Source organism: Anolis sagrei, chromosome 3, assembly GCF_037176765.1.
Source record: "Anolis sagrei isolate rAnoSag1 chromosome 3, rAnoSag1.mat, whole genome shotgun sequence".
Lineage (NCBI taxonomy): Eukaryota > Metazoa > Chordata > Lepidosauria > Squamata > Dactyloidae > Anolis > Anolis sagrei.
Genome location: NC_090023.1, coordinates 47,635,812 through 47,707,900, shown reverse-complemented (window position 1 = coordinate 47,707,900; position 72,089 = coordinate 47,635,812). Strand labels below are relative to the sequence as shown.

The 72,089-nt window shown below is 40.1% G+C and overlaps 3 protein-coding genes across 3 annotated transcripts; 2 read left to right on the top strand and 1 right to left on the bottom strand.

Annotated features, from left to right (window-relative positions):
- Positions 1-41,807: 41,807 nt before the first annotated feature.
- Positions 41,808-42,719, top strand: LOC137096619 (uncharacterized). Its single transcript, XM_067466303.1, has 2 exons — positions 41,808-42,447; positions 42,571-42,719. The coding sequence occupies exons 1-2, from the start codon at positions 41,836-41,838 to the stop codon at positions 42,655-42,657; spliced, it is 699 nt and encodes a 232-aa protein (XP_067322404.1). The 5' UTR covers positions 41,808-41,835; the 3' UTR covers positions 42,658-42,719.
- Positions 42,720-45,083: 2,364 nt separating this feature from the next.
- Positions 45,084-46,394, top strand: LOC137096555 (uncharacterized protein F54H12.2-like). The gene has a single exon (XM_067466226.1). The coding sequence runs from the start codon at positions 45,084-45,086 to the stop codon at positions 46,392-46,394; it is 1,311 nt and encodes a 436-aa protein (XP_067322327.1).
- Positions 46,395-48,808: 2,414 nt separating this feature from the next.
- LOC137096554 (uncharacterized) lies at positions 48,809-57,965 on the bottom strand. The gene is made up of 11 exons (XM_067466224.1): positions 57,684-57,965; positions 57,491-57,559; positions 57,279-57,388; positions 53,758-53,912; positions 53,557-53,652; positions 53,276-53,329; positions 52,597-53,184; positions 51,265-51,369; positions 50,751-50,940; positions 49,804-49,901; positions 48,809-48,975 (listed from the first exon to the last, which is right to left on the bottom strand). Exons 1-11 carry the CDS (start codon positions 57,888-57,890, stop codon positions 48,809-48,811), a joined length of 1,839 nt encoding a protein of 612 aa, XP_067322325.1. The 5' UTR covers positions 57,891-57,965.
- Between the last annotated feature and the right edge of the window lie 14,124 nt (positions 57,966-72,089).

The window sequence follows — 72,089 nt, the reverse complement described above, 5'->3', positions numbered from 1 at the left end:
GCATGAAGAAAAGCATTTCAGACAGAAGAAAAACTTGATAAATGTTGTTAAATCTTTGCATTATTTTGAGACAAGATTCCAAAGTGTCTTAGACAACATATCAAAACTGCAATCTTGGATTAAGAAAGGTGCCAGCAGGAACACACATTTATTGAACATAATGAAAATATAGTATATTAAATATACTGCATTAGATTAGCTAACTGCTACCATTTTACATTAGTCCAACAATCCTTTCCTATATCCTATTGGAATAAGTTGCCATTGTTTTGGAACACATGATGCAGTCACTTAGCTAAGTAAGTTTGGTTTGGATGAGAAACTACTTGCTAAGAACTCAGTGTAAATTATTCAAAGTGCCATCATGGGTGAGAAGCAGCATATGAACAAATTTTGAAAGAAAACATGCATTTTATGGTATATAGGACTTCCCTATGAACCTGCACGAGTTTTAAGATCTGCTGGGAGAAGCCCTTGCTCCCACCTCCATCACAGGCATGATTGGTGGGGACAAGGGAGAGGGCCTTCTCAGCGGTGGCCCCCTGGCTCTGGAACTCTCTTTCCAGGGAGATTAGCACCTACCCTGTCCACTTTCCGTAAAGACCTAAAAACATAGTTGTTTCAATGTGCCTTTGATTAATTGGTTCACTAAATTACTTGGCTTTTCTAGCCATAATTTCTAGCCCTTTTAGCCATAACCTCATTCTCAACTCTTGCACTTTATTATTATCCATGCCTTAGAGCTGTTCTGTATTAATCTGACTTGGCCCTTTCAGCCTTAACTTATCATCTACCTCTCGTACTTTATCATCTGCCCTTGTCCAGGCAATTATATTGCACAAGCCTTCCCTCGCCTCTTAACTTGGAAATGTCCATTATGCTTGACTACTGCTTGTTGGATAATATATTATGTTTTAAATTATATTTTATGGTGTTGCATGTGTATTTTATTGTGTATATTTTAACTGTTTGACTGGGCTTAGTCCCCATGTAAGCCACACTGAGTCCCTTTGGGTAGATGGTGGTGGGATAGAAAAATAAAGTTGCTGCTCTTGTTGTTGTTGTTGTTGTTGTTGTTGTTGTTGTTATCTTAACACGTAGTTATTTGAAATCCAAAACCTTTAATTTCTTTGAGTTATCATAAAGGTGGCATTCTTGCATAATCAAAGGCTGACTGAAATATCAGGTAGGCTAAGTGCAAAAGAATGTTAATAAAGTAAATAAATTGAAAAGAATTTTAAATAATGTATTCAGCATTTCATTTCTCTTCCAGGAAAAGCACAAACACATTGATTCAATGAAAATATTTGGAAGTGGAACACTGAAGATGCTCTAGTAATGCCCCTGGGATATTGGCCTGAGGCAAGAGCTCTAAATCCACAGGCTCACATTCTGCTTTACTGAGGTCTGAGAATACAAAATGTAGGAAACTTGCTGAGCACAGCAATAATCTCACTCATATTTGTGCCACACCAAGAAAAAAATATAAATGGAGCAGTCATAATGAAAAGCTTGGAACTGTTCCCTGCAAGTGTCCAAAGGAAAAAGAGGAACAAGTATCTGGAGAGATTAACATTAATGCCATTCAACGTTTGAATCATTGTGAAAGCTCCCATTAGGCTGGCACCAAAAAGTATTGACCAGCTATTTCTAGGAAGAGACTTGGACTTACCTCTTTCTAAAATAGTACAAAGAAAGATTTGCTCTTTGACAAGATGCGTTAATTCTTAATGGAACTGTAAATTGTGGGCGGGTCATGGAAAACTGTATGGGGCTCGAGGGCAATGTAAAACTGAATTGCAAATGACAAACATTGAAGAAAAAAGGGGGATATGTAATGTATATGGGTAATTTCCTATGTTTCTATTGATTTCCCTGCAGAGAATCACAAAACATTTCCTTGAGTGCAAACTGATTTTGAGTTTAGATGTCAGTGTAAAAGGGAGCTTTGTTGCTTAATGAAGATATTAGTCACAATTGGATAATCTCTTTTATGCACGTGCAAGGAGCTACACAGAGCTTCTGTGTTTTCTTTCCCTCCTGCATTATATTGAAATACTGTTTTAAAACACTAGAGATTTAAAGACAGCCTGTGATGCTATAGTGAAAGGTAGAGAAGAGCAATCTGTAGCTCTCCAGAGCATGAGATGCTTAACTAAATTTCAAAACACATATGACAACACTCAGCTCAGACTTTTAACAGGATTTCTCTGCTCCTCTCTTGTGTGGAAAGGTATATATATAGACAGAGGAAAGGTGTAAGAAAAATGGGGAAAGGAAAAAAGAGGGTGCCTTTCCTCACAGTTGGCTTTGCCTCTTTGCCCACAAATGACTGGTTGCCAAACACCTCTCACAGTATTTTGTTGACTTTAATAGAAAAGGTATGAATATTCAGAACGTGGAAAGGAAAACCCTACTACATATTACTCATATCTCTCATGCTTCTGATAATAATTAATAATAATAATAATAATAATAATAATAATAATAATAATAAAATACCAATACTTTATTTTGAGTAATATGTAGTAGGGTTTTTCTTTCCACGTTCTGAATATTCATACCTTTTCTATTGAAGTCCACTGGCTGCCAGTCTACTCCCGAGCACAATTCAAAGTAGTGGCTTTAGCCTATAAAACCCTAAATGGTTCCATCCCAGCTTACTTGTCCAAATGCATCTCCTTCTATGAGCCAGCAAGGAGATTAAGATCTTCTGGTGAGGCCCTACACTTGATCCTGCCTCCTTTGCATATGCGGTTGGCAGGGACGAGAGACAGGGCCTTCCCAGTGGTAGCCCCTCAGCTATGGAACTCACTCATGAGTTAAATTAGATCAGCTCCCCTCCCTCCTGACCTTTAGGGAAAGGCTAACAACGTGGATGTGCGACCAGGCATTCAGTGAGTAATTTATCAGTTCAAAATATAGAATAGTGCAATGACAAATTGGAACAGCCATGGACTATGGTATACAGTATATTGCATGATTATAAATAAGTGGTTTTAAGATTTTATATGTTTTAATTATTGTTTTAATATATATGATTTTTATTATGTGTGCTTTTGGCATCAAATCGTTGCCTATATATGTACGCCGCCTTGAGTCCCCTACGGGGTTGAGAAGGGTGCGGTATAAAAACAGTAAATAAATATACATCCGAACACAGCCCTCTTTCAGATGGGTTAGCCTTAGAACACAGCTTACCTAGTCAGTTTTTCCTATTATGAGAAATCGTCTTTCTATTTAAATTACAGTACTTATTTCTAAAAATGCATCTACAGATATAATTCATTGCATGCAAATTGTATGCAAGTGTGTGCCCTTTAGATCTATAGATATAATTCATTGCATGCAAATTGTATGCCCTTTTTCTCTTTCATGTGATCTCTCCTCTTTTTTGGCAATTTGTAAGTGAATACTCTGCTATTTTTTCCAAAAAAAAACAAAAAAAAAAAAAAAGGTTAGATACGCCTAACCCTGTACTATCTACCACCCGTTTCTTTATTGTTGTTATTATTTGTTATTGTCAGGTCAGCTTTGACCCTATGGATAAGAGATCTCCAAGAGCCTCAGGCATCAGGTTAAGGAAGTGGAGTGTATATTTACCTGTGGAATAATGTCCAGGGTAGGAGAAAGAAAGAACCCTTGTTTGTTTTGGTGCTAAATTCCTAAATACAGTAATTACTACGTAACGTTACCATGTATTGAACTGCTTTTTCTGTTGATTTGTTGTAAAACATAATGTTTTGGTGCTTAATTTGGAAAATCATTGGCTTTTCCTTAATCCTTCCTTATTATTCAACATTTTCACTTATCCAATGTTCTGCCGGCCCGTTTATGTTGGATAAGCGAGATTCTACTGTAGCAACCTTCTTCAAGCCTCCTATACTAGTTCTTTGTTATGTATGTAATTCAGATTGCTTACTATATTGTATATGTGTTGTTTTGGTATGCAGTTTTTCCTTAACTCTATGTTCTTTGAGGTTGTGGGAGGGACTGCAAATCATGTGATCAGATTTGGGACTATTCAGACTTAGACTCCATTTTAGAAGTCATTGTTCAGTATTGCATTGTATAGTCAATGTTTGTTAAGTATTAGACATAAGACAGAGAAGAGACTGCAACAAAATGCCTTAGAGAGCTTACTGTTTAAACTTTCAACTGATAAGCAATGTGACTGTATGCTGAATACATGAAATTTGTAAATAAACCAACTATACTATTTTTAATGAAGGCTACTTATTTTTGTCTCTTGAGAGCATGATATAAAACCAAATACATTTCATGGGAGAGTAGATTTTTTTTTGGCAACTGAAATAACCCTTCTGAAAAGCTGCTATATATTTTGTGCATTGGCAAAATCTTTGTTCCTAACAGTTCAAAGAGATAACCACGTATATCAGTCTAACAACTGAAAAACCCAATTTGCTAATTTTCCTTGCATGAATATTAATGGATATATACCACTAAAGAGAATATATACCACTCAAACGAGTATTTAGCTCTTCTCGGGATGATCATACTTTACAAAAGGTTTATGATTTTCCAAATGGTAGTGAATGCCAATTAATCTCCAAAAAGGTCAAACTTCCAAAAGGCTTTGGAGATTCTGGTTTTCCAAAAGGTTATGATCTCAATGGTCATCCTTCCCCCCCCCCCCCCAAAAAAATAAACAGCTGGAGGGCTGCAGTTTGGGGGTGCCCACCCTAGGAAAATAATGATAAATAATTCCACAGGATATAGCCATGCCAATTGAAGTGGAATTCTGTAGTGTGAAATGGTCCAGAGTCTAATTAAAAGGGACAATTCATGCAGGATTCCTTTCTGTTCCTTTCTTTCTCTCTTTCATGCTTCTACTCTGACAAATCTTTATCAAATATTCTCAAATTCTAATTTGGAGTATTTTTCAATAGCAAAGAGTGATAAATATTTCCAAAAAGAACCATCAACTGAAAGCGTATTCACCTTTGGAATAAAATTTGTACCATTTCTTTATTTTAATACAGCTTCCACGCTTTCCTTTTTTAGTTATTGTTTTTTCTGTTCATGAATTTGTCATGAGGGGGATATATGAGTAAATGGAAAAATTGCTTAGAGAAATGGATGACACTGTGATACTACACAGCCAATCAAATTTTGGTATATGCCACACCATGTCTCATTATGTTTATCGAGGCCTAACCTACATCAGGTTTAATTGGCCCCAAAGCACCATTCAAATACATGTGCATTGTTCTAGAAGATTTATTATTATTACTCTTAGTGATTGGCCCTCCAGAGTCTGAAGACCTAAACCATAACCTAAAATTGGTGGATAAGTCCCACACTGGTGACACATCGAGAGTACATATAGCCACCAATGGTGTTAGAGTGGGGAAGAAAAAAAATGAGAGTGAGAAAAAATGGAAAGGAAAGGGGAAGAGATGGGTAATTGCTCATTGAAAAATGCGTAATTTGGTTTTATCAATGTGTAATTGGTGAAAGCATATTTGTATTTCTACTCTGGTTCTAACTATAGCAGAGCCCCCGGTGGCGCTGTGGGTTAAACCCCTGTGCTGGCAGAACTCAAGACTGACAGGTTGCAGGTTCGAATCCGGGGAGAGGTGGATGAGCTCCCTCTATCAGCTCCAGCTCCTCATACAGGGATATGAGAAAAGCCTCCCACAATGATGATAAAAACATCAAATCATCCGGGCGTCCCCTGGGCAACGTCCTTGCAGACGGCCAACTCTCTCACACCAGAAGCGACTTGCAGTTTCTCAAGTCGCTCCTGACACGACAAAACAAAACAAAACTGTAGCCCCTGCTCCACTGCCATATCCAGATTATCAAAGCAGATAATCTACATTATCTGCTCTGAACTGGATTATATGAGTCTACACTGCCAGAAAATCCAGTTCAAAGCAGATAATCTGGATTTTACATGGAAGCGTAGAAGGGTCCTGTATCTGGTTGCTGTGAGTTTTCTGGGCTGTATGGCCATGTTCCAGAAGCATTTTCTTCTAACGTTTTGCCCACATCTATAGCAGGCATCCTCAGGGGATGCCTGCCATAGAAATGGGCAAAATATCAGAAGAGAATGTTTCTGGAATATGGCCATACAGCCCGGAAAACTCACAGCAACCCAGTGATTCTGACCATGAAAGCATTCGACAACAAGGTCCTGTATCTGTTTCTATTTCATTTTGCCCATTAGCTTCCATCAATGTCATTTGTTGGCACAAAGACAGGGTATAAATTTAATTAATTAGTAAAACTGATAAATTATCTAAAAGAATAGAAGTTTTTGACATGGCTGAAAATGTTCCCAAAATACATAGCGTACTTTTGGCTCAGTCCTTCTGAAATGAATTGAGGCTTTCAGTATTGCATTAATAAAACATACACTCATCTTCTTGTCTTTTATATTGATGAACAAAGGAATCTACCTCAACTTTAAAAATCTGAACAGCTAAATTTGGCAGTCACGTTGTAGGGAAAACCAAGAGGAATGTGGTCCTGTGAATACATTTTCATTTTTTTGCCATTCCAAGTTACAGTCCATTCTGGGTTGGCTGATGAAGGACCCAGGAGATTTTATCAAAGAGTAGTGGCAAGAACTCATTGAGTCTCACAAAAGAAAAACATGGAAAGTTACTTCTTGAAAGTAATTTATTCCTGTTACTGACCTGTTGTAATGATCTGTTTCTGTCACTTGCACTTTTTAGACTATAAATTCCTATATTACTCTTTCTGTTGCTCATTGTTTCCCCATTACTTTTTGGCCCCATCTACACTATTAGATAAAATCCAGATTATCCAGTTCAAAGCAGACAAAGTGGATTATCTGTTTGATAATCTGGATTATATTGCAGTGTAGAAGGGACCCTCTACACTGCCATAATCCAGATTATCAAAGGAGATAATCCACATTATGTGCTTTGAACTGGATTATATGAGTTTACACTGCTATATAATCCAGTTGAAAACAGATAATCTAGATTTTATATGACAGTATAGATCCAGCCTTTGTCTACACTGACATATAATCCAGTGACAGATAATCCACATTGCCTCCTGGATCATATGAAGCTGCAAATCATCTTCATCATTTTATTTTTCTCTCCTGCTGGAATCTTAAAGCAGATTAACATAAAAATATCAGCATACAATTTAAAATATACAAATATTAAAACAGCATTAAACATCATTAGAATTAAAACCAATTCAGATTAAATCCATAAAAAACATATAAAACCACAGCAGCTTCTGACATGATCTTAAAAACCTTCTTATTTAAAAGCCTGCCTGAATAAAAAGGTTTTAGCCTTTAACCATACTTAACTGAAGTTTAATCATTACTTATTAAACAAACAAAATAACCTCAACCCCACTAATTTTTCATTCCTTATGAAATGTAACATCAAGGACTCAGCCCACTTCATTGAAAAAATCAGCAATCTCAAGCTAAATACAAATGACATACTGATCAGCTTCGATGTGGTGTCTCTATTTACCATGGTCCCAGTTGCAGACACCATGGCACTCATCAACCAGAGGTTCCCAGAAGACATCACGGCGCTGTTTCACCATTGCCTCACCACCAGCTATTTTCAGTGGGACAATGAATTCTACGAACAGAAAGATGGAGTAGCTATGGGGAGCCCTCTCAGCCCAGTCATAGCTAACTTCTACATGGAACAATTTGAAAAACAAGCTCTTGAAACAGCAACCAAAAAGCCCACTATATGGTTCAGATATGTGGATGACACTTTCACCATTTGGAGCCATGGAGAAGAAGAACTCAACAGGTTCCTGGAACATCTTAACAGCATCCACCCTAACATCCAGTTCACTATGGAAAAAGAAAAGGAAGGAAGATTGCCTTTTCTAGATGTCCTAGTCATCCGTAAACCAGATCAACAATTGGGTCACACCGTTTACAGAAAACCCACACACACAGATAGATATCTACATAAAAACTCCAACCATCACCCAAGTCAAAAAAGAAGCACCATTAAAGCCTTGGCAGACCGTGCAAAAAGAATCTGTGAACCCCACCTCCTCCAAGATGAACTGAACCACCTCAACTGGGCTCTACAGGCCAATGGATATTCCACCTCAGACATCAGAAGAGCTGAAAGACCAAGAACAAGCCACAAGAGTAAAGATGAAGATCCACCCAGAGGAAAAGTGTTCCTGCCATACATCAAGGGAACCACTGATCGCATAGGAAAGCTGATGAGGAAACACAACATACAAACAATCTACAAACCCACCAAGAAAATCCAACAAATGCTACGTTCAGCAAAGGACAAGAGGGATCCTCTCACCTCTGCAGGAGTCTACCGTATACCATGCAGCTGTGGACAAGTCTACATAGGGACCACCAAACGCAGCGCCCAAACAAGAATCCAGGAACATGAAAGGCACTGCAGACTACTCCAACCAGAGAAATCAGCCATAGCAGAGCACCTGATGAACCAACCTGGACACAGCATTTTATTTGAGAACACAAAAATGCTGGACCACTCTCACAACCACCATGTCAGACTACACAGAGAAGCCATTGAAATCCACAAACATGTGGACAATTTCAACAGAAAGGAAGAAACCATGAAAATGAACAAAATCTGGCTACCAGTATTAAAAAATTCTAAAATTAAAACAGCAGAGAGAAAAACAGGCAGGGACTTCTAAGCACCTTTCATTAAGAGTTTGCTCCAGGCACAGTCAGCCCATTGTATGCTAATCAAGGTGGTCAGTTGAAAAGATTCACACCTAGCCCAACTTACAAAAGCCTTTTGTCTCACCCTGGTCAGTCCACAGATATATAAACCCCTTTTTTCCCAGCTCCAGCAGACCTCTGAGGAAGCCTGCCATAGATGCAGGCGAAACGTCAGGAGAAATGCCTCTAGAACATGGCCATATAGCCCGAAAAAACCCACAAGAACTGAGTGATTCCGGCCATGAAAGCCTTCGACAATACAAATGTAACATTGTTTCATCATTGTTAGCAAGAAAATTAAGTCCTTACAGGTAATAACTTTTACTTATAGCTTTTTTCCACTGGAGTGGTTAGAGTGAGCATGGGAAATCTTATTTCTCTTGGAACACATTCCCATGGAAATAACTTTGCAGAAGACCCCTTCCTTTTCCACCTCTTGCACCCTGTTCCTCATATCCATTTTTCTACACACCCCTTTGTCATCTAGTGGGCTCCTAGTTGAGTTAGTCTTGAACTGAACCAGGTGTAGGGAAAGTAACATCCGTGGAATACAAGGAACTTTTGTAGTCAGTGAAGCTCTCCTGATGTCCCTCTGCCTAGTTTTCCAAGTAAACTCTTGTAGACCTGACGTCAAATACCACATAGATTTATAGTTGCTCTGTGTGACTCTGTATCTTCCCCCTTTGGTACACCCTATCTCATAATGTTACTGAAAGGACAGATGATGGGAGAAATCCCTGTACAACACTGTAAAAACAAGCATTTCCCTGTTGAAAACTTAGGGTAAAGTTGAAATGTCATCATAAAATTATCATAGTGGTTAGTGTATTATAACATCGTACAGTACAACCCCTTGTTGATGGAGTTAATATCCATGATTTCACTTCCCCACATGCCAAAATGTATTCTCTCTCCAAAAGTGTTTGTGGGCCCCTCTGAGTCCTCCAGTGCAATTCTGTTGGCATAGACAGCTTGGAAAGTGAAGATGAGGAGATGCTGGTGGAAGGCTCAGTGGTCTAACTGGAGCCTAGCAGTGCTCAGCAGCTCCCTCAGCCAAGCTTTAAAGTAGCACCCATGGAAGAAGCTACTCTCACCAGAGGTTAGAACCGCTCCAACAATCCTGACATTCAGGAAACAGGTGAAGTCGTGGTTATGGAGACAGGCTTTCGAAGAATGAGACAATGATCTGGATGGAAGACGGTGTATATTCGATTTTAGTATGACGACTGACCACTGTAGTTTTAAATATATGTGCTTTTTTAATGTTTTATTGTAATGTGTATTTTGATATTTTACTGATTGTATGTGTTTTTATGGTTGGAAACCAAGCTGAGTCCCTCTTATGAGGTGAGAAGCTCAGTATATAAAACTTTGAAATAAGATAATAATAAATAATAGCTCTCTTAACCTGCAGAACAAGTGCAAGCAACTTCTTCTGAAAAGGCTGAGGAAGAATTAGCTATTCCAGCTTTCATGGAGCTGTGCAAGTCTTCAATATTAGCTGAGAAGCAAGTTAGCAACAGGGGACACCAGTGTATTTTGGATTTAAGGAGTTTAAGGGTAGCATCTTGTTGCTGGCTGCAACATCTAGAAGCTACAATCTCAGACTCTTGCTCTCTTGTATTCCGAACTCTGGACTAACCCTTGGATCTTGGCTTATACATTCTGATTTAACTTTGTACTCTGAACACTCTGATATTCATCTCATGACTCTGGAACAGACACTCTGCTTCTTCATTTGTGTTATTCTTCTACTTTTTGCCTCTCTGTTGGACTATAAACTTGACCTCAGACTGTTGACTAATGCCCTGTTGGTATTTGGGTGCTGAGGCTTCTGACATCAATGGTATGTTTCTGGCCCAAATGTGGTAAAAATTAGGGTCTGCTATTATCCAAGGTTTCAGGTATCCACAACATGCATATGTGTCTTGGAACATATCCTGAGTAGATTCAAGGATGGGAGTGGGAGATACACATATGCATTTGTTAGTAATTGTATTAAACTGGGACTTGGGAATGCCAAATACTTTTATAAACGTTGTGCTTATTTTATTATATATTGTAAACTGCTTTGGAACTCATTTTGGAAGAAAAGAAAGATACAAATGAAATAAATGTATAAATAAGTACCATCTCATGTTCCCACAGATAGAAAAAACTCATTGGATGACCTGTTATTCTCTTACAGGGCTGTTCTGAATTATTTGCCAATGTGAGCTCACAGAAGGAATGTCAGGATAAGAAAGAAGGGCAGACTAGCAGTCCAAGTGAGTATTTGGGCCAATACATTATTTGAATAATAAAGCATCCAAAGTCAGTGCTACTTTTAAAGCCTCCTGTGTAAAAGAACCCCAGGTGATATAATTAACATGTCCTCATAGAATGTTTCCAAGCTGATCACAAAATCCTGCAGATCAAGTTATGTATCTCCAGGGCAGGCTGAATTTTTTTTTTTAAAAAAAAGAGAACATGCATTTGTTAATAAGGTTTTCACAAACAATGGGAGATTTGTGGACATTTTGGCTTGATTAAAATGGAGCAACAGAAGGAGAACAACCTGTCCAACTTCATTGCATCAGGAAATAATTAGATTTGGGCACTTTTTTCATAGCAGCATGGAAGACTGCCTTCAATATGGCCATTTGAGTTCCATTGTTTTGTTTGTAACTATCCAGTTATAGGTCAAAAAGTATAACTTTTATAATCTGTTTGTAATACACAAGGGATTGATCATAGTGATCGGATAGCATTTTCACTCTATATGTCTAGATACATCATTAGGTATGTGTGACTTTATACTATAGTAGAATAAACTAGATACCCTCTTGGTATGTGCTTTCATCTTAATAGAATTTGCTGTCTGCCAAAACTCTTAGCTCTGATCATATAAAATGTGAATATGAGAAAAATGTGTATGTCAAAACAGAGATGCATGTAGAGCAAAAAATAAATAAATAAAAAAGAAAAGAAAGAGATGGATACCCTTTCAATTAGCCTTGGTAATAGGATGTTACCTGCCTTGGACTGAAGTTGTTTTGTTGTTGAAGGACACTCCTTTCATTGTGTGCATCCAAGGCTTCCACAGTTTTAAAAGCTTCTCTTGTTATACAGTGAAAATCCCGACAGTAAGCTGAAAACTGAAAAGGAAACTGATTCTAATTAGAAGAAACACTCAGGTCTGTCTCCTGGCAATTAGCACATTGTTTGTGGTTCCATTAGTTAAATGAGCTCTAGCTTTCCCTGCTTATGAGGCCCCATAAATATTTTCATGACAAACTCTCTTACTCAGTAACATCTCTGTAAGATGATTTTGCCCTGGCCGAAATCCATGAAAGTTTAGGCTGAAATACATTGGCATAAAAGGTTGCCATATAACTTCTTTTTCCTTGCATCTTTCTATGAAGGCAGACTAACCTGGTTATCACTTTGTAAAGTGAGGTTTACTATTGTTCTGTTCCCAAAGTTATAATGCTCTATCTTACATTGCCCTCTACATCTACTGTTGCCATGTGACTTACACACTTTATCCATCAGCTTTATCCTCATAATTGATTTACACCAGTCTGCCCACCTGTGCCCAGAAATTGATCATTACTACAGGTTCACTGGTTGTTGGTTTGTTGCTTGCTCTTACATTTTGTTTTAATGTTGTTTTATTTTGTTTTATGCTGTTTATGTGTTTTAATGTGTTATATTTTAACTATCTTGATCGGGCTCATCCTGAGTCCCTCTGGGGAGATGGAGGCGGGGTACAAAACTAAAGTTGTTGTTGTTGTTGTTGTTGTTGTTGTTAAACCATAAGAATAAACTTTTAAAATGTCTAATGCATTGTTGAACATTGTTTTTTTGAGTGCCAAGCAACCTTGATGAGGACAATTCCAGATGAACTAGAGATTTATTCTGCATGGAAAATGTACAAGGAGAGGAGGGAGCTATATAAGATAATGTCATTTTCTTTCAAAAGATCCACTTTTGTCCAAAAAATAGTTTTCTTAAGAAAAAATAATGTGTGTTTTGCACAGAATGCATTCTGAATGGCAGCTATTCTTCAAAAACTGGGTAGTTTTCAATGATCTTCTCACAGCAAGAGAAAAAAGGGGGACATTATTCAAACTTTCTGTATAAAATGTATAATGATTTACAAATAGTCATTAATTCCATCTGGATTAAAAGTAGGGCTCAGCACATGGGATTGCACCTTACATTTTGGAGTGAATTCATCATTATGTTGGCAAGGAAGGTTACAGCTTCTGCCTTCACCACACCTTCTCACTTACTACTTCATTACACCAGAGAAAAGTTCCACTTCAAATCCAGTTTCTGCCTCTTGCAGAATTCTGCAGTTTGTAGTTTAGTGAGGTTGTTAAAGGCTCCTCCCTAAACTACAAACCCCAGAATTCTGCAGGAGGCAGAAACTGAATTTTAAGTTGATTTTTTTCTCTAGTGTGATGAGGCCATAAGTAGTGTTTTCAGTTTCTTGGCAAGGGACAATGTGAAAACGTGTGCATCCTTGCTACTTATGCAGATGTCAGCATTTCCTCACTTATAATACATGGGGACAGATGAAGATGCAGTGGATCAGAAAGGCCCATGACCAAATTAAGTCATTTCCTCATGTGGTGAGAAAAATGAGAGGGGTGGGGGATGAATGATTAAAGAGAGCTATATTTTTACAGCCATTAGAACAAGTCTACAATATTCAGGGCAACATGTGAAGAGTCCTATTGTTACATAAAGCAAACATAAAAAAAAAAGGGAGCCTGTGATCCTCCAGGAATTGTAAGACTCTAGTTCCCATCAGTCCCGCCAACTTGGTCAGTACTGATGAATGATGGAGGTAGAATTTATTTTTATTTTTTTATTGTGTCAGGAGCAAGTCGCTTCTGGTGTGAGAGAATTGGCCATCTGCAAAGACGTTGCCCAGGGGACGCCTGGATGATTTGATGTTTTTATCATCCTTGTGGGAGGCTTCTCTCATGTCCCTGCATGAGGAGCTGGAGCTGATAGAGGGAGCTCATCCGCGTCTCCCCGGATTCGAACCTGTGACCTGTTGGTCTTCAGTCCTGCCAGCACAGGGGTTTAACCCACTGCGCCACCGGGGGCTCCCTAGGTAGAAATTAACTAGCATCTTAAGAAGTACACATTTTTCTCCTGATATTAAGAAGAGATGGGCAGGTTTTGGCCTCTGGGGGTATTCTTACATAGTGTTCTTTGGGGCCATGCCAGCCCCTCCATGTGAAGCAAGAATGTGGGATTGTTTTTTTGTTTTGTTTTTTTTTGGGGGGGGGGGAGGATTTTCTACTAAAATAGGATACTTGGGGAGTATGACTTGTTTTAGAAAAGAGCTATGCCCCTAACTGTACATTTCTCTAATTTTTGGGTGAAAATGTCAACACTAAAATAATCATCATAATCATCATAACTTCTACAACTACTACTATTCAGAGTGGTTCCAAAAATGACCTTTGAGGGGCTGGATATGGCATCTGCCCCATAATTTCACTAAAATAAAAGGTGAAAAGAAGATATACAATTAACCTTTCTGTAAGATCATTTTAGACTTACTAAGCTGTTGACAACAAGATGATTTGGCAGTCTCTGTTCACAGAATTCCCATAAGTCAAAGCTGACAGCAATTACCAACAACAATAAGGCTGTGAAAGACATATATGCCCCAGTTTCCTTTTAATGGTCCAGTACAAATATACATCAGAATGTATATTGACAGTAGAGGGGAACAGGATGTTATACCTATTCTTCCATATGGCATTCCTAAATTCGCTCCTGGATAGAGATGGATCATATTAGAAGGCTGCATGACTATTTACCTTTGGAGGAACCCTTATTCACTTTCAGTAAATTCCTTTAAATACTCTGAAGTCAAGATTCTGTCTTGAAAAGTAAGCAGATTAGTACAGACTGAGTATCCCTTACACAAAATTCTTGGGACCAGAAGTATTTTGGATGTTTTTGGCAGATGTGAAATATTTGTATATGCATAATTAGATATCTGGGAGATGAGACCCATGTCTAAACATAAAATTCAAAATGTTTAATGTACACCTTATACACATAGCAGGGCTCCCTGGTGACACAGCAGGTTAAACTGTTGAGCTGCTGAATTTGCTGATTGAAAGGTTGGTGGTTCAAATGTGTGAAGTGGGCTGAGCTCCTGCTGTAAGCTCCAGCTTCTGCCAACCTAGCATTCGAAAACATGCAAATTTATTTATTTATTTCATGGATTTCTACCCCACCCTTCTGCCCCCAAAGGGGGACTCAGGGCGGCGTCATTTAAGCATCACGTGAGTAGATCAATAGGTACCGCTTCTGTGGGAAGGTAACGGCGCTCCATGCAGTCATGCCGGCCACATGACCTTTGAGGTGTCTACAGACAATGCCGGCTCTTCGGCTTAGAAATGGTGATGAGCACCAACACCCAGAATTGGACACGATTAGACTTAATGTCAGGGGAAAACTTTATTTTTATCTATACACATAGCATAAATGTGATTTTATATACAATATTTTTATAATTTTGTGCATGAAACAATGTTTGTGTAAATTGAAACATCAGAAAGCAAAGGAGTCACTATTTGAGTCACCCATGGTAGTGCTGGATGTTGGAACATGTTGGATTTCCAGATAAAGGATATTAAACATGTACTTGAATTGGGGACGAGCAAGGAATACCAAGTGCTAAAGGCTATATTTCAGAGTGTTGTTTAGTGTCTTGAGTATTGAACTAGGACACTAGGAGACCCAGCTTCGAATTCCTTCTTAGCCATGGCAGTCCACTGAGTGACTTTGGACAAAAAAAAAAAAAAAAATATCCCATGATAGGTTTGCTGTAGAGTTGCCATGAGTCAGAAATGACATGAAAGGCACACAGTGAGAAGACAACGATATTTCTGAGGAAAGTAATGACAAACCACCTTTAGTATATTTGCCTGAGAAAATCTTATGAGGTTTATAAATCAACACACAATAGAAGGTACTGACATACACAGAAATATAAATAGGATGCAAATGCCCTGCTCAAAATAAAATATTTTAAACACTCTTTGTAAGAGGAAAAGGTCATTCCATGAAAAATGGACAATTAGGTTAATATTTCATGGTTAGTTATTTTATTTCTTTGAAATTATTGAAAGATTAACAGGCATACTTCAGTGGAATAGTTCACATTTCCAAGAATGCAAGAAGTGCAGCCAATTAAATTTGGCTAATCAAGCTTAACAGTGCTGCATGCTGTTATTCACTAGAAAGTAAACAATATATAAAATTCCCAGGCTATGTTATAGCAATACAAATGATCAGGGGTTTTGTTTTGTTTTTTTTGTTTTTTTGAAAAAAAAGAACTAAACTTAACAGGCAGTCATTTATGTTTTTACTGGGGAACTAACTTTATTAAGAGGTATTCCTTGTTGGATGGCATGATTGAGGAGAATGCAAATGACTTTCTCTTGTGGTAAGTAAGAATTCTACAATGAAAAGTGTAATGGAAATAATATACAATCAAATTAGTTAAATATATTTAAATTTTACTGTGAGATGTATAACTTCGGCAGGTGCTAATTGTTTCTGATGGACATCATGGGAATGGATTATGCTCTTTGAAGACTACTGCAACACACACTACGTGGGGTTGCCTTTGAAGACTGTTCGGAAACTTCAATTAGTCCAAAGGGCAGCAGCCAGGTTACTTACTGGAGCGACATACAGGGAGCATAGCACCCCCCTGTTGTGTCAGCTCCACTGTCCATTTCTGAGCACAAATCAAAGTGTTGGTCTTGACCTATAAAGTGCTATATGGTTCCAGCCCAGCTTACCTGTCCGAACGCATCTCCCTCTATGTCCTGCCTCGCAGTTTAAGATCATCCGGGGAGGCCCTGTTCTCGGTCCCACCAGCCTCGCAAGTGCCTTGGCAGGGACGAGGGACAGGGCCTTCTCAGAGGTGGCCCCACACGTATGGAACTCGCTCCACAGCAGGATCAGGTCGGCGTCTTTTCCCCTTTCTTTTAGGAAGAAGGTTAAATCATAATTCTGGGACCAGACCTTTGGACAGCAACCATGACAGCACTTTGGATTGGACTCTAATTGGCTATATGAATAGTTGACAATATTTCAATGGGATTTCAAATCCCTGCCATGTAGCCCTGCTGAAGTCAATGTGTTGTTTTTTGAGAGAGTGATTTTGGGAATATAGATTGACTTTTTTCTCTATCAGAGCCATGAAAACTGACTTGATGCTTGTATTATTTCAGGATTTCTTAAGTCCGTAGTTTGAGATCCACGACAGCATCTGAGATGTAAAAATCAAAAGCTCAATTGCTCCATTGACCACACAAAACAGAAGGCCAGTATTGACAGCAAGCCTCGTAGATCTAGAGCTAGATACCATAACTAATGACATGTGATAATGTTGTACAGATGTTCTGTGTTGTTCTTAAAGATATAGGTAAAGGTAGTCCTCTGACATTAAGTCCAGTCATGTCTGACTCTAGGGTGTGGTGCTCATCTCCATTTCTAAGCTGAAGAGCCAGCGTTGTCCGTAGACACTTCCAAGGTCACCTTCCCGCCGGAGCGGTACCTATTGATCTACTCACATTTGCATGTTTTCGAACTGCTAGGTTGGCAGAAGCTAGGGCTGACAGCGGAAGCTCACGCCGCTCCCTGGAATCGAACCTGCGACCTTTTGATCAACAAGCTCAGCAGCTCAGTGCTTTAACCCACTGCGCCACCGGGGGCTACTCTTAAAGATATACTCTATGGTAAATTTCCTGACAATCTATAATAGTTAGCTAGCTATCAGTTCTTTGTGACTCATTTTAAGGATATAGACAAGGTGGAGCATAGAATCATTGAGTTGGAAGAGACTTCGTGGCCCATCCAGTCCAACTCCCTGCCAAGAAGCAGGAAAATTGCATTCAAATCACCCCAATAGATGGCCATGCATCCTCTGTTTAAAAGCCTCCAAAGAAGGAGTCTCCACTACACTCTGGGGCAGATAGTTCCACTGCTGAACAGCTCTCACAGTTAGGAAGTCCTTCCCAATGTTCAGGTGGAATCTCCTTTCCTGTAGTTTGAAGCCATTGTTCTGTGTCCTAGTCCCCAGTGCAGCAGAAAACAAGCTTGCTCCCTCCTTCCTATGACTTCCCCTCACATATTTATACAAGGTTATCATGTCTCCTCTCAGCCTTCTCTTCTGCAGGCTAAATATGCCCAGCTATTTATGCTGCTCCTCATAGGGCTTTTTCTCCAGACCCTTGATCATTTTAGTCGCTGCCTTCTGGAAACAGTATTCCAGATGTGGTCTGACAAAGACAGAATAGATTTCCCTGGATCTAGATACTATACTCCTATTTATGCAGGCCAAAATCCCACTGGCTTTTTTTTTGCTGCTGCATGATATTGTTGACTCATGTTTAACTTGTTGTCCATGAGGACTCCAATATATTTTTCACACATACTGCTGTTGAGCCAGGCATCCCCCATTCTGTATCTTTACATTTCATTTTTTTCTGCCTAAGTGGAGTATCTTGCATTTGTCATTATTGAACTTCATTTTGTTAATGGTCTTAAGTTATAGGAGGTTAGATTTCAATTAAAAATGAAAATATCATTTTTTGGATGTCTTCACAAAGAGGCAGGAGAGCTACCTACTGGGAAAGCTCTACTTGGAAATCTTGCATTGAGCAGGTGGTCGAAGCAGATAGCCCATATAATCCAATTTATGATTATATGATGATCCCATATGATTCAGTCTTGGGAGAAAAAGAGAGGACAGTGTTCAAGTGCTATATCACTTGCTGTAATTTCAGAATTGTAGCAACTGGCTGGAATCCAAGAGAGTTGTAAAATAATGTTGAAGGATTGTCCATGACCTGTAGCTTCATACTACCCATTCATAATTTACATGTTGGGAGGCACAACTCTGCCAAACTAAATGTGATGCTAAATGAATCTTTGAGATGATAGCATATATTGTAGACACATATTGCTATACAATGCAAACTTTTCCTACCAGCTTTAAGTAGCCTGTCAGGGAAGATTCTATTGGTACATGAAGCTAATTAGCATAAAGCTAATACAAGTGAACACAATATTTTTCATCACAACAATTGGGGAAGGGTAATTTCAACCCCCCTTTCTGTCATATCAGAATTCCAATACCTGCCTATCACTATTAATATGTTTATTAAAGATATAGCAGCAAATGATGTGTTTAGTTTCATACTGCATGGGAGAATTCTAGGAATAGTAGTCCAAAAAACCATATTTCCAAATTTTCATTTGGTCTTGAATAAATGGGTTTTCAAGATTTTTAATCTGATTTTGCCTCCCTTCGCTGCAGCTCAGTCGATATGTAATTGCTGAGTAAAAATTACATAGAATTGTTTAAACCAGGAGAGGGAGAACAACTATTTTATTCCAATTCCCTACATGTGTCAAAACTGAAATTCACCAAAGTATTTTGACCAACCCCTAGCTAAGCCAGCATAAAAGGTTTTCTGCTGCTTTTACTGCAGGGCAAATTGCACTGTTATAATCGTTAGGTTCTGCAGACATAATTATGTTGACTAAATGCGGTCCTGGCCTTAGTAACTACTTCAAAGGAAACAAAGGGTAAGAATAAGTCAAATGATTAGTGTAACGTATCTTATTCATATTAAAATCAAATACATTTTGCTTTCTAAGGCTTATTATTTGCAACTGTGAAACTGCAGTTTGATTTATGGCACTAGCCTTGTTTCCAAATTTATGGACTGCTACAGCAGTAGGTGTTATTAACTAGGATGGGTCAGCAGGGGTACCAGAATAGAAACGCACAAGGTAGGCACAACTTCCAAAAAAAGTTGCAGGAACACACATGCTTTTTCCCAAATGAGTTCCCTTGACTCACTTATGCATTTATTTCATAAGCGCCTAAGAAGGGTATGCTGGATTAGGGTGGACTTTCATCTATCTGATTCAGCTCCATGCATCCTACAGCATTCTCCTGCAGCTGAGCCTTAAAACCCTGAAGGCACTAGATCCTGTTGAATCTTGCAAACTTAACAGTGTAAGTCCTGGCTAGTACTTGAATGTGACTTTGGATTTGTGTGGTTTTATTAGCTGATTTTAATGTATTAATATGTTACGACTTTTTAATTTTTATTGATTTTAATATGTATATTTTATTCATATGTTTTGACAGGGCCTTCTCAGTGGTGGCCCCCCAGCTGTGGAACTCCCTCTCTAGGGATATTTGATCAGCCCCCTCCCTCCTGTCCTTCTGAAAAAGAGTAAAAACTTGGCTTTTTGAACAAGCGTTTGGAAGTGCAGTGGAATAGGTAATAATGAAATAGGAAGAATGAACATGAAATGGCTGGACAATGCTGCTGGATAATGATTTTAACAGGACAACATTGGTGATTATATATTTTAAATGGTTCATATATGCTTTTTAAATATTGAGTTGAATGTTTTAAACTATATTTTTATGAATGTATGACATTAAAATTGCTATTTCTGTGAGCCCCCTTGAGTCACCACAAGACTGAGAAAGGGGGACTACAAATGCCATAAATAAATAAATAAATAAATAAATAAATACATTTTATTTGTATGGCAATTGACTATTGCCAATTTGGAAGCCACTCTGAGTCCCCTTCGGGGTGAGATAGAGCAGGGTAAAAATACAATAAATAAATAAATGTGAAGCTTCCAATGAATCCCAGGTGCTGTAGGCTGTATTTCAGAGAATTAAACTGGCAAACCTTAAGAATTCCTTGCCTAAGAAAACCCTATAACAATCATGGGGTTACCATATGTTGTCAAGTGACTTGAAGGCACACAGTGGTTCCATAGAGATATTAGGGATAATGGAAATTATATGAAAACAAACTTTTAATAACAAAATGAAGTCACAGGCTAGTTGTTACAACACATTCTCTTCTACCCCATATTTACATGTTGTCCAAGAGATTTGAAAGTTAAATTTAACCATAGGACAAGGATAGCACTACCATTATCTGAAGTGAGGAAGATGTTCTAGTCAGCAGATGGTAGGAAGTAGTAGCAAATTACTAGAAGAGAAGAAAGAGGTGTGCCGTGTGGTTTGTTCTCTACCCCATAAGGTAGATTTTAGTCTTCATTTGTAGTAAAAATGCTATATTGCCACTACAACTGGTTGGAGGAGCTCTCACACATACTAAAACATTACTCTTTCTTGATCTTTGGAAACATACCAATTTTGGTTGAAAATGCAGCAAAATCTGTCACATTGAAATGAATAGTATTTTTGTTTCTATGAAATTGGAGTGACACATTATAGACCTTTGATTCTATCAACTGTGAAGGAGGTGTCAAGCCAAACCATCATATGAAATTGTTTTGTTGCTCCACTTTTTAACAATGCGTGGACTTGCAAAACAACCAGATTGACCAACTAGTTTGGGTTGTTTGACAACCCATTGGTGGCTAAAGGGAATGTTAGTGTAGCACAATGGTTATCAACCTCTTTTTGACCAGGGACCATTTGCCTAGGGACCACTTTGACCAGGGATCACTCTCCAACATTAGTTCCAGAAGGGTTATGAATCAATTTTAGATTCAGTTTGAGTTTGCATCGGATAGACCACATCAGTTCTAGTTTCTGAAACAGATCATATGCCATGGTCAGTGACAGGAAAGAAGTGGCAGGCAGTGCGAAAGGAGCAGAATTTTTTTTAAAAAAGAGGAAGGAGGATTGTGGACCAGATTTTTGTCCTCACGGCCCACTGGTGGTCTGTGATCCACAGGCTAACAACCACTGGTGTAGCATCTCTCCTGGGTCTTTTTATACTTTACATTTCTCTTGGGGACCTATATCCCAGAATATCAAGACAGAAAATCCCACAATATCTGCTTTGAGCTGGGTTATCTGAGTCCACACTCAGACAATGTGGGGTTTTATGCCTTGATATTCTGGAATATAGGGCTATGTGGACAGGGCCTTGGCAAGACTTTATGTCCATGGAGGGAGGGGCCCCTCCATCTTGCCTGGACCTTCTTCCAAGATTCTCCTCCTCCCAAGATTAAGTCCAGCAGCCCTCCCACATGTTGTCTGCTTGTAATACCTAACACTTCCCACTCCCTGTCTACAGTCTGCATTTTATAGTAGAAGTGTTTCACCCCCTGCTTTGTTGAGCTTCTGCTATCTCCTTGACACTTCTTAATGGTGTTTCAGCAGAGCTGTTTTGCTTCACTTGGTTAGCTCTGTAGCCGGGAGTCTCCTCAGTTTTAGAGAAACAGCAGAGGAGGAGGTAGGTAGCACGGCAGTTCCCAATACCCTCTTATTAGTATAAAATGGAAAGAGTGAGGAACTGTTTGAAGGGGTGAGAATTTACTATTGTTGGGCAGGTGGTTGGGTGGACTGGGATTGGGGGAGGAGGTGGAAGAGATGAAGACTTTCCCTCAAATATATTGTATTTCTTGAAGTAACTAGCTTTACTTGCAGCCTCCACGTTTTGGCAGCAACAAAGAAATGCATTCTGGGAAAAGAAACCACGAGGAAAAGCAGCCAAACTGCTACTGCATTTGCTAACTTTACAAACTACAGACTGATAGAAAGATCAGTCTATCTATCTATCTATCTATCTCTATCCCTGACTTTCAAGGAAATCTATAAATATTATCATCCTTCCCTCTCTATTTCATACAGGCACACATGAGTAAAGAGAGCAAAAAATGAGAGGTCATAAGATCATGAAATCGTGAAAATACATTTCTGTAAAAATGAATACAAACAATCAGTAACCATTGAAAACAGCAATGTAAAACACCCTGGTTTTAACACCTGTAATTAATCCATAGCACCATAAAAACCACCATCAAATGCCAAATCTTCTCTGAATAAATCTTGCCAAGAGAATCATAAATTGGAGTTGATCTGAAGGCTCCTCGTACAACAAGTGCAGATGCCTTAGCAGTGACATTCTTATACCTATCCCTTATTGAGATTCTTAGTTCAGTTTGCAGTTTTTGTCAGAAAAAGATTTCATTTGTTGGTTTGGTTTTAATTTTCCATTGTTAATTCACTGTGATACGTAATAGCAAAACTCTGCAGGGAAACTCAGGCATGAACACTAGATAATTTGGATTCAGTGCTCAACTTCTGGGTGATTAAAATCACTGGTAACTCAGTTTAATTGCTTTTAATAATCTATTGCTAATTAGCACTCATAAGTGCTAAGTATTTGTGTTAGTAAATGTATTCCATATGTCCCTGGCTTTCAAGGGAATATGAGCAGATAGGAAGATAAGGACACATATATTTCCAACTTGAATGATAGTACTTTGAGGAGACTGTTAAGCAGATTTCAAATCTCCTCTATTCAAAACTGTTGCCTGGGCTATAGAATTCAAGAGAATTCCTTAGGGGGAATAGTAACTGCACCAATATACACAGCGTCAGAAAGGGGTGGGGTTTCTTTAGCTTAGGTTAATATATTTTTACTAAATGGGTTTAATGAAATTACATACGCAAGGATTCTATAAAGTGTAGCCATCACAACTGATAGGCAAATGAAAGGGTATGCACTTTGCACATTCTCAGGAGTCCCCTTTTGCTTTGGGAGGCCGGCATGGAAGGCCACACTAATGATTTGAATCTCTCTGAAGAATAGCTTTATTTGCCGACTAAAGCAAATGACGGCAGTTATGCTCTAAGCACGAAGAGACTGTTGTGCCTCCAAAATGGGGTTGTGATGTTTTATTGTTTTACAGAAATCCAAAAAGCACATGTTGATTGGGGTTACTACATTGCCCATTCAAAGCCAATCAGAAATGTATTAGGTAACCATAGACCAATTTAATGGACAATGTATTAACACCAATCAAAATGTGCTTTTTGGACTTTTGTGGGCATGACAGTCTTTTTATGCCTAGAGCACCACTGCCATCATTTGCTTTGGCCGGCAAATAAAACTATTCTTCCGAAAGATTCAACTTATTACTGTGTCCTTTCACGCTGCCCTCCTGAGTCAGAAGGGGACTCCTGAAAATGTACAAAGTGCATACCCCTTTACTAGAACTATGTTATATGAAAGGCTCCAAAATATAATTGAGTGAAGCTGAACCATGTGGATCTTAGGATTGTAACATTTTATTTACTGTTGTGCTGAATAAGTTAGTTTTGGAGAGGGAGTGTTGATGAGAATTATGCAGTACAGATGCCCCAAAAAAGGAAGTGTAAGGACCTTATCACATGGAAGCCAAGAAGCCGGGGACAGCAAAAGACAGTGGGGGAAATTATGGGGCAGCAAATTGCATCATCCCCTTACTGTGGTTGGTCATGGGACTCCTTCCCACATTTCTCCTCTATTCTGTCACCCCCCTGCATCCTCCCCAACTTCTTCTATGAGGAGTCAGGTGTACGCCTGATTTCTCAGACCTCCATGTTTCTGTGCTGCCGGCACACTGCCAGCATGGAGCCCTGCCAGAAGTAGCCCTGCATTATCTGATGGGCTATGGTGGACTCCATGCCAGCAGCGCAGAGAAGCACAGTTTTGACTCCATGTGATGAGATCATAAGAGTGCCCTGTAAGGCTGTACAAGGTACATGAGCAAAATGTGTGAATACAATTTGTACATCAGGGTGAGAATTATGTCCCCCTCCTAGATATATTGGACTGCTTCTCTTATTAGACTTAGCTACTAGGCTTGGTTGATCGTGTTCGTTAGTTTCTAAACTTGGTATGAATTCGTATTTAAATTAGCTTTCGATCCAATATCGAGCCATGCAGGAATAGTGTGAGGAGTAATTAAGAATCGAAACAATTTTTCCAATTTTCATAATTATTTTCGTATGTCTGGTGCAAGTTTTACAATCTCGCAGTTTCTCTTCCCTCCCCAGTAGCAAGCTGTGCATTTACCCCACTTCTGGTCCCTGGCCTCAGCTTAAGCCAATGAATTTCCTCTCTCTCTCCCCTCCTGTCGGCCACCTTTGCTCTGCTGCTTCCCCGCCAGGGTTGCCTTTTCTCCCCATCCTCCTCCTCCTCCTCCTCTTCCTCCTGGAGAAGGAAGAGGGGAAGGAGAGAAATGGTTCAGGTGGCGCGGGGAGAATAAAAGAAAGGGCACCGGGCCACTGTTCCTCCTGATCTTCCTCCTCTTAGAGAAGGTGGGGGGAGACAGAAAGGGAACCAGGGACACTGTTCCTCCCTTCTTCCCCATCCTCCTCCTCCTGGAGAAGGAAGAGGGGAAAGAAGGAGAGAAAAGGCGCCAGGGTTGTCTTTCCTCCCCCCCCCTCCTCCTCCTCCTGGAGAAGGAAGAGGGGAAGAAGAGAAATGGTTCAGGTGGCGCGGGGAGAATGAAAGAAACGGCACCTGGGCCACTGTTCCTCCCGATCTTCCTCCTCTTACAGAAGGAGGGGGGAGACAGAAAGGGAGCCAGGGACACTGTTCCTCCCTTCTTCCCCATCCTCCTCCTCCTGGAGAAGAAGGAGGGAAAGAAGGAGAGAAAAGGCACCAGGGTAGCCTTTCCTCCCCATCCTCCTCCTCCTCCTCCTTCTGGAGAAGGAAGAGGGGAAAGAAGGAGAGAAAAGGCGCCAGGGTAGCCTTTCCTCCCCATCCTCCTTCTCCTCCTCCTCCTCCTCCTTCTGGAGAAGGAAGAGGGGAAATGAGAGAAAAGGCACCAGGGTTGCCTTTCCACCCCATCCTCCTCCTCCTCCTCCTCCTGGGGAAGGAAGAGGGGAAGAAGAGAAATGGTTCAGGTGGCGCGGGGAGAATGAAAGAAACGGCACCTGGGCCACTGTTCCTCCCGATCTTCCTCCTCTTAGAGAAGGAGGGGGGAGACAGAAAGGGAGCCAGGGACACTGTTCTTCCCTTCTTCCCCATCCTCCTCCTCCTGGAGAAGAAGGAGGGAAAGAAGGAGAGAAATGGCACCAGGGTAGCCTTTCCTCCCCATCCTCCTCCTCCTCCTCCTCCTGGAGAAGGAAGAGGGGAAAGAAGGAGAGAAAAGGCGCCAGGGTAGCCTTTCCTCCCCATCCTCCTTCTTCTCCTCCTCCTGGAGAAGGAAGAGGGGAAATGAGAGAAAAGGCGCTAGGGTTGCCTTTCCTCCCCATCCTCCTCCTCCTCCTCCTCCTGGGGAAGGAAGAGGGGAAGGAGAGAAATGGTTCAGGTGGCGCGGGGAGAATGAAAGAAACGGCACTGTTCCTCCCGATCTTCCTCCTCTTATAGAAGGAAGGGGGGAGATAGAAAAGGAGCCAGGGACACTGTTCTTCCCTTCTTCCCCATCCTCCTCCTCCTGGAGAAGGAAGAGGGGAAAGAAGGAGAGAAAAGGTGCCAGGGTTGCCTTTCCTCCCCCTCCCCCTCCTCCTGCGCAATCGCGTCTGCCATTAACAAATCGATTCGTAATTAACAAAATTTCGGAAATTTCAAAATTTTGAAATCGTAAATTTCGGAAGGCCTTTGAAATTCAAAATGCTGGCGCCCCCTAGAAACAAAGCGAGTTTAGAACCAAATTTTTTCTTGATCAACTAAGTCTATTAGCTACTATAGCCAATGGCAAAAATGCTGTATGTTGTAGACCAGTAACAAATTTCAATTTCAGATCAAATCAGAAACAGTGAATGAATCACTTTCAATTTCATTTCAGGTGCTGTGGGGAATAAAGCAAGGTCTCTAACTTCTTGCTTTAGCCAACTGTGATCCTTCCTGGATGTTTCCAGTGGTACAAGTCTAAGATTTTTCTGCAATTTTTTTTCTCAAAGAAGTGCTTGATAGACTCCAATTGTGACTCCCCCAAAGGTGCAGAAATGGACTTAGTGGGCTGCATCCAGTCCATAGCCTGCACTATTGATCCTACTCCTGCTTATAATGATTATATAATTCACTCACCCTCACTGAAGTACACAGTGTTGCTATTTGCAGGGGAATGATTCCAGGAGTCAAAGCATAGAATTCCTTGATGCTTTCAAAGTCCCATAATACTGACAGAATTGATCAGCCTCCCTAAAGACACTTTGGCTTTTGTGTGTTGCATTGTGTTAAACCCCATTTCCCCATTCATTCTAATTCATTTTGGCGGAAAATATCAATGGGTTCCAGTCCCAGCATCAGTTCTACATGAGTAATCTAACCTAATTTCTGTATCAGTGATTAGGAACAGGACTTTAGCCACAGTGTACAACAGTAAAACAGTAATAAAACTGTCCCAGATATTTGTTTGTATATGTGTGTGTAAAATTATAGCATCATTGTTTTAGAATAGAGACTGGAACCACCATCTAAATTATTTAATATGCCATTTATTTCTTCCTCATTGTACTTTGGATGTATAATGAGATGGCATGACTTATTATATGAGATGATGATGCTTGCTAAGATGGGAGGCTGTAGAAAGAGATAAAGAACCGATTACAGGTGGTTAGATTCAATCAAGGAAGTCATGGCCCTTGGTTTACAAGACTTTAGCAGGGCTGTTAATAACAGGGTCTCTTGGAGGTCTCTTGTGTACAGGGTCGCCATAAGTCAAAGCCACCTTGATGGCAATTAACAACAAAAACAACGACTATTCCTGTCATGTATGCTTTTAAGAAGGTTGCTGGATCACAGCAACTATCTTCTGCACTGGAATAATTTATTTACTTATAAAATGTGCATGCCACCCTTCAAAATACAAAGCCCATGGCACTTTACTGTACAACAACACTAAAGTGAAACAAGATAAAACATTACTATAAAATATGCAAGAAATGAATAAAATATGAAAGGGTAAAATTTATTGAACATTTTAAAAGACACACAAGCAAAAAGCAAGCACCTGCCAGGCTAAATCTATTACAGGATGACTAGACTATGATTTGTTTAATAAATAGTAGTAGTAGTAGTAGTAGTATAGTAGTAGTAACACCTCTATATCATTTTTTTAAAATCTGGCTCACTGTAATTGTATACTATACTGGGTAGATCACCGAAGACCAACAATAAGATTAATTGAGAGGCATTTTAAAATGTCTCAATAGCTGCTTTCATTTCATTTTTTGAACAATCTATTCCTTTTTATAGGCTTGCTGATAGATAAAGGACCATAAAAGCATTAGGCTTAATCAGTATGCATCCATTTTGCTCACAAAGAATGATCATGCTGCTTAATGAACACTGAGAAGGGGAAATTGGCCATTCATATTTCAAATGCTGCATGCACTATAATATACACCATGAACCATTCCTTAAATGTTTTAGAATGTGTAAATTAGAAATGAGTTTGAACAATTTTATTCTAGATTTGAACATCACTGGAGCCAAAGCAGTCCTGAATGCAATATCCCTGGCTAAATTCCAGTTGAAACAATACTTCCTATTTTATGTTACTAAGGTAAAGGTAAATGTTTTCCCCTGACATTAAATCCAGTAGTGTCCGACTTTGGGGGTTGGTGCTCATCTCCATTTCTAAGCTGAAGAGCTGGCATTGTCCATAGACATGTGGCCAGTTTGACTGCATGGAGTGCTGTTACCTTTCTATTGATCTACTGTTACCTTACTTTAATTGATATACTCACATTTGCATGTTTTTGAATTGCTAGGTTGGCAGAAGCTTGGGCTAACAGCAGGAGCTCACGCAGCTCCCCGGATTCGAACCTGCGATCCACAAGTTCAGCAGCTCAGTGGTTTAACCACTACACCACCAGGACAACAGAAACATGCAAAGCTAATGTAGATACTAGGCCTGGGCAGTTTCGTTCGTTAATTTTGTAATTCGTTAAATATTTGTTAATTTTAGCAATTACAAAATGATTACAAAACTTATTTTTAAACCCGGAAGTGTTTTTAAATATCGAAGCGGCATGCGCCAAAATTTTTTGTATTTCCGTCCATTTCGGAAATACGTAAGATGGCTTGGCTAGATACTTGCTGGGAGCTCTCCTCTTTCTCCTCTGCCAGTCAGAGCCTGAAAGAGGAGGAGGAGGAGGAGGAGGAGGAGGAGGAGAGGGCGGGGAAGGCACCGGCTGAGCAAGGCGGCCCGTCGCTTCGTTCTCCCGAGGAGGAGAGGGCGGGGAAGGCGCCGGCTGAGCAAGGCGGCCCATAGCTTCGTTCTCCCGAGGAGGAGAGGGCGGGGAAGGCGCCGGCTGAGCAAGCGAGTGAGAGGGCGAGCGACCCTCAGCGGGAAGGCGGCTCGTCCCTCCTTCCTCACCTTTGCGGTGGGTGTGCTTCGTTCTCCCAATTCCTTAGCGGAGGGCTGTGCTTCGTTCTCCCAATTCCTTAGCGGAGGGCTGGGCTAGATGGCCTTTGGGGAGCCCTTCTCCCAATTTCGCATTGCTTCGGAGGAGCCGGGCCTGCCAGAGTGAGTGCCTGCCTTCCCTCCTTAATAATAATCTCTCCTCCCTATTCTACTAAATTAATAATTAAATGAAAAAATATTGAAAAAATATTGAAAAAATATTGAAAAAATATTGAAAAAATATTGAAAAAATATTGAAAAAATATTGAAAAAATATTGAAAAAATATTGAAAAAATATTGAAAAAATATTGGAAAAAAAGGGCGCCATCTTTACAAAATGTTTTGTAAATATTAACGAAATTTCATAAATACCGAACTTTTTAAAGGGAAAATTTTGTAATTATTTTAAATATCGAAACAAAAAAAAAACCCCAAATACAAATCGATTTTAGAAACAAATTTTTGCGTTGTTACCCAGGCCTAGTAGATACTATAGCAAACATTCAGTTAGCACAACATGAATGTGCAAATGAGGGGGTTTGGAAAAGACAGAAAAGAAGGTGAGTTAAATTGAGTGGGAAGGCATGAGTGGAGATACCTGGTGCCTTACTTGGGGGAGGAGGTAGTGATGTCTCAAAACCTGTGGGGCTCAGCATATGGATCATCTGCTGCCTTGATTCCTTGCTGCTCCTCAGACCAAGCGCAACACAGCATTATAGCTGACACATTCACATGTTGCGACATACAGTTTGAAAAGCTCTGCTCTAAAGGTCTGACATTGAAAGCTAAACAGGATACTTGAGTGGGAGAGTAGGCTAAACAGTCAGCTCTTCCTATATGCTGGGATTAGAGCCATAGGACCCTATGAAAAATTACAACTAATAAAACTGTTTTTTTAATTTAAAAAAAAACTGTGGGAGAACACAAGTTAGCCATGACTCTATGGTCAATTTCATCTGGATGCTGAACACAGAAATCACATTGGAGAACCTAGAGATTTCTAGAGAGGTGCTCTCTCTAGATATGTTTAGGTCCTTCAGCCTGAAGTTGACCACAGTATCTCATTGAAGGGCTGAGAGATTTCTAGAGAAAGACATTTTAATTAAATCTGTTAGAAATCAAATCCACAAAAATCAAACCACAAATGTAGGGGAATAGCTGTATTCCAGCAGAAGGAACCAGCATAACCAGTACCGAGGTTACTTGCCTAAGAAAACAGGCAACTTCACAGCACACATGCACAGAAAATGTGAATTTCTCATTGGTTTTTGACATTCACATGACTAGTCCTGGTCATATACATTTAGTTTTGAACAGATCCAAATCTGTATTGTCGAAAGCTTTCATGGCCGGAATCACTGGGTTGTTGTAGGTTTTTCGGGCTGTATGGCCATGTTCTAGAAGCATTTTCTCCTGACATTTCACCTGCATCTATGGCAGGCATCCTCAGAGGTTGTGAGGTCTGTTGAATACTCAGTTTCCAACAGACCTCACAACCTTTGAGGATGCCTGTCATAGGTGCAGGTGAAACGTCAGGAGAGAATGCTTCTGGATCATGGCCATACAGCCCGAAAAACTTATAGAAACCCATTATGAGAATGATTTTAGACTGTTGGTCAGTGGTCCTACCAATTTTATGTCATGACTTCATATATTATAGATTTTTGTATAAAAATATCCAGGATAGCTTTTGCAAGGAGACAAAAAAAGTATGAAAAGTGTTTAAATTAATACAATGGAAAAAGTCAGAATAGGGTTAATTTCAACTTCCATTATGTGGTATGCACACTTTTAAAATGTAACATGTCAATCAGCGCTTTTGTATTCTCAGGGAGATAAGCTATTTTAATCCCCAGTGAAAGGACATCTAGCTACATGCATGGAAACATTCCACCCAATGGCAGTGTTTGTGAGCATTTTCTCAGCATCCCAGAGAATTGTTTTTCAGTGTAATCTGTTTTGTAGGTATTATTTGAAAATGGTATCAACAACAAGGCATCAAAGGCATCATGTTCAAAATGTTTGAGGAAGGCTACATTTTCCAGTCTTAATTATGGGCAGAAAACAAAAATGATGAGGGAAATAGGTTTTTTTACATTTTTGCAACATAGTATTTTTATAATTTTATAACACAGACTGTCCAGTCTCTCTTTGATGTAAAATGTTAAAGATTAACTAACCAACCAAGCAACATCAACAAAACCCAAATCCAAAGCAAAAGCAGAAAAAAAAATAATGGTGCTCTTCACCTCTGAAAATTTTCAGATCAAAACTGTAGCATTGCTGACAAACCAGGTAAATTCTCGTAGTGTGGTAAGGTATTCGGTCACATGCCCCTGGCCTCCCACTCTCCTGAGCACCCCCAACCAAAATCCCCCTTAATTAAATATCTGAAAACAAAGCAAATCAAATATAAAATAATTAAATCGACTAAAGAAAATACATAAAATACCAGAGAAATAAAAATCCCAATAGCAATCTATTAATCTTTGAAATCCTGCAAAACCTGAGGTAGCAACTTTGGAAATAGCAACCTTCTCAAGCTCCTTCCAGCTCCTTGTCACCGCCGGGGCCTCTTGCTGCCGCTTGGGCCCCGCGACACCTCCACCGCCGCAATCATAGGGCCCAGGCGGTGGCAAGAGGCAGCAATGGGGAAGAGGAAGGTAAAGAGGGTGAGGAGGGAAGGGGAGGGGGTGTCCCTAATTCAGTTTTCACTTATTGCGGGTAATCCTGGAACGTAAAGTGAGGGAACACTCTAAATGTTTTCGAGAAACTAAAAAGAACACTTCTGAAACTCTGTTGTGTGAATGCTGGTGAATGCCATTTTCTCAAAAGGTAATGTCTCTAACAGGTCATGCTTTTACCAAGAGGTTATTGAGTCATTTTCATTTCCAAAAGCAACCAATGTTGTTACCAGCTTCAACAAATTTCAAAGAGGAAGATGAGAGTATGTGGCTGCCTTAAATACATTACACGGGCCCTACCCCCTCACCCCATAGTTACAGTAGAATGCTTTCTGGGCATTCCTGGATGCCTGCAAATTGATTTGCCCCACCTTTACTGCTTTAAGGTGGGATAAATGTGCAAAGACGTAACATGAGCTGTGGTTAACATATTTAAATCCACACACCATTATGTTTCAGTTATATTATCATAAAGATACTTTACCACACCACCTTTTTGTTTCATCATAGGCAATCACTCGGGGCTGAGTATGATTGTCTTCCAGAGGTAGAGTCTTGGGGGTGGATCCATAAATGAATGTGAACACCTATTCTGGATCCACATGGTCTTTCACATTGAGGACATATATTTACTGATGGAAAGCAAGGGTTTGCTGGGTGTGCCTTCCCTTTGGCATTTTTCTTTCTGTTTACTTGTCAAGCATAGTTTATGGCATTATGCCCGATGGCATGAATTGATATTTTTCAAAAATGATAGTGATAATAAAAATAATCACACAGTCCTAGACACTTGGGAAGTGTCCGACGTGTGATCCAACACAACATCCAGCATAGTGATCTTGTTTGCTGTGTACTAATCTTGTTATGTTTCAAATAATAATAATTTTATTTCTTAATAACCCAACTTCCACTCGTTTCTTCTTAAGTACTTTAAAGTAATACTTTTCTATAAAAACATTTTGACAAAGAGCAGCAGAAGACCTTGAAATGGAATGAATGAATCTGTTTGCATTTTGTTTTATTTATGAGTGGATCTTGAAGGCAAAGATGTGCATTTTGTGCACTGGAAGCTGTTATCAAGCATATGCCACTGTGTACAAACTTTAATTTCCTCTGGGAAACTTATTTCTTCATGTCATTTTTCATCCCCTTTTACTAAACATTTAATATCCTGTAGACACCTGCTTCAGCTGTAACTAAGACTGCAATCCTATAGTTACGTACCCGAGAGTCAGCCACATTGAACTCTGTTGGATTGATATTTGTGTAGACATGAATTGTGATCTGCATGTGTGAGAGGCAACCCAACATATGAATGGCACACACACACACACACAGTTCTTGCTAAAAAGAGGTGTAGAACAAAGAACATCTAGAACCAGAATGGGCAACATGTGACCCTTCAGATATTGTTGAAGCATTGAACTGCTGTTTGAACATCCTTGACTATTCTGACTACAGTTTTTCATTGACATTGGAAGATACTGGAAGATGACATGCTCCAAAACTTTGGTTTTGAGCAATTGTAAAATAATAACATGAAAATTTTCAGACTTTATTGCGTGAGGTAAGCACATCGACCTTAATGGTCCTTATCACATGATGAAAGACCATGTCGATTCTAAGATACAAGCTCAATTTTGGTTTGTAGAATTCAAGGCAACTCTAAATCTGAAAACATTTCAACAAATATTTAGGTCATGCTTTACTATTCAGGCATAGTTGCTCCTGAAACTCCATACCGTGCAGTCAACAGTAATGTTATGCCAGAACAATATGGATGTCATGTGTTCTATAGTAACCTGTGATAATATCTGAACCCCTGAATCATAATAAGGCAACCACTTATATTGTGCTGGAAAATACTTGGGGATACACACCCAAATGTGGTTAAGATTAATCTCAGAGTAGCAATTTTATTCCCACATTCAATGATCACAAATAAATAGTTGCATGGTCAGTATCAGAATTTGGAAAAGTTACTTTTAAGGAATCTTGCTGGTCATGCTGGATGAGAGAATTGGGAGTTCATAGTCCAAAAAAGTAACTTGTCCAATTTTTTTCCTGCTGTCTGGTCTGTAGAATGATGGAATTAATAAAATCCAACTACTGTATAGCTTTCTGTGAAGAAGACTGATCCAGGGAAGACAATACATCAAGTGCCCAATGAGTCACATCCAGGGAGTCCCTTTCTTTCTTTACATCATAAAAATAAAATTCAATCACTATTGGTAATATTCTTGTTAGGAAGATTACTAAAATGCCACACTTAGTTTCAAGGCCATATCTATAAATAGCGGTATTTTCAAGATAGCAACATCATTCACAGTGAATCACCTGTGTAGTCATTCTATAAACAAAAAAACATGCTTATTGAAAACCCCATTAACTGTAGTCGAAACAAGAAATCTGTCACAATGACGACTGTTACTGCAGTGATTTAATCATGCTGTGTAATGTAAAACTCTAACATTCACAGAACCGGTTTTGAGCTTATCATATCTTGCTGACATATGTCATATGTTTGGTTGTAATCTTTGGACTGTACTTGAGATGGAAGCTTGTCAATGACTCCGAGATATGAGAACAGACTTGGTTTAGGATTCTGCCATTGGGATTTAGTCCTGCAAATCTTCCTTACAAAGCTATCTTTTGCTACTCATACAGTTGTATGTTCATTAGGGCTTATTCTTATTCATGGATTCAATCCACCATGGCTGGAATATTATATATATATATATATATATATATATATATATATATATATATACAGGGTTAGTCAAAATGCATAGGCCAATAAGCCATTCAATTGAATGGCTTATTGGCCTATGCATTTTGACTAACCCTGTATATATAGGCACAAATAGCAAATTGTTAGCTGTGTGCCAAGAACATGTACTGGGATACCCTACTGTACTTTCATAGCATTTCACAAATACCCAGGCTCTTTTGGCATTTGTTTGAGTTGTTAGTCATTTTATATTAGGGATGCCCAAGTTCATTTATATACTTTAGGACTTTAGCATTTACAAATGTGGGTGTACACAACTGGTCTTAGAATCAAACCCCAGTGGATACTAAAGGCCCACTCTATGTGTACTAACCTGGAACTCCATAAAAGTACAAGGTAGCTCAAAAGTGTTACAGTCTTTTAGAAAACTCAAAACAATTGTAATAATACTTTTTCCCCTTTCAGATATTAACACTTCAGTTCTTGGAAATTTGTTATGGAGACATATAGCATGTTCAAATGGACCAAAATTTTAGAATTGTATTTTAAAAATGAATGGTCAAGGAATGCATGGTAAAATGGGTGGCAAATTTAGGGCATAATATAAAATTTGAAGAATGAGGAAAATGTGGAATCACAGGATAAAGTATACCTATGCATATGATCTAAAAGAAAACTGGTACAAAATGATGTACCAGTGCTATATAACTCCTCAAAATTTGCCAAGTGTTATAAAATTATCAATTAAATGTTGGAAAAGTGAGGCACAAATAGGTACATTTTTCCACATGTTGTAGACTTGTGGAGTCGGAAGGAAATTTTGGCAAGAAGTACAGGAAAATATCCAGGAAATGTTGAAAATAAAATTGCAAATGAAACTGGAACATTTTTTGCTGGGAATGCTTGATATAAAAAAAGAGAAAAATAAAGAAATACTTTTCAATTACTTAGTAATAGCTGCAAGAATAGTGTACGCAAGATCTTGAAGAACAAAAGAAGTGCCATCGATTGATGCATGGTTAGTCAAAATAATGGAGATTATGAATATGGACAGACTAACTCAATGGATAAAAAAGTCATGGCAAGTCAAAGGAACAAATGGACTGGCTACTTATAAAGGAATATTTGAAGAACTTAAAATATAATAATATGTGTGAAGTCTTGGTTTTGCCGTCTCCTCCTTTGCTTCAGTTCCCCCTGTTTATAGGTCTTTAATAATAATAATAATAATAATAATAATAATAATAATAATCTTTATTTATACCCTTCCACAATCTCCCCGATGGGGACTTGGAGCGGCTTACATACAGCTTACATGGGCTTACATTACAGCAAAATGAAACCAAAACATAAACAGCAAACAACATCATCAAAATAACAGAAAAAAGTGACACAATAGCAAAATAACATTCCAATAAACACAATCACAATAACAAAGGGTGGGCCACATGTGCAGGATAAAATGATTAAAAGACTCTAATGAGATAACAATAGGAGCAGATTATTTGCAGGGAGCTCATAAAAAACACACAGAGTTATGAAACTATAACTATACTTTCCAATAGTGTAGACCTTACTTATTTCTGGGTGGAGCTTAAAACACCCCTCAGAGGCCTGCCTGAGTTGGTTTGTTCCATTTCCCCACCGAGCTCTTTTCTGGACTGCTCCTCTTTTCTGAAGTAGAGCCTTAGAGGCCTGGGTATTGTCTGGAATCTTAGGCCTAGCAATCCAAAACAGGCATTTTTAGCACTTTCTCTTGTGTTGCATTTAGCAGTATTTTATACCATCAGTCCATAGGATCACTGAAGTTTGTGGCCAGCCAAGCTTCACAGGAAAGAAGATTAAGGCAGTTTATAACCATTGCTTTGGGACCCCCCCCCCCCCCGAATAAAGCCAGACAATATAGTTTTCCCAAAGGCTCAGGTGTGCCATCACACTATAGAGGAAGGAAATAGAAAAAAGGAATAAATTGATCCACATATCAATTTTGAGAGATGGGGAAGAAGGAGATAAGAATTTTCAAATAAAACAAAAAGGACAATAATTTTACCACCATGAAGTGGATTGGAAGTCAAAATTATAATCCCTTGCCCTTCACCTCTTTTTTGCTTTTTCCACTTTCCCTTTTATTTTTTCCACCATTTTTATTACTTGATTGTAAAAAATTGTGTATCTTAAAAATTATTCAAAACAGAAAAGAAAAGAAAATGAATGGTCTTTTGTGCACACACCAAGACCATAGAGACTATGCAGGACCTAGGAGACATGTTTAGCAAAAGAATAATGTTAAGAAATGCAGATTTCAGCTGGCCAGGCAATTCTCCTGATTTCACGAATTCATTTTTTTTCTCTGTAGGGCTACCTAAAGAATTGTAAAATAACAAACGTCACAATAGGCAACAGCTGAAGGGAAATATTTGCACATAAATTCATGCACTGGGACCTGACATGTTGAACCAGGTCATGGAAAATGCACTTGAAATTGTACATACCTGTGAGGCAGCATGGTGGAGGTCATTTGCATGTCATACTTTCATAATTAAACTTTAAAAAATCCAAATGTTATATTGTCATTTACAGAAACATTCTTTTCAAGATAAATAAAAATTAAAAGATTATGCAATTTTTACATAATAGTGTGCTTTTTGGGTAATCCTGTATAAATAGAAGAGTCCATGAGTAAAGCTTATGTGTTCATTTGACCAAAGTTTCTTCATATTGTCAGTATATTCATCATTATGCAAGGAGATGTCAATGCTTCCACGCAATTAATATTTTCAATTAAAATGATAAATACAATGGAAGTGGTGAAAAATCCCCTTGCACTGGGATTTCTGTACTCCTGAAGAACTCCATGTGCCTTATCTGTGTCAGATTTTTTCCAGTTCAAAAGAATCAACAAGCTGAGTTCTCTCACTATTGTTATTTTTTATTTCATGCAGACTTTTTGCATCTATGTGATGCATCTATGTGACTGACCAGGTTTGGTACTGGTATGATGGGTACTTAGCCTTCAAAACTCATCATTACTGCAGTTGATTAATTTGCATTTACCTCAGATAAAATGGCCTCTGATTGCTGAAATTCACTTGAAAAAACCCATAATGCATTTATAGAGCAATATCTTTGCTCAGGCAATCAGTTTCTTGGGAATATCAAGTTTCGTTTGCATTGGACCATCTCTTACTCCAGCCTCTGTGCGACTGATAGGTTTCTGAGAGAACTGCTATACATTTTATCACTACTGATTTTGCTTGCATTTGGGACTACTAGTTCTGGAAATTATGCTTCCTCTCCCCCCCACTCCCACATGTTACTCCTTCCTATGATGTTGCAAGAATATCTGTGTGCAACCTTCAGAAATGTGACCTGTTTGTAAATATTTGGTGACGATAGCCAGATTTTGCTTAACGCATTAACCAAAGGTAGATCACATAAAAACAGAAGTACAGTATATACATATGTCTGTATATACATATGTCTTATCAGTAGTTACTATTACAACACTGTAGTATGTGGTTTTCAAAGGATCAAAGCTACTAATCTTTCTGCAACAATGCAAAGCAGCAAACTCCAGCAATACAAATTACTGGGGCAACTTATGTAACCCCCCTCGTTTTCCTGCTGCTCTTGATCAAAATTTGATATTTGCCTACATCAACACTAATTACTGATTTATTGCAGGCATGGGCAAATTTTTCCAACTTGAGAGCCGCATGGTGGGCCAGAGCGGGGTGGGCAGGCTGGAAGGGGGTTCTCCCCAAGTCCCCTTGCTGGCCTTTTCTCCCCTTCCTCTTATCTTTCAGAGGCAGAAAGTGAAGGAAAGACAAGAAATGTTTGGATCCCAAAAGGGTTGCCCTTGATCAGGATGTGCTGTCGCTATAAGAAGGTCCTCCATTGTGCATGTGGCAGGGCTCAGACTGCATTGTAAATGGTCTGCGGTTTGCTCTTCTGCACCCTTGCATGTCATGAACTCTCCTTTGTAGCCCCATTTCTTAAGGTTAACTTTGCATCTCATGGTGCCAGAGCGCAGTGTGTTGAGCACCTTCCAAGTCTCCTAGTCTTCTGTGTGCCCAGGAGGAAGCTACCCATCTAGTATCAGCCATTGATTGAGGTTCTGGGTTTTGACCTGCAACATTTGGACTCTTGCTTGATGAAGTGTTCTTGTAAATATCTCTGTGGATCTTAGAAAGCTGTTTCTTGATTTAAGGTATTGGCTTGCTGGCTGATATCCAAACAGAGGATGTGCCAGAGATGTCAATGCCTTGGTCCTTTTGTTACAGACTGCTACTTCCCAAAGGAAGTCAGGTGAAATACCGGCTAAACAGTATAATTTCTACAGTAGTGTAGGACATAAACATCCTGTGATAATGCGGCATGTCTCATTAAAAGCCATGTCCACTGTTTAATATGGTGAGATGTCTTTCACAATGGGCATGCATATTCATCAGCAGAGTAGCAAACTTGCAGAATGCATCAACAATGAATATGTTTAACACCAACTAAGATTTGCTCCTAACCAGAATTCATAGGATGGAAAGCATCTGTTTGCTTAAGTAGCCAATTTTTTTTCTGATTTTTCAAGAAATGCCAAATGAATCAAGCAGCAAGGAACCTACTCTTGTTGACTTCATTGTTGTTTTTGTTGTTGTTATGTGGCCTCAGTTCCCAAGCTATGATGACCTTAAAGGGTTTCCTTTGACTAATTTAGTTGTTCCACACATACAGTCTTCCAAAATATATTTTAAAAATGATTGTTCCCAAATTTTCTCTTATGTGTTTACAAAATATAAACACACTTGAAATGAGAACATAATAACCATTCTTCTGGGGGAGCTAAAATGTAATTCAGACTAATTTTTAAAAACCCTTTAACCAGCTAATGCTTAGTTATAATAAATATATGACATAACAGCACACCATAGTACATTAATCTATGCTGAGGAGGTCAGTTTCCCAAGATCTAGGGACAACACATACCCACTGCTGGATCTGATAGTAGTGGTATGACTCTTTACTAATTCTCTTCTTGAAAGGAGCATGGAGTAATTTTAGCACATTCCCTCCTCTTGCTGGAAAGTATTTGAAAATCATGTAGTTTTGATGACTTTTTACAGATTTATTCTGTACAAAATTTGCCCGTGGTTCTTTTGCACAAAAATCAGTATCTTCTATGTAGGAAGCAGTCTTTTCTGAGGAGAAAATAATATGCAAAATAATGTGCAAAAATGCTATTTTCTGAATTTTGTATAGAATAAATCCCAGAGCCCTTTCAGTTATGTTTCTATGGTTTCAGTTTACTGCTTTGGTCCAGTTGTAGGGAATCCTGGTATTTGTGGTTCAAGGAGAGTCATTTCGAGTTTTCAGCTAGAGAACTCCAGTGTTTTGTTAAACTACAAACCCCTGGATTCCATAGGTGAGAAAGTAGAATAATAACAATATAATGGTGTAGGAGGCCCCAGTGGTGCCTTGGGTTAAACTGCTGAGCTGCTGAACTTGCTTACTGAAAGGACGCAGGTTTGAATCCAGGGAGCGGCATGAGCTCTCTCTGTTAGCCCCAGCTTCTGCCAACCTAGAAGTTCAAAAACATGCAAATGTGAGTAGATCAATAGATACTGCTCTGGCGGGAAGGTAACAGCACTCCATGCAGTCATGCTGGCCACCTAACCTTGGAGGTGTCCATGGACAACGCTGGCTCTTTGGCTTAGAAATGGAGATGAGCACCAACCCCCAGAGTTGGACACGACTGGACTTAATGTCAAGGGAAAACTTTTACCTTTACCTTAATTGTGTAGTGTGGATGGGCACGGAAATGTGAAGTTTTTTGACACTCCAGGATTCTTCTTGTCATCAATTTTTTACAACCCTTAGAACATGATATCCAACCATTTTTCAAATATTGTATTTCACAGCAGAATCATCACTGATTTTATGCCACCCCCCACCCCAAATTGGATGTGAACATTATGTAAAATATTTTTTTAAATGCTCCGGTATTGCTGAAAATTGTCTTTCCACAGTTCTGTTTCCATACTGTTCAGCAAACAATCATTTTCAGGTTGAACCCCACAGAATAGTTTTTATATTTACCCATAATCATAAAGAATGTAGCATTAAAGTGTGTTGAGGAATGACATATTAAGGTTTTCTAGCCTGTAGTTTAATTTCAACCACCAAACCTATCTTGTGTAAATATTATTAAAAATAATAGTAATATAAAACTTTATAACCTGCACCTATCTCTCCAAGGGGATTCAGGGCACAACCATCTCCCTGAGGGGACGAAGGATCATTGCATAGAAAATTTGTGTAATATTAGCCTGGACAACGAGAATCCAAACAATTACTATCCAGTCATCCTGACATCAATACCAGGAAAGATTCTAGAGCAGATCATTAAGAAGGCAGTCTGCAATCACTTAGAAAGAAATGCAGTGATTACTAAAAGTTAACATGGATTTCTCAAAAGCAAGTCATGCCAGATTAATCTAATCTCATCTCTTTTTTGATAGAGTTACAAGCTTGGTCGGGGATGCTGTGGATGTAGCATAACTTGATTTCAGGAAGATCTTCAATACAGTCTCCCATGATGAGTTCTACCTGTCTGACATTTTCTACAGTGACTCTGGCCAAGAGTTAGGTATGAGGGAGAGAGAAAAAATTCCCTCTCCTCTTCTCTTTCCATTTCCAGAATGTTGCATCCTTGACCAATGTCACTGTAGGTGATGGTGGACCTGTAGGACCTGTGTTGTTTCTGGAGACTGCTGCAACATTGAAGGCCAGGAAGAGATGGTGACTGGCATTCTATGTTCCTAGGCTGCTTGAGCAGTAGGAATTGCTTTGGCCAGTCAGGGGATAGTCACATTCTGAGCCTGAATTCAGACTATCTCCCAACATATTGTAGGGAAAGGTCACATTAAAGTGTAGCATTTGGCTGCCATGAGGCTTATTCAGCCCTACACCAACCTAAGTGGTCGGTGTAGATGTGGAGAACCACAAATGTCATATGAAAGGTTAGTAGTAAAAGGTGGCACCTCTCGTCAAACTCAAATTTGACAGGTACCACGCCCACTTTGGGGGAAGGCCCCTCCCACACCCCTCCCACTCAATGCCCGGAAGTCCCGCCTGCCCTAAACAGGAAATGGATGCCTGAGAGTCCCTCCCACGGGCTGAAACCCCACCCCAGTGTCCGCCCCACCCCGCCCAACCCATTTGTGTGGAACATAGCATGGATAGACCTATCCCCAACGAATGGCATGTGGAAATGAACAGCCTGAGCCCCTAGCGGCCCCTTTCTAAGATGCCATCACGTGTTGCGTTGTAACCAATAGGGAATGGTTTAGGCCCTCAAGATGACCATGTGATAGTGGGGCCCAATAGGCGTTGTTTTTAGGGGTTAAATAACCATAGTGGAGTTTTAGGGAGCCTGCTCTGACTATTTTGCAGAACAACACATAATATGGAATCACCCGCTGGCCCTTCAACCTCCGTGAGCCTTTCAGCACCAGATGCGCCTAGAAAGAAGCAATCAACTATGAAGAGAATAGCTGAAAGCGAGTACAGGTACTGGTCTTATCCAATCACGGAGGGGGCAACAGGATTTTCCATACCGGGAACACCTGTGAACAGTCCTAAAAAGCGGAGAGAATCCTCGAGTGCAAAACCACCGACAAGGCTCAACTTATTACCGGGTCTTTATGCTGTGGAAAATAAATTCACAGATGTTGAGCCTGATTTTTATGGTCGGGGTACAGACCGTGTCGATTTGAAAAAGCTTTACCCTGAAATGCCGAGAATGCGATGTGGCGACGCTGATGTGGATGTTGATGATGAAGGGTATGGAAGTCTGACTAATAACCTCGGCTACCAGGACGAAGAGATAGTGCCTGATACAGACCCTGAGGATTTGAGAAGATGGCATGCCAAAATGGAGGAAAAACGCCGGGCGGAGGCTGAGGCTGAAAAGATGGATGAAGGAATGGACTGTAAAGCAGACTATAAGGATAGCGAGAGTATGTGTGAAGAACCAAACCCAGACAGAAGCATTCGGAGGTCACTCCTATCTGATCTGTTGAAGTATGCGGCAGAGGAAAAGGAAAACACGGCTGTTGATGAAAACACTTCTGACGGTTTTGAGAGTTCTAAGGTAAGTGTTAGAATGTTCATACTGTGTATGTGTGGGGGTGGGGTAGGGTGGGGTATGGTGTTGTGAAAGAGAGTGATGAAATTGTGTGTTGTAGACTCAATGCTATTTGTTTGATTTCCATAGGGAAGTATCCACCTTTCGGGTGATGTGCGGAATCTACAGATCGGGGACTCGCAGACCATGGAAGTTTCCATCATGTCCTGTCTTTAAAACAAATCCTGCAGAATAGAGATGCTATGTGTGTTTTCTCAATAAAATGAGTTTGATCTGTACCCTTGTGTTCATTTCATGCATTAAGAGCCATGTCAGAATACGCAGAAATCCTAAAGAAAATATATTATTCGCCGGGGAAGGTAGGAAGCCTCGGAGGTGTTTGTCCGCTTTTTCAAGAAGCCAGAAAACAATGCAAAAGTGTGAGGAAGCGGGATGTTACTCAATGGTTATCCAAACAAGACAGTTACACGTTACACAGGCCAGCGAGGATCCATTTTAGAAGAAACAAGACTATTGTTTCTCATGTGGATTCTCAATGGCAGGCAGATTTAGTGGATATGCAGCGACTTTCAAAGTATAACCGTGGTTACAAATACATTTTAACAGTGATAGACATCCTGTCTAAATACGCATGGGGGGTACCTCTGAAGGATAAGTCAGCTAGAGAGGTGGCAGGGGGGCTTAATGCAATCTTTACACAAGATGGTCGAAAACCTGAAAAATTACAGACAGACCGGGGGCGAGAGTTTCTAAACAAGTCAGTATCCACGCTTATGAAACATCATGGGGTCCAACACTTTGTCACCAACAACGAGGTTAAAGCTGGAGTTGTGGAGCGATTTAACAGAACTTTAAAAACAAAAATGTGGAGATATTTCACAGCTCATAACACTTTTACCTACATCGATGTTCTGCCTTTGTTACTCAAAAGTTATAACCACAGTTTTCACCGCACTATCAAAGCGAGACCCGTAGATGTTAACGACTCCAACGCCTTAACAGTGTGGAGGAGAGTTTACGGGCCCCCTGTGAAAAGAATAGAGGTAAAAGCAAACCAAATCAGAAAAGGAGACCACGTGAGGATTTCCAAAAGCAAGGGTAAATTTGCTAAGGGGTATGAACAGAACTTTACCACAGAGATATTCATTGTGGACCAGGTTCTTCAAAAAACAGACAAGCCGGTGTTTCTTTTGAAAGATTATGGGGGTGAAGATGTCATAGGCAGCTTTTATGCTGAAGAACTGCAAAAGATTAATACAGACAAAGACTGCATCTACAGGATTGAAAAAATTCTATCCACAAAAGGCCAAGGGGCGAGAAAGCAATACTTAGTGAAATGGTTAGGATGGCCTAGCAAGTTCAACAGTTGGGTTCAGGCTTCCGAAGTAACAGAACTTGCCTAGCTGAGAGCTTTTTATTCCTAAGGAAAGAAATGGGGGATGGTGGTTTTTACGTCACATTACCTAGCAATGCGAGTGCTATAGCCTTTCCCGGGAACTCCATTTCAAGCTTCACTATATCATTAGCAAAACCTCTAGAGCTCTCGGGGGCCTGGGAAGTAGGACTAGTTGAAATACAGTATCCTCACACCTGGGATAATCTGACGACCCACCCAACTTTTACTATTGTACAAGAAGAAAAGAAGTGGGTCTTCTTTCTGGAGAACGGGTATTATTCTAACATCCCAGAGCTGTTGAGATATATGAACGAACGCATTACAGCACGATGGAACCCACTGAATGCGGTTCTTAAATATGAACCAGTGAGCAGAAGGGTCCTACTTAAACCCGAGAATAAGTATAAGATAGTAGCTGATAAGGAATTACAGTATATATTAGGGCTGCCCCCCAACATTCCGGCCAATGAGTCAGCTTTCTCAGCAGACATCACAGGAGGTTTCAACACCTTATATGTTTACACCGATATAGTGGAGCACCAGCTCGTTGGGGATTTCTACGTTCCTCTGCTGCGATGTGTGCCGGTGCAAGGGAAGAATAACGATCGTATCAACATCTGTTACGATAAACCCCACTACATCCCCGTGAGCAAACACCACATAGACACTCTCACTGTCGAGATAAAGTCAGACCAGAACAAAAATGTACCATTTCGTTTTGGAAAGGTGATCGTGAAGCTTCACTTCCGCCCCAGGAGGACCTAGGATTTTTAAAATGGTCATCTTGAAATCCTATGGGGACCCGGGTCTTTATAAAAACTATTACAGGGCACAAGCTGGAAACGGTCTACCGGGGTATCATGGTATTCCACAAATGTATGGCTCGGGCCTAGGCGGGATTTTCAGAAGCCTTTTCCGAAAAGCTGTACCGCTTTTGAGAAGAGGCTTTGACATCATTAAACCCCACGCTAAAACAGCCGCGCGTAATATAGCCAACGACATGGTCGGTCATATCACCCAGGCTGTTCTAAACAGAACAAGACCTGCAAACCCTCAAGAGGGATCGGGGCTTATGTATATTAGAAGGAGAAGAGGGTTAAAAAGAAAAGCATCGCAACTGAGATTGAAAGGCCCTCCTCAACCCATTAAAAGGAAAGTGCAACGTAGAAAGAAACCCCAGAAGCGTCGAGGAGGTAGAAAGAGGAGGAGGATACAGTCTACGAACGATATATTCTAAAACGGCAGCATGGCTTTTATTCACGGTTGTTCTGAAGAGTGCACCAAATCCGAACTTGATTTGTTTCACATTGGGCCTACACAAACTAGTATTGAGAGAAGCCTTTATATTGAAGTTCCACCATTAACCGCTCTCACAGAATCCTCACCCTTGGACTTTTTTATTGCCGGAAATGGCGAAGACTATATGGATCTCAACAACACGCTTTTATATCTGACGTGCAAAGTGGTGAATGAAGACGGATCAAACCTGGCTAACGGGGCTGCGGTAGGTCTCGTGAATTACCCGATAGCCTCCATTTTCAGCCAGTTAGATGTGACTTTAGGGGACCGACTCATCAGCCAAAGTAACAACTGCTATCCTTACAGAGCATACATTGAATCCGTGCTGAACTATTGCGAAGACACACTAGCCACGCAATTTACGGCCGGGGCTTTTTATAAAGACAATGCAGGGGAACACGAGATTACGGCTCTGGATGGGGCAAATAAAGGTTTTAGCAAAAGAGCATTCCTGGGAGCTGGTAGTAAAAAAATAGACTTGATGGGACATCTCCATGCTGACTTGTTTTTCCAAGAAAAACTGCTGCTGAACGGTGTTGATGTGAAAATTAAACTCACCCGCAATAAAGATGCCTTCTGCTTAATGAGCAACGATGCAAACAGGCATTACAAATTACAGATTTTATCAGCCTCCCTCTTTGTCAAAAAAGTGAAATTAACACCAGGCGTTCGCCTAGGACACGCTGAAGCCCTCCTGACATCTAATGCCAAATACCCAGTGGACCGTGTAAGCATGAAAGTATTCAGCATACCGGTAGGGAGCCGTGTCTCCAATCAAGAGAACCTGTTTTTGGGACAACTTCCTAAACAGGTGGTGCTAGCACTCGTCGATAACGATGCTTTCAGCGGGTCATACACTAAAAACCCTTTCAACTTTAAGCATTATGACATCAATTTTGCAGCACTCTACTTGGATGGTGAGCAGTATCCTATGAAACCATTTCAACCCAATTTTGAAGAGGATAATTGTGTGAGAGAATATATGAGTTTAGTCCAGACCGCTGGCAAACACATGAGAGACAGCGCACTTTTAATTAACCGTGAGGAGTATGCAAAAGGCTACACACTCTTTGCATTTGACCTGACTCCGGATCAAGAATGTGCAGACCATTACTCGCTGATTAAAACTGGAAACCTGAGGGCAGAGCTGCGTTTCGCCAAGCCTCTGCCAACAACCGTCAATATGGTGGTTTACGGCGTTTTTGACAACGTGATAGAAATAAATCACAGGAGAAACGTCTTGTTTGATTATATGTGAAATGGATAGCCTGCAGTTAACTCGACTACTAAGCTCAAACCCCTATACTCAGAACGCTTTCTATGGGGTGTTACCCTGTGACAAGCTTCCAAGAAAGCACATCCAGCAAAGACCAGTGGCGCTGATTATCAATACTCACCCCCATAACCTTCCAGGAGAACACTGGTTAGCTGTTTACCTACCGAATGAAAGGACAGCCGAATTTTTTGACTCATATGGTCACACTCCTGACTATGCTTTGTTTCCCAAAGCCATTGTGAACTTTTTAAGAAGAAATGCTGGCAAAACTGTGTTTCATTGCAAACCTGTACAGGCCTCAGACTCGGTTGTTTGTGGACATCACTGCATTTTTTTCATTCATCAAAGATGTATGGGGGTATCCTTTAAAAATATTAGCGCGTTATATTCCGACGATTTGGATAAAAATGACAAAATGGTTATGCGTTTTGTGAAGAAAATGAACACAAGGACCCGTTCCTCAGATATGTTTCAAACGATGCAACATTGTATGTCCTGTAGTGCATTTCATAAACGTCTTTTAATAAACAGACCCTCCTAGAGGGTGCTTTTGGAATATGATCTGTGTCACTATTTTCTCTTTTTAAAAGAACAGGCAATGACAATAAATCCAAATTTAAGAAAAGAAGTATTTTATTTGGTGAAAATAAAATTATTATAAGCTAATCCAGGTAGGAGAGCTAGCTTGCCGATGCTCCCTAGAAGATTTGCGTCTTTGAGTTGGGGGTGAAGCTGTTGGGTTTTTTAAATAATCCAGGAGTTGGCGATTGGACGTATTACCTATCACGGAAGACGGGGTGTTTATTTCAGCCAAGGCTTTCATAAAAACATCCCACCCTTTAGGGAGACGTGTAACAGAAACCGCATTAGCTTGAGTTGCAGCTTTGACTAAGTCCAAGATGTTAGATCCAGGAATGACTTCTCCTTTATACACGAAGGATCCTTTATCATCCCATGTAGAAATATTCCTGTTTAGGGTTAATTTGTTGAGTATTAATCTTGCGTGACTCTTGTATCTAACAGGCAGGCTGTCTACCACTTCACGAAACACGTTGTCAGCAAAGGGGTCTGTTGTTTCTTCAGCAGTTGGTTCAGGTAGAAACAGGTTTAAATTTTGTTTCTCAGCATCCCTCTGTTTTACATGGGTTAAATATTTTTGAAGTAAGGTATTGTAGAGTCGTGCTTTTTCATGTTCGGATAAATCAGTCCGGTGTAGAATCCCCTGCATTTCTCTATCTAAGGATGAGATAGCTGTAGTTCGTATGTTTTCATCCTTTGGAAGTGGGGTTCTTAATTGATCCAGCTGACGGCTGGGGACCAAATACATTTTTTCAGCGTGTTCCATCACTGGTTTGTTAAAAGTCCGGTTAACAGGGGAACCGCAAAACTTAGCAGTGGGCCCAAAAACCCTCCAGACTGTTTCACAAGAGCCTTCTTTTTCTGAAGAGACACTTTGCTGTTTCCCAGAATTCTAATAAGCCGGCGTCTTTTTCTCAACGTTCGTAGCTGATGCGGCGCCAGAGGGATGTTTCCTTTTAAAGTATTGAGGGCTATTTCTGAGAGAGTAGCAATTAAATCGTTGGAGCCCGTGCACAATATGGCTTTTCTCTGACGTGGGGGTACCTTAATAAGCAGTTTTAATAGTTCCAGGTTTCTCTTTACACGGGTGGACATGATGCGCCGGTGGAGGAGCAGATGGCTGTTGGTCCTATGTTGTTTAAAACAAAGACCGTTTGTGATTCTGTGGTTTTTTCTTCATCAAATATACCACAGGCCAATCTGGCGGAAAGATTCCGGTTCTTAATCTGTACGCTTCTGGTGTAGTACCATGCAAATCTACCACTAAATAACCGTGAGGTTTGCTTGTTGCATCAGAAAAAGATTCCATGAAAAAACGTGTGTTTCCCGGGTACATCTGACGGGCCAGGGTTGCTATCTGTAGTTTATCCCTTGGGTTTTTAAATAGCACCATATATTTTGCATTAAGGCTGATGGTTCTGTTGCTTTTACCTTTGCAAAAAATATTTTGTGTGATGAGGAAAACACTTATATTCCGATGGTGGACATACTGTGTAAAACACATTTCCAAACCAATGCTATTGCAAGCAGACTGCATCAAATCATCGATAATGATAAAATTGACTTTATTGGTTGGTAACAATTCATCATCATCAAATTTTTCAGGTAATCCCTGCACAAACTGAATAAAGACGTATTTACACTGGAGTTCATTGTACAGGGGCTGCCAACAATTGTAAAACCACACAATATTTTGCGGTAGTACAGAGAACACATTTTCAGCATGATCCAACATATTTTTTATAAAATACGTTTTGCCACATCCGCTAGGACCAGCGAGAATTGCAGAGAAGGGGTGCTGCCAACGTGTCTCCAATTCAGTATCCATAAGGGAGCGTTGTAAACCCTTCCTTAATCACTCTTTTATCAAATACAACCTTCTGAGTTTTTTTGAGAGTTTTCGTGTGAAGCGTCCACTGGCGCTTATTTCGAACAATACCTGGCTGATGTATCACAATTTCACGAGGCTGTCCATCTTTCTTGTCTGAGACGTAATCAAATGCCAGGTCTTTAAGACTAGTAAAATTAATTTTCTCACAGTTCGCGCTATTCAGGGTGATCCCCTTTACCTTCATACAAGCTGTACCATCAGACAATTTATAGCCATAGGATTTCGGACCAATGCTGACAAACTCTGTAATAGTCTGATCTGGCGGAATTTCACTTGTGAGGTCCCCTAAATAATCCCCTAGAGGTGGTTCCCATTCACCTTCCTTACTTACAAAAATGACACTGTCTGTGTCATGATACAAAACACGTCTGCCTAACCTATCTAACAAATTGTAGAGTTCAAGCCTTGCATATGCCGTGGTAAAACATGCTATGAATTCATTTTTTCTCCCAGAGGTTGTCACACGGTCGTCGGAATATTTCCACGAGAGACAGACAGCCTCTTCATCCAGAAACTCACACATGGACACCTTATAGGCATCAGAAAATAGAATTTGAAAGAAATCCTCCGGATCTCTCAGCACTTCTGTGACTGCTAAATTTGTTCTCTGCCCAAACTTTCCCCACAAGGAATTTAAAAACAATTTGGCAATTTGACGCTTTGCAGGATTCACCGCAATTTCCTTTCTACGTAAACGCACGCCCTCCCGTGCACGATAATCCCTTATATACTTAGATTTATCTTGCTTACTTACACACCATTGAGGGTAACCAGAAGCCTCCTGCTTTTGACGAAGATGCAATTTTATATACTCCGAAAACAGATCTGCAGAACGATGCTCAAAATGCCAGACCTCAAAAATCTCGACAACTCTATAACCCTTTGCTATAGCTACGTTCAACTCAACTGTACACCATGTACCTGATAACGCTCTCTCCTCATCTGTGTGGTCGCAAGGCTCCTGATGTTGGGTTTCTGCACAGCTTGAGCACAGGACGAACATGAGTTTTCCAGAGATTCTGGAAGGCAAAACTGGGAAATAGAGATTTCTAGGGGGAAAAACCTTGGCTTTTACCAGTCCGAAATAATTTGAAAGGGGCTTAAAATCCTTGTAGATGATTTTAGGATGCCCCAAGGGATACTCTTTTGTTTTGTTGACATAGGGATACAGACTGGTAAAGTCATAATATTTCACAGCTTCCCCATCTTTAGGTTTATAATAGAGACATACAGCATTTGTGCGACCGCCAAAAAGCGCATCGCGAGGTTTTAGCGGATCTGGAAATTTGGCGTTTGCAAGATAAGCCTGGACTTCCAAATCTGTTTTTACCATATGTCTCCACTCATGCTCCCAAATGGCGCACACTTCGAACCCTAAGCGTTGGAGGTCTGCATTCCTTTTCTGTGTCGCATTAAAAAGAAACTCATAACTTTTCCCCACCAGGGTATTGACCTCCTCTGGAGAATAACATTGGACACATCCATGAAAAAAACAACCCAGAAATTCATAGGCAATTTCCCTTTCACCCACAACTGCATAACCGTCTAGAAAATAATCGCCAACTTTAACCTCCCCGCCATTCAGAGCATGGCGTATTTCAACCTTTTCCTTATGACTAACAAAAGAGAGCCACTGTATAGACGCCGATGAGAATCGCTTGTACTGATTATGATAATCATTACAACTTGGGATAGCTATAGTATCCTTCCTAAGAAATTTGAACCTGTACATTGCTAGAGCTACACCTGCAATGGTCGGATATTGTAACGGATCTATAGCCGCTCTGTATTTTATGACTTTTTCTTTTTTCTTGCCTACGAGAACTTTCCTGATCGCCGTTGTGAGTTGAACTATTTCGTGTCTGTACTTGGTACAGGCCTTCACCAAAATCTCTACATCCTTCTGACAGTAGTATGCTAACTCTTTTTGCATATCGAAGGTTTTTGAGCGGTTCTCTTCATACCACTTGGTAAAGGCTGTCTTTTCAGCAGGCATCATGTATTCTACACCATAGTATTTGGGCAGCGGCAAAGGCCCAACATAATTCCAATTCTCAGCTGTGTTGAAATAATGTGGAAAATAGCCTTTCACCTCATCGAACCCTAAAGCTTTTGGTAATTTAGAGAGTGCCATGGGAAGGTGACTGAGTGAGTCAATGAATTTTATGCCTAACGCTACAATTGTAACACAGATTAACTTACCACCTTGTGCTATAATTTTAACATCCAGTTTCTCCTTCACTAACTGATTGAGTATAAAGTAACAGTCATATCCCTTTGAATTGTGGGCTATGAATGTTGAATCTTTGAAGGCGCCATCTTTTGTAAACGTCTTAATAAACTGTTCAACACAGTTTTCACCCCTAAATTCCCATGTTTTACCTGCAAACTTCCACGGGGCCACACCCCCCACTATTTCATCATCACTATCCTCAGACCCGCTATCCTCTTCCACGTAATCTGGTTTAAAACACTCCACTGTTTCCCCTGGAAAAGCTTTTATAAAACAATACACTGGCTTATGAACCCCCGATTCTTGTTGTGATTCAAAGTCATAAAACAAGTATTTCACAGAAAGCTTTGGCCGATTAAGTGTTTGCATGTAACACACGTGGTCTTCATCTTCAACAATGTACCCCCAACAAACCATGCACTGTCTACCCTTGCATCTTTCATCATCATGATCTGCATCCTGATAATGACAACACTTTGTACAATACCTCCTCGCTGGACATTTGACTTTCTTCTCTAAGAACAGTTGTTGATGTAATTTTAAGCAAGCGTTTGACCTACAATGAAATTTACATCTCAGACAACGAACCTGCTCATCAACTACGTTAGAGCAGTCCTTTCTCATACACATTCTACAATAAAACAGACAGCTGTGTCTGTCATGATTGTAGAGTTTGCGACAAAATTGACAGTAGTTACGCATACCAAAAAGAGCTTTTACATTCAGGACCCCGTAGAAATGTTCTTCGTGTAATAGTAATGTATAGGCTTTGGGATAAATGGGTCCTTCTGTTTTAAAAACACACCATCCTGACTTTTTTGAGTAATAGGCTACATCGATGTTGACTCTTAAATGCTGTTCGACTGTAGAAATGTCCTTAAGGGTTACCTTTTTTTTATCAGACCAACCAAGCTCCATATGCAGTTTTTGACCAGCTGTCAACATTTCGGAATCTGTGGGCTTCTGTAAACTCATAACCCCGAATAAAGCTCCACCAAAGCATAGATTGCTTCCTGAATAATTCAAATCTATCAAATATTGTCTTTTTCGGGCTATTATTTCACTCGCAGGGATTGACCCCAGTTTTCGATGTGCTCCCCCCCGTAGTGGTTTTGTTATAGTAACCACGAACTCAAAATCTCCGTGCGCACATATTTCCATACTGCTTTGTAAGAGGCGGCTAAGGTTTGATAGGAACTCATCAGCATTAAATAGTTCCCTGCTTCTTTTAAAAGAAAAGAGTGGATTTCGTAATCCTGAGGCTTCTAGTCTCACCTGAACAAAATCATCAGGTTCGATTCTAGAGCCCATCCGGTCTAATATGCCCTGTATCGCCATGTATAATGCCGTTACAATCTCTGCGTATGACCTAATCATTTCTAAATTTCTGAAACGGTATACCTCAACGAATCGCCATGTGCTGAAATCAGGAATTGGATGCCGCCATGAGCGCATGCATTCAGCAAACACTGGGTGTGAACCATTAACCTCAACAGCATTGTGGGCTTCCTGCTGGATTTGATCACCAACATTAGATGCAGCTCCTAAGTGATGGTGCTCTGGAGAATGTGTGTCTGTACTGGAAGGAGAAGCCGCGTCTGACCTCATTAAGGGGCATGCTCTTTTATGTTTTTTCTTACTTTTGGATCTGGCAAGAGTTTGTCTCGCCTTTTTTATCAATTTACGTCTTCTTTTCCAGTACAGATCTCCAGGACAGGGCTTCTTTTGCTTTCTTTTCCCCCTACTGTTCATACCCCCACCCCTCTGATAGTAAGCTGACTTTGTAAGCATCCGATATTTTTCTAGTGCTTTAATTGCCGAATAAATTTTTTGTAAATCACGGTCCATTATTTGAGCATTTCTCTCCTTACAAGCCATAATCCGTTTATGATTGTGGACCACTTCCGCTGTCAATCTATTAAGTTCATCATAACATTCATTCAATGTAGTAAATTTTCTTTTTTGGGGGGTTTGGCCTTGGGCATCTTTAACGCCAGCGTCGTCTTTTTGCTTTTTGCGGGGTTTAGTTGCTTTCTGAGTTTCTGGTCTGCCACGTTTCATCCCTTTTCCTAAAAGTAACAAATAAAATATCAATACATGAATAACTATTTCTCATATGTGTAGCAAGACATTCTGTAGGAGAGACAAACACCTCATTACCTTGATTTTTTGAAGTTGACGGAATGGATGTGACAGGGTTGTCAGAATGAATATCTAGAAAATACAATTACAACCACATGGTTAGCTTGTCCTAAAAACTTCCTTATGAATGGTTATTTTATTTATTTATAGGGTTGTTCTATTGATTTCTGTAAGTTCATTATTTCATAGGGTTGAGACTGTTATTGCTTTGATTAAAATTTATTTAGTATTTTAAATAGTATTTTATGTTGTGTTTTTGATACACAATGGTCCGTTTATAAGCCGTGGGTTAGCATTACCTGTATTTATAGAATCATTGGTATCAGCCTTTTGGACAGCAGCAGCTGCAGCGGCGGCAGAGGCGTCATCAACGAAATCAGAAAATACTCCACCTTCTGAAAATAGACATGTATTTCAGAAAACACACAGACACACTCATTGTGCATTCATTTTATTATTATTATTAATATTATATATTATTTCAGGGTATAAGAACAAACCTCCTATCAGTTGTGGATCTGGCTCTTCAGCAGTTATAATTTCACTATCCGCTAAAACATCATGTAGAGCCATATTTGAATCATCGTATGGTGAAGGGTGGATAATAGCGGCAGTGTATACATGTCTCATTTCTAGAGGAATTGATGTATTGTATCTAGGTTGGGCAAGAAGGGGAGAAGATGATGGTTAAAACAGGTTGTGCATAGTTAAAACCGCATTAAAATAGAACGAAGGCCTAGGTCTCATTATTATTATATAATATTAATAAACAATTGAAAAAGACACACATATAATAATGAAAAGAAAAGGGGTGCAGTTATAAAAGCTGCTCTAAGCCAACCTCTCCTCCTTCCCCTTGCTAACCTTTGCATGGTTGAAAAGTTAGAATACTCAATTACTATCCCCTGCACAATGCATATTCAAGGCTTTTTCTCGTTGTTAAGAGATAACGACACGTTAGCAGCTAGTTACTTTCACAGTGATTTGCTAATCCGCTGATCAGATACACATGGTATTATTTTCATGGCTTTTCTAGGCCCCAGAAAGAGAGTGTGTGAGAGTTACAGCATGTTTAAGCAGAAGAAGAAGAGAAGGCTATTTGATCGCTATGTATAAATATGTGAGAGGAAGCCACAGGGAGGAGCGAGCAAGCTTGTTTTCTGCTTCCCTGGAGACTAGGACGCAATGGAGCAAGGGGCTTCAAACTACAAGAAAGGAGATTCCATCTAATATATTGTATATACATTTAATATTGAACAACAGTGTTAATATAATGCTTTGCTTGAATATTGTGACAACATGTCTTAGTACAAGAACGTAAAATATGTTAATATTGTTCAACGCTAATAATATAATACTAATAATGTTATATATATATATATATATATATATATATATATATATATATTTGGCAGCATAGTAATATGTATTGATAATATATTATGTCAGTTAATAATCAATATGTTGTATATACACATAATATTGCTGATATTTTGTATTATTTATATAAAACATTTAAAACAAATGAAAAGGGGTGCAGTTATAAAAGCTGCTCTAAGCCAACCCCTCCTCCTTCCCCTTGCTAACCTTTGCATGGTTGAAAAGTTAGAATACTCAATTACTATCCCCTGCACAATGCATATTCAAGGCTTTTTCTCATTGTTAAGAGATAACGACACGTTAGCAGCTAGTTACTTTCACAGTGATTTGCTAATCCGCTGATCAGATACACATGGTATTATTTTCATGGCTTTTCTAGACCCCAGAAAGAGAGTGTGTGAGAGTTACAGCATGTTTAAGCAGAAGAAGAAGAGAAGGCTATTTGATCGCTATGTATAAATATGTGAGAGGAAGCCACAGGGAGGAGCGAGCAAGCTTGTTTTCTGCTTCCCTGGAGACTAGGACGCAATGGAGCAAGGGGCTTCAAACTACAAGAAAGGAGATTCCATCTAATATATTGTATATACATTTAATATTGAACAACAGTGTTAATATAATGCTTTGCTTGAATATTGTGACAACATGTCTTAGTACAAGAACGTAAAATATGTTAATATTGTTCAACGCTAATAATATAATACTAATAATGTTATATATATATATATATATATATATATATATATATATATTTGGCAGCATAGTAATATGTATTGATAATATATTATGTCAGTTAATAATCAATATGTTGTATATACACATAATATTGCTGATATTTTGTATTATTTATATAAAACATTTAAAACAAATGAAAAGGGGTGCAGTTATAAAAGCTGCTCTAAGCCAACCTCTCCTCCTTCCCCTTGCTAACCCTTTGCATGGTTGAAAAGTTAGAATACTCAATTACTATCCCCTGCACAATGCATATTCAAGGCTTTTTCTCATTGTTAAGAGATAACGACACGTTAGCTGCTAGTTACTTTCACAGTGATTTGCTAATCCGCTGATCAGATACACATGGTATTATTTTCATGGCTTTTCTAGACCCCAGAAAGAGAGTGTGTGAGTGAGAGAGTGAGAGAGAGAGAGAGAGAGAGAGAGAGAGAGAGTGGTAGAGAGAGAGAGAGAGAGAGGTAGAGAGAAGGAAGGGCTGGTAGCACTCACCAATCAAACGTGTAGAGGTGCGTCAGAAAATGGAAGGAGAGAATTGAATTTTAAGAAGCTTTTTATACATTTTAGCCTGTGGGCGGGCACTTTTCTTTTGGGGGGCTAGCTCTCCCCATTTTGAAACTGAGAAAGTTCATTGGTTGGTGCCCTAAACACAACCCTTTTGAGGTGTAGTAATATTACAGTTAGATGCTATATGTGTTTTATTAGATAACATGTGATTTACAAGATAACATCTAGCATGTGGATTAATGGTAAAAGTTTGAGACATCCTTTGAAGGCCTAGTATAGCAGTTGGTTCATAGATAGCACCCCCTTTGAAGAAAACAGGCCATTGAAGAAACCAGGCCACTGGAGCTCTGTTTTAGCAGATGGGATGATAGATAGCAGGCCTTTGAAGGAAACAGACCTTAGAAACCAGCCCCACTGGAGCTCTGTTTTAGCAGATGGGGTGATAGTTAGCTCCTGCACAGTGTATTTTGCCATGCACCCCCCCCCCTTAGTAAAGGAATGTGGCATTCTGTTGTATTTTAGCAGATAGAAGGCCTGATTTTCAATGTGATTTTCTTTCAAATTATTTCATAAATGTTAAATGGTATTCTGTTTGTGGAGGAGACTGTTTTTAGCTGAGCATGAGCAGATGGGGTGATAGATAGTAGGCCTTTGAAGAAAACAGGCCTTAGAAACCAGGCCACTGGAGCTCTGTTTTAGCAGATGGGGTGATAGATAGCAGGCCATTGAAGAAAACAGGCCTTAGAAACCAGGCCACTGGAGCTCTGTTTTAGCAGATGGGGTGATAGTTAGCTCCTGCACAGTGTATTTACCATGCCCCCCCCCTTAGTAAAGGAATGTGGCATTCTGATGTATTTTAGCAGATAGAAGGCCTGATTTTCAATGTGATTTTCTTTCAAATTATTTCATAAATGTTAAATGAGGATAAAAGGCATAAATGGCATACTGTTTTAAATCATTTTATTCCACATCCTTTTTAAAACGGACAATAATACCCTCAGGTGATTTCACAAAATCCGTGTATTTTCTTTTTTGCAAAATGCGTTTCATCTTTTTAATCAAGTTCTCATTACATCTTTTCAATTCTGAATATAAAAAATCATGTGGAGAATCATTACTCCTTAACGATATTACCAAATTCAGGATATAATCCACTGTTTCATTAGTCAGAGAAAGACATTTTTGGGAATAACTAAATAATATATACATATGGAGCAGACTTTTAAAGCAAACATTGTCACATATATCTCTTAGCTTCTTATTAAAGAATGTTATATTCCATGACACACAGTCATGAGCAAGTTGATTTGGCTGTGACGTCACACAGCCTTCACAAAATTCATATAATTCAGAATCCAAACAATATTCTAAAATAGAATAAATGACTCCTTTTGAAAATGCGTACATGTCTGGTTTCTGGATTTCATCTGTTGGTTGAATATCCCTTTCCAACCCAAGGATGCTTGACACGACCTCGTGTCCAGGGCGCTGAATAGCTGCCATTTCAGGGGTCTCCTATAAAAACAAAATAATCATGTTAAAACACATACAATGATCATTATCCCAACACACACACACACACACACACAAACACCCACGTTCCCTTTTCAAACTTACATGTAGCTGGCCTGGTGCAACACAGCAGAGCTTCCAGAGAGCAGAGATAGGCGGATTTTCAGCAGCCCCCTAAAATGTTTTAAAAGATCAGAGTGTTAGTAATTTACAGGTTATACAACTTCATCCTTTTGAAACATCCCCACCATCCCTTTTCAACCTAAGGTGGATCATAGTAATAGCTTATAAGTATTACCTGCTCAACGTATGCTGGTGTTGAAAGCATATCCAACAGACTGTTCACAGATTCATGAACTACACGTTCTTCCTCCCGAGATCTTTTAGCTTCTTCCCCTTCTTCCTCATCATCCTCAGATGAGCTGATGTACCTTTTCCTACATAGATCATCATCCACTGTTGAATCAGGCAAGTCCATAGTTGAAGGGCCAGCGGGCGATTCCATATTATGTGTTGTTCTGCAAAATAGTCAGAGCAGGCTCCCTAAAACTCTACTATGGTTATTTAACCCCTAAAAACAACGCCTATTGGGCCCCACTATCACATGGTCACCTTATGAACCTAAACCATTCCCTATTGGTTACAACGCAACACGTGATGGCATCTTAGAAAGGGGCCGCTAGGGGCTCAGGCTGTTCATTTCCACATGCCATTCATTGGGGATAGGTCTATCCATGCTATGTTCCACACAATGGGTTAGGGCGGGGGTGGGGTGGACACTGGGGTGGGGTTTCAGCCCGTGGGAGGGACTCTCAGGCATCCATTTCCTGTTTAGGGCAGGCGGGACTTCCGGGCATTGAGTGGGCGGGGCGTGGGAGGGGCCTTCCCCAAAAGTGGGCGTGGTACCTGTCAAATTTGAGTTTGACGAGAGGTGCCACCTTTTACTACTAAGGTTATGTTGAAAATTATCACCATAATCTTATGTACAGTAACCTGGGAATATTTCAAGTTAAGCTAAGTACATTCTACAGATATAGTGAACCCTTAAACAGCAAAATTAGGTCCTTGAGCAAGTCAAGCCTGAACTCTCTCTAGAAGCCAAATGACTAAATCAAGAATGTCATACTTTGTACATATCATGAGAAGACACGACTCACTAGAAAAGGCAATAATGAGTTGCTGTGAGCTTTTCGGGCTGTATGGCCACATTCTGATGGTATTCTCTCCTGACATTTTGCCTGCATCTTCAGAGGTTTGTTCAGAGATCTATTGAAAATGAAGCAAGTGAAGTGTATATGAACAGACCGCTAAGGATGCTTGCCATAGGTATAAGTGAAACATCAGGAGAAAATACTACTGGAACATGGCCATACAGCTTGAAAAACTCACAGCAACCCAGTGATACTGGCCATTAAAGCTCCAACAACACAAAGGCAATAAGACTTAGAAAGGTAAATGGCAGTAGGAAAAGAGGAGTAGTGCATTACAGATTGATTAGACTCAATTAAGGAAGCCTTGATCCTGCATGACCTGAACAGGGCAGTTGACAGGGTGGCCTGGAGGTCTCGTATTCATGGGGTTGCCATAAGTCAAAGTCCACTTGATGGCAGTTAACAACAAAGTCTGAATCGTTAGGTTCATGTTGTTTCTTCATCAGGCACAAGGTTCCTAAGAGCAGTTACATTCTCTCTCCCCTCTCCTGTCCACTGAAAATTACAAGAAAGGCACCGCAGGTATTAATGTTGGTTTCTTCTAGGAATAAGTAATTACAGTCTGTAATAGGTCTTTCAGTTAAATATATTTAAATGTGGAGTTTGAAAAATCCAGTTACTTATATGATACAGATTATTATTCTGATTGTAATTTAATGTGTCTTTCACGCTACACAGGTATAGTACACTGTTACCACTTTAACTGCTATGACTTTGATGTCACTTACAATGTTCCCTCGCTATTTCGTGGTTTGCTTTCCACTGACTTGCTGTTTTGTGGTTAGGGTTGAGAATATTTTTATTAAAATTGAGAATATTAATTCTCAACTCTAACTGTTGAACAGTGAGTCTGTGGAAAACGAACCACTGCCTGCAGGGGGCTTCTTCCTCCCAAAAGCTCTCTGCATGGTGTGAAGTTTCCCACTGCTTGGCCGGCTGGCCAACCAGCGGCATGCCCCACCCCGCCCCTGAATTGCCCAGGGCTGGCTTCCCCACCTCACCCTGGCAGCCTTTGCAGGGCTGCCCTGGGCCTCTTCAGGGCTCTGTGGCAGCCCTGCAGAGACCAAAGAGCTCTGCGGAGGCCCATGGCAGCCCTCTTCCCTTGAGAACTCTCAAAGGGGCTTTTCCTCATTAAGAGGTGCTGTGACCGGCCCCTCCCTTCAGCTGCCTGTCTCTGTTGGCAAATTGCTCTTCTGCTATCTAACTCAAGGGAGACAGAAGAATCTACATCTGCAATTACCACCTTCCAATCAGAGTCTGATCTTTGTTCTCTTGAGAAAGCTAGCTCAGGCCTGTCAGCCTCTGAATCTGTATCTAACTGTAAATCCACTGCTGGGCTGACCATGTACTGGAGGGGCTTCTTCCTTGCCTGGCCATTCAGCCAGGCTTCCCACCATACCTTCGGCCCACCCAGACCTCTTTTCAAATGACACAGCAATGTAGTAGCAATGATAAGTTAGTTATTTGACAAAGACTTTGGACACGTGCACTGGATCTTTCTCCTCCCAGTTGGGTTTTTATGACCAGCTGCACCCATATGGCACTGTCTTTTGGAAACCTGCTGCTATGAGCGCCGTTTTGCAATATAAATAATACAGTTGCATTGCTGTGATGATAGCTGTGAATGGAATGCATTTCAATGACTTCTGGGATTTTACAATAATTAATAAGGTGGTGTCAGAAGAGGAAAACCTATCTGCATAGCAACTTGATCAGTCTGCCAAGGATCAGTGCTGCTTTTTCTCTAGAGTCTCGGTTTCTTTAAAAAAAACTGGGAAAGAAACAAGGCTAAGAAGGCATAAAGAAAACAAACCTAAATTATAGCTGGCACTTGCAAATTGTTCATAAGTATCTGGCAACTGCATGCTGACATTTAACTACACTGTCAGTATTAGGCAATTTGCATGTGTAAAATTTCTGCATAATGAGTTTAAGATGTGAATTGATCCTGTTTTCTTCTTATATGGAGTGCAAGAAAGCACTCTAACCACCTACACGCCCATAAATCAAACACAATAGACAAAATGACTAGGAAAGCAACCAATGTCATTAAGGAAAGTCTTTCTGGTGAAATGCCTCAGCCACAGCTTGCTATTGTCCTTGTAGTACATTCATCTGGAATGACGCTTCTGCCTTTCATCCAAATGTTAAGTGCTAATGCAGAGCTCACACCACAACCTTACGATAGAATTAGCAACACAGCACCATTTTACGTGATCTTTCAGTGTTCTTGGTGTAGCTTTGCATTTGCAAAGTACCGGTATGGTTATCGGCAACTGCTTTCTTTGCTGGGTTATCTTTTCCTTTTTCTCACAGGAGCCCCAAGGCTCTATGTTGCAGAGCACTGCTTAATTGAAACAGTAACTATAGTTTTGCAAGTGGCATACTTATTATATTAAGATGCTTTACTAAATCTGTTTCCAAAGTTATTCCCTTTGGCAACACACAACAAATGCAGCTGTTAATCCCAATGGCAGTGGGTCTATTCCTAACTGGAGCAGAGCCATAAAATCAACAAGTCCCATTGATTTTATGGGTCTAGTCTGGCTGGTACAAACAATTGCAGTTAGGCCTACAAACCTCTTCTACAGAGCAGGTTCTCAAGTCACTGCTGTCACGACAAAAAAAAATCAGGTGTTCCCTGAGGCCAATGGGTTTGTAAGACAACTATCCTTCCTTTCTGTTTCTTGGTGGCAAGAAACCCATTTTCCAGCCAGACTTGCTAATTCAGGATTATTATTATTATTATTATTAGTATTATTATTATTATTATTATTATTATTATTATTATTATTATCATTATTTGTACCCCACTAGCATCTCCTGAAGGACTCGATGGGGCTTACAAAGGCCAAGGCCTCAAAACACAACATAACAATACAACACCTAAAGCAAATTAAAAACAGTTAAAGCAATATTAAACAACAAGCAATAAACAATACATCTAGACACTATAAAACTGGGCCGGGCCAGAGTAATGGGTACAAGGTTAAAAGTGCTGATGTGACAGGTGATATGTAAGGATTATAGGGTAAGTGCAGTGTGCAGTGTGCAGCAGTCTCAATTCTAATAAAGTGCTTCTGGGACTTGTTGCTGGAGATTCCTATTCTGGAAAGGCACATCGGAACAGCCAGGTCTTCAAGTTCTTTCTAAAGACTGCCAATGTAGGGGCCTGTCTAAGATCTTTAGGGAGGGTGTTCCAGAGTCATGGGGCCACCACAGAAAAGGTCCTGTCCCACGTCCCCACCAAACGCGCCTGCAACACAGGTGGAATCATGAGCAGGGCCTCTCTGGATGATCAAAGTGAGCGCGTGGGTTCATAAACAGAGATGCGGTCATGCAGGTAGGATGGTCCCAAACCATTTAGGGTTTTGTAGGTCAGCACCTGCACCTTAAATTGGGCTCGGAAAATAAACGGCAGCCAGTGGAGCTCCTTGAACAGGAGGATTGACCTCTCTCTGTAAGGAGCCCCAGTTAACATCCTGGCTGCTGCCCGTTGGACCAGTTGGGACTTCCGAGCCGTTTTCAAGGGCTCATTGCCTCATGCTTTGAGATTTCTGGGACAAACCCTGATATTGATGGACAACCCTTAGTATTGTCATTAGGTATTGTGAATTAAGTACCAATGGCACTTCCTCACACCTTGTCGCTAAAACACACACAGAGAAATCTTTATTTTCTTGTCTGAAAATTAAGACAGAAATCTGTGAATGGGATTCACCTACATGGGGAGATGGGATGAGAAAGATTAAGAATGTATCTATACTTCCAAATAATGCAGATTAGAATTGCTGCATACATCCAAGACAATATCAGATAAGAATTATAAAGTGGGCACTGTCATTTTCCTATCATGTGGCTGCCTCCTGCAGAATTCTGGGAAATGTAGTTTAGGGAAGCTGAGAACCTAACTGAAAATTCCAAAGATCCTACCCTAAACTACATTTCCCAGAATTCTGCAGGAGGCAGCCACACAACAGGGAAATGAGAGCACCCACTTTATAACACTAATATGATATCATCATCAAACAGGCACAAAATGTGGTATTAGGCTACACATATCTTATCTACACAGGCATGAAATGCGGCAATTTTTCGACCTGCGTTATGTACCTGTTTAGAAGGGTCCTTAGTGTAGCCTACTTACTTATTTGCCTACTTGCTTCTAGACAGAAGATGGATGCAGGACACAATGAAGAATGAGCCACGATATCACAATAATTGGGAAGAAAGAGATGACTCTAGCTAGCTAATGAAATGCATTGATCTCTGGCGAATCTTTGAAAGTTATACCAACAAATGAATAAAACCCTGGAAACCTTAGCAAGCTGCTGCTCTCCTGAGTTGGGGGTTTTCACCCAGCCCTTTTCTTTTCCCCAGAGATGAACTCATCAAAACCTTTGCAGCCTCATTTCTGACCTAGATATGATCCAGGAATATGGGAAATGCAGAGCTCAGACCTGAGACCTAGCAAGCCGACCCAGGAAATGAATGGCAGATATTATTTCCATCCCTAATCTAGTCTAACATTCCCTTCAGACAAAGTTAGCCACCCAGATGCCCAGATTCAAAAATTTTATGAATTACTTCAAGACAACATTTTAATTTGATTATATGGGAGGGTGAGGGTTGTAGCTTAATTTTCACTGTTCTTTGGTTATTTGAATCTTATACAGGAAGGGTTAAATAACTTCTCTTTGACAAAATAGGCCAACTAGACTCGAGTATGTGGTAGAAGGCAGTATTCACCAGGGGAAAATTACATTCCAAACTCGTTCTCATGACTGGTATGTTGGACTTCTGCATCTCAGTGTCCATCGATTTTAAGTTCATTTTTGTTTCCTTTTTGTTTGTTTCCTTTTTGAGTCTCTTTCATGTTGACTATATTGGATTAGATGATCACATCACATTTCCCTGGGAGATAATAAAATGTATTTGTTTCTACAAATGCATTGCATATTGATTTAGACAAGCATCTTGATGCCCTGTGCTTACCAGAAGGGGTACCTTTTCTTTGCAAGTCCAGTTTCAAATGAGGTTACAGGCACTGGCTTTGTTTGTTGGCTTTACTATTTTGTCAATAACACTTAATTAAAAGAAAGAGAGTCAGTTTTGTCCCATGTTCCTATTCCACAAAAGACTAAAACTTCCTTATATAATTCATTATTTACACTGTAGGTCTTCTCCCACAGCTGTGATGTACTTGCTTATAGGAAACAGTGACATAGGTTCTTAATTTCCTGCAAGGAAATGTGCTGGACAATAGTTTTCACTAAAAAGCCAAAAATAATCAATGAGATTGCTAATAGGAGACAAATATTTGTACCTACATATCACTTTATAACCTTTACCCAAATTTGTGGTTCAAAGTGGCTTACAAGATTAAAATAAATCAAGGAAACTACAGACATGCAAAAGTTACAATTAAAAGCCTATTTAATTCTCTATGAAAGTTTAAAATTTGAGACTATTAGTTTAAAGGCAAGAAATAAAAATGGTACAGAACACAAAAAGCCCTTTTCTTATAAAACCATTACCATATTTACTCAAATCTACTTAAGTGATCCCTAAATATGATGGCCTTCTAAGTATAGCGTCTTGACGGTGGATATGTAGGTGACTGTGGAGCCCTATTCTTAACCCTCATATTCTTCCACAGTGAGGACATCAATTTCCAGATGGAAGGCAGTTCCGGTCAGGGTTGGTTTGATGTGCCTTCTTCTTGACATGTTTCTCCCTTTCACCCTCCACTTGTGCCTCTTAATTCCACAGTACTGCTGGCCACAGCTGACCTCCAGCTACAGTGCTCAAAGGCCATGGCTTCCCAGTTCTCAGTATCTATGCCCCAAAGCTTCCATGCTTTCACCCAAATTGTCGTGCTTACTAGGCAATTATCTCCAACGATCTCTACTGTTCCTTCCAGTTTGGGTGAAAACTTCCACGTTTTCACCCAAACTGTCATCCTTATTAGGCAATTATCTCTCAAGATCTCTATTGGACCTTCAATAAATGCAAGCTAAATTAATAACATCTTTAAATCTTTGTTTACACCAGTGTTTCCCAATGTTTGGGCCTCCAGCCAGTTTACCAGTTGTTAGGAGCTGTGGGACCTGAAGTCCAAAACACCTGGAGGTCCAAAGGTTGGGAACCACTGGTTTACATGGAGGAAAGATCACTTTCCTCAGTTGTGTTGCCCAGATTAGTGGGACAACCCAATACCACATGGTTGCACTTGGACAGTCTCAAGGACTCCTTCCAACTCTGATTTAACCAGAGCAGGGACACTGGGTGAGAGATTCTGGAAGTTGTGATCCAGAAAGTAACTTCTTGTTATTTTCCTTGGTCTAAAAAAAAAATCCCATAGCAAGCAAGCAGGTGCAAAAAACTCACTTGCAGAAATTGTTTGAGAAAGTGTTTTGAAACAAAGAATGTAATTATAATATGTGGAGAACCACTGAGTACATTTTCACTTATACAGTCATGTCTGGCACAGCAGGAAACATAAGGAGGATACTTCTGAATAGCACAAAAAAGGTTATTGAAAAAAGGAGCAAAGAACAAAAAGCTGCACGGTGGATATGATCTTTTTAATGCAACAAGACAATACCAAGAGCAGGCCAGTAAACATTCCAGTACTTAATCCTCTTTGGAAAGCTGAAGGACTCAGCAGGCAACAATACCACTCCAGCTTTCTTGTGTTCAAGTATTTTGCACAACACTGCCTTACAAATGCCTGCTGAATATTGGCATGACTCCAAAGAGGTTCTATAAAAATATCGTGCTGGGAAAGACATCACAAGGCATTGCAAAAGGTGCTCCCCCCCCCCCCCAAGTGTCTGAGATTTGTACTCAATGGGCAGGATGAGAAATTAGCAATCTCGAAACGGACCATGGTAACTCTCTGGCTTATCCCTATGCATCTTTTCTAAGATGTTCCACTAGAGGTTATTCTCAAGGAATGATAGAGACAGGCCTGCACCTAACATCTTGAGACACATAGAGTGCCTGTGTGATTTTTTTTGGGGGGGGGGGGGCAGGGGAGGGTCTCTCATTTTTCATGAATAGTTTCTGGTATACATAAAACGGTCTCTCTGTACTAGGGATAGATAAATAATTCTCTCCCTAGTCTGTGTCACAAACAACAGATTCAGGGAGAGGACCTTTTTTCCAGTGGACAAGTGACATGAAAGGTAGAGAAATATGCTTCACATCTGACAATCTGATCCAGTTTTGGCATGGATTTAAATATACTATAGTTAACATTATAGCTAGTATGACATTAGGTTTAGTGCCAGTTAAGTAACAAAGATTTTATGAAAAAAGCTGGGCAAATTCAGGCCTTATATCAGGGCTATATAGAAGTTTGGCACTATTGTCTATATGAAAATATAATAATCTGCTCTAATTTTATGTGAAATAAGTTTGTTTAACATTTCCAGTGCTCCTGAAGTCTCTTAGCGATGTTAAAAAAAACCCAACATATTTTCATATAAGTTTTCTGCTACTTTTAATTTGTTCTTGTGGGCACTAGTACTTTCTTTGGAATTAAGAAACAAGAAAAAAGAAAAAAAGAGGGGAAAGCCAGCTGGCTTCGAATGCTTTCCACTCACTTTGATTTGTCTTAATCCCCTTCTCGATGCTTTTTCAGACCAGACTCCTTGTTCTCCTGAAACAGTTGGAGTCTTTTGAATTAACTTCTACTGTCTTCTTGAATTATCATTGCCATTAACTTGGTACTATTTAAAATGAGTGAATATAGCTTTATCCTGTACCTTGCAAAACTCCTCCCCTCCCCTTCTACTTCATGGCAGCCTTCCAGTTTTCGAATCTTTTATCTCACGAACTCCACATTTTTCCCATTCAAAGTATACTATGTTTCATGTCTGATTTCATTTATTGATATGTTTTATTAACATACAGTAACTCAAATATATATTTGGCTCTAAACTGATTTCTAAAACATTTTAAATGCAGATATATTTTTCATACTCATTCCTTATACTGCAACACTAGAATTCAGAATCTATAGGATTATCACTATCTTATCCAATGATCCTGACATGTATACTTTAGAACAAGTCTCACTACTTGCAATGAAATAGCTGAATAAATTAGCATCACATCCAATACAATGCTCAACTTGGTGGTAGTAGAATGGACTGTCTTGAAGGATGGTGGACCCTTCTTCTTTCAAAGTTTTAAAATGGTGGTTGGATTATCATCTTTAGTTGTTTGTTCCTGCAGAGTGGTGGCTGCACTAGATTGGTCTTTTGCTCTCTTCTAACTTCATGATTCCAACCTCTGGGTGGAGGCTGACCATAAGTATTGCTGTGACGCTTGAATGAAAAAGTCGTATCTCATCATAAGTCAGATCTGTTTCGTTATTTTCCTACTTACAATGCAACAAAAATTAAGAAATCAAATCTTAAGATGCTTTGTTTATTAAGTTTTTATTTCTTTGTAAGGTCCCTATGATGCAGCTAAAATTCACAGGTCAACCAAGCTCCGCTGAGAGGTGAAGCCAAAAAGGTTGGCATGCCTCTCAGCCAATCAGGGCTAATGGGGGGGGGGGAGGCAGAGCGACCACCATTTTGGCTTTAAATTTCAGAGTGTGCGAGAGCAGGCTTCATTCACTCTTTGGAAAGGATCGAGGGAGGAGGGAAGTGAGAGCTCAAGGGAGGCAGGCAAGCAGGGTAGAGTGGGAGAGACGTGAAAGAGACAAATCAAAGAAGGAAGGGAGTCAAGTGAGACAGAGAAGGGAAACAGAACATCTTGGATGAAGAAAGAAAGGAGGAGAATGGCTGTGGGTTCAGGGGCTATGTACTGGGCTTGAGTTCTTCAGATTACTGGTTGGCTGGTGGCTGCTGTTCTTGTGCAAAGGGGCTAGTGGCTGGCTACTTTAGTACTTTAGTACTGGTTGTGGATCTTTGCTCTAATTGAAGTTTTGAACCATCTTCAAAGGCAGCCCCACATAGAGTGCATTATAGTAATCCATCCGAGATGTAACTAAAGCATGGACCATTGTGGCCAAGCCTGTAACTAAGGCATGGACCATTGTGGCCAAGCGCGGAATAAACCAGTATCTAATTAATTCACTAGCTCCAACAGACAGGAGTCCTTTGTCCCACCTTGTTCATTCCACAGATATATAAACCCTTTTCCTTAGTTCCAACAGACCGCATTACCTCTGAGGATGCTTGCCATAGATGCAGGTGAAACGTCAGGAGAAAATGCCTCTAGAACATGGCCATATAGCCTGAAAAAACCTACAACAACTCAGTGATTCCGGCCATGAAAGCCTTCGACAATACATGACAGTTGTTGTTTTACAAGGTCTTTTGTCTTCTCTGCCAAAGACTACTGGTGTCTCACCAAACTATAAATCCCAGGATTTTATAGCATCCAACCATGGCAGTTAATGTGGTATCAAACTACTGTACATTAATTCTATAGTCTAGTTGCATCCTGAGTAAATTTAAGGTATTTGGTTGCCAAACTTTGTCACCCTGCCAGTATATCTGGATGATGGAACTAGAACAGAAAACATTCGCCGGATCCAGACAGGCCTTTATTCCAGGAGAATCCGCATTTAAAAAACATTTTCCTGGGGGCCTGTCTACACCCACACCAAAAAAGTGTGTGCTTTCTGGGGTAGGTGTCAAGACTAGCCTGAGAGAACATTTGGAGGCCCTATCCCCCTCCCCCCAAGTCCCCTTAGAAAAGTAATAAAAACTTACCCATCCTCCTTTACAAGCCTCGACCGGCTGTCCTGGCATGTAGAAATGATGCTCCAGGACAGCGGGGGGTGGTGGATTTTTCCCCTTCCTCCCCTCCCCTTTTCTCCTGATGCATCATTTCTATGTGCCGGGAGAGCTGGCCGAGGCTTGTAATGGAGGATCGGTAAGTTTTTATTACTTTTCTAAGGGGTTTGGGGCCATGGGGGAAGGGGTCGGTATTCCCACAGTTTGCCAGGCTTATTTAGCCAGGCAAACTATGGGAACACTGTCTGGATTCAGTATTCTGCAGTTCAGAACCTTAAATAGTGGGTTTATCCCACACCTTCTAAGAAGGCGCGGACTAAACCCAGTATCTAATTAATTCGCTACAAACTAGAGTTTTCCTGGTTTGTAGCGAATTAATTTGGGACTGTCCAGAATGTTGTCTGGACAGCCCCTCCTTTATTGCGATAGATACCACAATAAAGGTCCTGTCTGGATGGGCTCATTAACATTCATATTACAGTTTGCCAGCCAAGGCCTATTAGAGATTGTATAATATCTTTCAAAATCGTATAAATCCTCAATTTGTACAGTCAAAGAATCTAAGCACTGATTTGGTTTTTAAATGAAGGATTATTTCCTTTTACATCAGGTTGTCTATCTCTATAAAACAAAGGGTTAAAATGTGCCTGCAGTCTCTGCTACATCATAATTGTGCTTATCTGGCCACAACAGTTTCATGCATTGGTGTGTATTCTCCTAAAACAAATACGATATGCCCTGAGCCATGGAAATATAATCCCTCCCTTGTATTCCTGGAGGCTTATAAAAATTTAGAGAATATAGATAGTAAGATTCTTTTACACTGTTTACAAATGTAACCTGAGTTGGTCCTTGCAATTTTATTTATTTCACTAATTAGAAATGGCTGGGGGGGGGGGGGTCTCATCCATGCATAGAGACAGGAGAAAAACAGATGCAAACAAGTTGCCGTGTGGTTATCACATCCTGCTTAATGGTTGCAATGACTGTTTCCTTGACATGTGCAGCAAGCCCTGTAAGTAGTTTATTTATGTGCATGTATTAAGTGACAGCATTTTTACAGGGTTTACACAAGATGCTTTTCTTGTGAACTAAAATGGACCCGGGGAAAAAGGTTGCTAAGGAATAGAAGCTTGCTGTTTTAATAAGTGAAATAGAAGATATTCCACTGAAAAATAAAATATCTGCAACAGCTGTTCTATCCTTCCTTTCTTTTCTTTTTTTTAAAAAAACTCTGTGTCTCCATTACTACCATGGGAGAAATGTTAGAAACATTCAGGGTATGCTGCCACTATTTATATATGATCTCAAGTCTCAGGAGAATACATTCCTTGGGATAAACCTGAAGCCTTAAATCAAGCCAACATATGCTGGCAAATCTCATTGGTCTCAAACCTGTGGACACACAATGCTAAAGGGTGATAGCATCAAGTGGCAAAATAAACCTAAAGGTACAAAGTTTACTGGAAGAAAAATACATCTTCTTTGCAAAGCACAGGGTGACCCTCATTTATCCAAATGCCTTGAGGACAAAAATTTGTGTTAAATGAATTGCCATTTATTTGAATAGCATCACAGTCCAATTGGGTAACGATGTGGGATATCAGGTGACTGAGCTGAGGATAATAAAAGAGACTCACGTCATTCAATTTTTTTCACCTCAGTCCTAAAGGTTATAGAGAAACCCAACAAATGATATTTTAGTGCACATTAGGCAGCCCACAAGACTGGATGGTGTTAGGACTGGCAACAATGGAGTGGGGAAGAAATTCTAGGGGTATTCAACTCTGATCCTTGTATAACATCTGCTAGAATATTCATTACCAGCTGTAAGTTATCAATACAGGACCAAGAATACACATAAATATTACCACCATCAAACATTTATGAAAATATTTTGAAATACAAAGCAACATAGTTAAATGTAGCTTGGCTGTATAGGCCTAGAAGTGGAGTGACCATTAAGGGAGATGAAACACCCTTTCAACTACTCTGCTTAGCTTTTGTCCATACTGAAATCTTGTTCTTCCAGTTCTCCAGAAAAGCTTATTAGTAGTGAGGACTTCTGGTCTGAATCTTAAACAGGCAACACACAGCACCATAGCCTCCAAAATTTAACAGATAAGCATTGGGATGTGTGCAGTTGAGCAGTAGCAGAGTATGGTCAATAGGGTGCAGCCAGTCAACAACAAAACCCAAACATTATTAATGAGGAGAAACACACAAAATCTCAATTTTAAACAAAACCTCTGAAAAAGACTGAAAAAACCTACAGTCTACCAAGAACAGCAAGACTCCATCTTTCTTGAACATGTATCTACAAGATGCGACCTACTTTTGCAGCTTAACTTTAGGTCAAAACAGCTGAAGAAAAAGGGAGAAAGTGAGACATTTATAAGCAATCAGAAAGTGGGTTGACAGAGGATTTTGTAGGATGTTCCTTGTCAAAGTGAGACAATTGGAGGGTATGCAACACAATACTGTAGGGCAGAGAGAATGGAAGGGAGGTTTTGACCTTGTCTGCGAATCCTTTGTTGGATAGGCTTGGTTTAGATAGCAATCTAAACCGATCTAGCAGCATCCAGTGAACTTCATGGCTGATTAGGGAGGTCAAACTACATATACACTTGGTTGAAGTTCAGGTATCTTCTTAAGAATGTGTCTATTGGATCTTTCATGATAAGTCTGTGATCAAAAATGTATTACTATTGTGGCTAGTAAAAAAAAATGGTCAGGGGTGAAGGAAACAAGGCTTCTTTCTCCATGTTTGTATGTGCAGAACCCCACCAGACCTATTCTCAGTTTCATGTGAGAGAAAATCTAGCTATTTTAATGTAATAATTGAAATGTCCAGCCCGACTCACCGAGCATGGCCGTTGTGGTGGTGAGTGCCCTCTGCCAGATAATGATGGCCGTAGGGGCTTCTCCCTCCCAGAAGCCCCTGCGTGGCTGGCGAGATTCTCACCAGCTGGCCAGCCGGCCAATCGGAGGCAGGACCTGCCCCGCCTCCTCATTGGCTGGGGGGGGCTGGCCACCATCTTCCTGGGCAGCCTTTATCAGGCTGCCTCATGTGGAAGCAGGCACTGAGCCTGCATTTCATGATCCATCCCACCCACCCGGCATTTCGTTTGGTTTGGCTTCCTGTTTGTAAGTTTGTCATGTTTGGTTTATGTCACAACTTAGGTTGGTGGTTGGCATGGGCCCTAGATCCAGCTGGCTTATCTCCCCTTACTGGAAGGGCGGAATGCCCGGTGGAACAGGGGATGCTACCAAAGCATGTCCGGTATTGTGCCGGCAGCACCCTGGCGTGGATTTGGTATCGGTCAGCAGCGGGCTGCCCGATATGTGATCCAGAACCCATGCATGGCAGCCAACCCTTGTTCCTGTAATCAGTAAATAAATTGTGGCCACTTTTCATCCCAATCTGGTGTATGTGTCATCTCTATTCACTGGTGGAAGGTGTGTTGCTAGTGTGTTGATATGCACACTAGCAACTCCATTTAAACGGTACAGAATGGTGCACTGCTCTATGGACCTCACCACATGAAAGCAGGTTAAAGCGGAGGGAACTGTCTTCTTTTGTTCCCTACTATCAAGGTCCCATGCCTTTCCGTCTTTAGACATGGCAGCCATTCCATGTCCTTTCCTTGCCTTTCCCTGCTTCTATCTGGCTTCTCTTCATCTTCTGTCATTGGGAGTCGAGTAGCACCCAACTCCTAAAAATGCAGTCTT

Excerpts from the sequence above, each read along its gene's own strand:
- LOC137096555 (XM_067466226.1), top strand. The coding sequence starts at position 45,084 with ATGGCTTTTATTCACGGTTGTTCTGAAGAGTGCACCAAATCCGAACTT.
- LOC137096619 (XM_067466303.1), top strand. The coding sequence starts at position 41,836 with ATGAAGAGAATAGCTGAAAGCGAGTACAGGTACTGGTCTTATCCAATC. Across the intron at positions 42,448-42,570 it reads ACGGTTTTGAGAGTTCTAAG|GGAAGTATCCACCTTTCGGG; the intron begins GTAAGTGTTAGA and ends TGATTTCCATAG.
- LOC137096554 (XM_067466224.1), bottom strand. The coding sequence starts at position 57,890 with ATGGAATCGCCCGCTGGCCCTTCAACTATGGACTTGCCTGATTCAACA. Across the intron at positions 57,389-57,490 it reads TTGCACCAGGCCAGCTACAT|GAGACCCCTGAAATGGCAGC; the intron begins GTAAGTTTGAAA and ends TTGTTTTTATAG. Across the intron at positions 53,913-57,278 it reads GAAATCCAGAAACCAGACAT|ATACAATACATCAATTCCTC; the intron begins GTACGCATTTTC and ends TGCCCAACCTAG.